General features: G+C 41.2%; 1 protein-coding gene and 1 long non-coding RNA gene across 3 annotated transcripts; both read right to left on the reverse strand.

The window, feature by feature from the left end:
* Window positions 1-2,365: 2,365 nt before the first annotated feature.
* On the reverse strand, window positions 2,366-36,229 carry LOC131255418 (uncharacterized). Of its 2 annotated transcripts, none has more exons than XR_009176012.1 (3): window positions 36,192-36,211; window positions 35,126-35,217; window positions 2,366-3,194 (listed from the first exon to the last, which is right to left on the reverse strand). It is a non-coding gene; the product is annotated as an uncharacterized LOC131255418 (long non-coding RNA). The 2 variants fall into 2 exon arrangements; XR_009176013.1 differs by having other exon boundaries at window positions 2,367-3,194; window positions 35,157-35,217; window positions 36,198-36,229.
* Window positions 36,230-36,332: 103 nt separating this feature from the next.
* LOC131255415 (uncharacterized) lies at window positions 36,333-38,339 on the reverse strand. The gene is made up of 3 exons (XM_058256124.1): window positions 38,037-38,339; window positions 37,861-37,927; window positions 36,333-37,498 (listed from the first exon to the last, which is right to left on the reverse strand). Exons 1-3 carry the CDS (start codon window positions 38,322-38,324, stop codon window positions 36,624-36,626), a joined length of 1,230 nt encoding a protein of 409 aa, XP_058112107.1. The 5' UTR covers window positions 38,325-38,339; the 3' UTR covers window positions 36,333-36,623.
* Between the last annotated feature and the right edge of the window lie 33,750 nt (window positions 38,340-72,089).

Consider the following 72,089-nt stretch of genomic DNA (forward strand, 5'->3'; position numbering starts at 1 on the left):
ACATTATTGAAGAATTTAATTTCCAAAGATTCAAGAAAACCGAGGACAAAGGAATGAGAAAATACTAAAAAAATCACAAGTACAATAATAGAATTAACAGACTGTTCAGTCCCACCTAAGGTAAGTTCAGTCCGATTGAATGTGTATAGAAAACTCTAGCAAGAAATTGTGATTTTTGGAAGACATTTGGGTCGACATTTAGTGCAACCGAAGCCATATTTGGTGCCACCGAAGGAGAGTTCGGTGTTACCTAAAAGAGACCGACTTTAAATCTATTTTGAAGAAATTTATTATAGGATATCCTAAAAATCAGCCGTATACGGAACTCAGGTGGGCCATACCATATAAAATCTTGTGAAGACATGCCTAAAACACATAAAAGCACTTGGTGGGGCCCACCTGAAATTTGGATGCATCTGAAACTTGGTCTAACCCCTCATCCAAGTGGGACACACATAATGGATAGGCTGGATTTGTGAACCATATCTGGGTGAGCCCAAAATATGATTATGAATGTTTTAATGGGAGGATAACCCCTCTCAACTTTTGTATGTGGTGAGGCCCACACAAGTCATGGATTAACTTGATTTTAAAGACCATGGCTCACCATGGAATATTGCATCTGACTGATGGGATAGATGTTTGACACACATCCCATGAGGTCGAGCTGTGTGGGCCCCACCATGATGTGGGTCAGACATCAACACTATACATTTGATAGGTCCCCTTTAAATTATGGGATATCCCAAAAATCCGCTGTATATGGAACTCAAGTGGGCCATTCCATCTAAAATCATGTGAAGACATGCCTAAAACATATAAAAACACTTGGTGGAGCCCACTTGAAAGTTGGATGCGTCTAAAAATTGGTATGACCCCTCACCCAAGTGGGACACACATAATGGATGGGCTGGATTTGTAAACCACATCTCAGTAGGCCCAACAAATAATTATGAATGTTTTAATGGGAGGGTAACCCCTCTCAACTTTTGTATGTGGTGTGGCCCACACAAGTCATGGATTGACTTGATTTTTAAGCTGTAACATACTGAATTTTTGGATTTTCAAAAATTAGATGTGTGAGGGTAGATGTTCACAAGCATCACAGTGGGCCCAAACCGCTCGACCTCATGGGAAGTTCCCATGAGGTTGACCGCATAGTACCATTTCCTACACACACACACACACAGAGTCATGCTCACTTGCGCACCTTTGCACACGTGTCATGGGCGTCTGATCCAAACGGTCCATGTGATGCGAAATCCAATGAAACCCTAGGGGACAAATTTTCACCCTAATATAAAATTCTGGTGGGCCATAGCAAAGAGAAATGCAAAATCAAGGGAGAAAACTGTTTTCATTTTTCATGGCCCACCAAAGTTTTGGATCAAAGTAAAAAATTGGGCCTGGAGGGTCTCATGAGGTGCTTCTTCATGTGGACCCTTCAGATTTTGGATGCACGATGGGTTCTCAAAACAGTTCGCACGAGTTCCATACGAACTGGTGCGCAGCAGCTGAGCATCTGGCTCTCTCTCTCTCTCTCTCTCTCTCTCTCTCTCTCTCTCTCTCTCAATCTATATATATATATATATATATATATATATATATATATATATATATATATATATAGGGAAAAGGTACTATGTGAGGGACCTCACGATAAGCTCCTGTGAGGTCGAGCAGTGTGGGCCCCACCGTGATGCGTGTCGACCATCAACACCGTGCATTTGATGGGTACCCTCTAAATTATGGGATATCCAAAAAATCAGCCGTATACGGAACTCAAGTGGGCCATACCATCTAAAATCATGTGAAAACACCGTTAAAACATATAAAAGCACTTGGTGGGGCCCACCTGAGTTTTGAATGCTGTTAAAACTTGGTCTGAACCCTCATGCAAGTGGGACACACATAATGGACGGGCTAGATTTGCAAACCACCTCTCGGTGGGCCCAAAAAATGATTATGAATGTTTTAATGGTGCACGGCCCCTCCCCACTTCTGTATGTGGTGTGGCCCACACAAGTCACGGATTGACTTGATTTTTGACACCTAGGCCCACAATGGAATGGTGCATCTGACTGATGGGGTAGATGTTCGAAACGCATCGCGGTGGGGCCCACACAGCTCGACCTCATGGGACGGACTCGTGAGGTCGAGCGCATAGTACCTTTTCCCATATATATATATATATATATATATATATATATATATATATATATATTCACGAGTCCGTCCCATGAGGTCGAGCTGTGTGTCTAAATGCTTAAATTGTGTATAGGGTTAATTTTATGATGATGTGATGCTCCATCTTGAAAATCAACAATCCGGTGACCTGATTTATGCATGAAGATCACTCCCAACAAGCAGATTCAGGTTAGAGTGTGTTTGGACAGTTAAAATAAGATTGATTGATAAACTTACACATGCAAGCTTGAATATATGTAAGTGTTCGTACTACGTGCATGTATACACGCACCAAACCACCGGGTCATTACATTGCAAATTAAATTCTCATGGTAACAGCCAAGGACTTTAAATACGTGAGTATTGAAAAGTTTAGGGTATTACAACCCACCCCCTTAAAAAATAATCATCCTCAAAATTCAACACTTTGATCATTAAATGCAGATGTGGATAATTTACTTTAAGTGTTTCTAAGCATTTACTACTTGTGAAATAGATTTGTATGTACAGGTATATATAACTGAATACATGAACTCAGATTGTTACACCTTTTGTTTGGGTGAAAGGAGATAAATGCCTCAAGTGTGGTATTTGAAGATCTCAGTGTCCATTCTTTGCAGGTTCAATTAGCTCTTTACTCCCGGTTCTTCAGCATGGGTCCTTCAACTCTAGTTTGAAGATTCATCACTTCGGATTGCAATATTGCATCAATCTTCTTCAGTTTGGAAAGAACCTGTCCATGACTTCAGTTCTTCACCTTCTTCATGAGAGTCCATAACACTTCCCCATCCCCAAAACCAAATTCATACAACTTTTCAAACTCTATCTTCAGAGCTAGTACGGCCTTAGGTCAACTTTACTGCAAGGATTCCTCACCCATTAAATCGAAAAAGTCTTTGCCTACCACTATCTGAAGCAATTTCATTAAGGCCGAAGGTTTTAGCTGGCTACAGAATCTTCACCTTAGAATATTCACCACAAATTGGCAGTGATTCCCATTATCATCTCTGAAAAAAGGACACAAATATGAACTTCAACGTGGATGGCATAAATATTTTTTAGCCATTGTGAATCCATGCAATTTACATCACATGGACCTCCATTCAACCCAAAGAAAGAACTTGCTCTAATAACCCTTGATGCCGTAAAAAAAATAAAAAAATTTTAAAAAAATAAATAAATAAATTTCCTTGCCAATGCAGCAAAACCAGTCCTTGATGAGGCAAAGGATACATGCACCAATCCTTTTTTAAAAATAATAATAATAATAAATACAAAGTATCAATCACAATTGCTTTCTATCATAAGCCCCAAACCATGTACACCAGTGGGTATAAAGCTTCCAATCATGGAAGGAACTTTCCACCCATGTAAGTCACAAAATTGTCTTTCCTTCCGTCCTTTCACACACAAAGCAAAACAAATAAACAAAAATAAATAAATAAAACTGACTAACTTCTAGTCTCAACAGTTAACTCTACCACACCTACAAGCTTTTGATCCTTACCATTACAGGGGCGTTTGGATCATAAGTTACTTAAGATAAGCTGCTTGTGCCTTTAGTAGCTTATATTGATTTCTACTTTTTAAAGTGAAGTGATTAAGTAACTTTAAATAAATAAATAAAAAGTTACTTATAATTGATCATTAACCCAACTTATCCACTGGCACCTGTTGCCGTGCCTCAGTGGTACTCTCTGGAGTTTCAACATGAGGGTCATGGGTTTGAGCATTCCTTGTGGTGGGAGTGCGTGAAAGTGTGTGAGGTGGGTGTGCATGAGTGTGTGGGGCAGGTGTGAGTATGTGGAAAAAAAAAAAAAAAAAGTTACTTATCTACTACTGCTGTAAGTAGAAAAAGTAACTTATTTGGTGGTGTCCAAACAGGCCCTAAAAATTTATACCAATAAACCCTTAAAAAAACCTTTAAAATATGCAAATTCAACTTAATTTTTGTCATCATTAATCTTTTCTGGGACTCCATATGAAAAATAGTCATTGATCTTGAAAAGGCTTTGAAAAGAAGCAAGAGCAACAACACTGAGAATGACATAATGCCAAGTCATGCTTCTGGAAGATGAATGTCTCATGAGACCCACCAGATAGAGATCAACAGCCTCATCTGCAGAGATGTTTATTGCATCTTCGATCGGCTCTTGGTTGGTTTACCTTTGGCTTGTCCAACAATCCACCATCAGCCACCAAGTGTTGGAAACAGCAACAGCAACCACTTCAATGGAAAGTAAGATCCATGAGTCAAGAAACCACATACATTTCACTGGGTTTCACTAAAATGTACAGAGTCGTACAACAAGGATAACCACAAGAGATCCATACCTCAAGGGCATCTAAAGCCATCCATCCTCTGACCTTTTTTTTATTGTTTGCTCGCCCCCAACACACACACACACACACACACACGAGATTGCACACAGATATCTTTCTTTTCTCATCTTGGCAAGTGTTGCCCCTTATAAATGAGAGAGGTCAAATATTTAGATTGTTTGGTATCAAAACTGTATTAATGGTTGTCTCAGGGTTGAAACCAGGAAAGATTTGGTATGTACTACACAGGATCGTCACATGCTATTTCTTCAGAAGGTAAGGAAGAAGATGCCTTTGTTTCTGACTTTTTGACTTTTCATGGAGGAACACACACACACACGAATGCTCACCTTCTTACGTGAGCACACCTGTGCACACGTGTCATGGTCACTGAATCTGAACAATCCACATGATGCGGCACCCCTTGAAACTCTATAGGCTCAATTTTCAGCCTGATCCAAAACTCCAATGGGTCATAGCAAAGAGAGATGCAAATCAAGGGAGGAAGGAAACGGGAATAAAATCCAGATAGGTCTCCTGTGCTCAGGAAAATGACCATGAATCCAGCCTGCTATAACATCAAAAACAGTCCTCTCAGCAGCCCACCAAACTTTAAACAGCTAAAAAAAATGGTGATCCAAAATGGCTTTTGCAACTGACAATAAAGGAATAAATAGTCCACTGATTCCTCATCTTTCCCACACATAATGGGCATCACCATATTCCTCTTTTTTAAGGTTGCCAATGGTTAGGATTTTATTGGCAGTGGCAATCCATGCATGCTTGAACCCTATGAGGAATAGGGACTTCCATACTTGGGCAGACAGATAACTAGTCTGATTGACAAAACTTGGAAAAGAGAGATTTAGAGGAAAAGTAACTGATTGCCTCCCTCTTCCAACACTTGGGATCCTCACTCAAGACATCAACACAAACCTCTTGAAGAATGCCCATGAGAGCAGTAAGTCTCTCACTTCATCATCATTTACCTTCCTACGAAGAAGCATATCCCACAACGGATCCGCCCATGGTCTCATAACAGTCCAAAAGTTCAGTCTCTTTCGTAATCTCTAAAGAGAACAAAGATGGACATGAATTAACAGGGTGAGTATCCCCATTCAGATATCCTTTTAGAACCAGACCCCGTTTCCACTATCAAGAATGAAGCAAAAACCTTCCTCAGGCAAGCTACCTACTTCTTCAGAACGTGACTAGGTCTCCTTCCAATTTGACTTACAGCCTTCCATGCATTGGACTCCAAATTGTTCAAAGAGAGATCAGGGAACCACCCACCTCCCCCGAATCACAATATTTTCAGAAATAACCTCTCCATATTGCCCATGGTTAGCAAGAAAAGTACACTACTTTTCTCTTATCCTTCTCATCCAAAGACCCCCTTCTTCCTTTTGCACCTCCTCCCAACTGACAAGATGACACCTGTGCCTCTCTACTCTTCCTTCTCAAAGGACATCCCCATGAATTTTCTCAATTTTCTTAACAACGGCCACCGGCATCTTAAATATGGAGAGCAAGCACACCCAGAAACTCGAGGGGGCAGACATGACAAGTCATATTCTACCTCCCAAAGAAAGATGGACTTCTACTTAGCCAGTCTCCTTTTTATTCTTTCAAAAAGAGGATCCCAAACGCATTCCCCCCAATAGAAAGGACAAGGTAGTTCATTGAGAGTTGTGAAACTATCCCAAGACCCTCAGCAAAAGAGTTCCCATGTCACGTCTTTCTCATACTCTCTCATGTTAACCCTAAGACCTGACACCGCTTCAAAGCACGAAAGGACACCTTTAATGCACCTTAATAGGTTCCTAGACAACTCAGGAAAAAAAAAATGCATGTCATCGACAATATGAAGCTTAGAAATCATCATCTCCGGTCTACCAACCCTAGACCCTCTCGCCAAACCCTCTCATCATCTCCGGTCAGAAATCCACAATTGTAATTAAGAAAGGAGAACATTGTTGTCAAATGCGATCGTATATGCCATAATGGCATACGCGATCTTGGCAAGTATGCCATGGCATACTTTTATATGTGATCGCATACTACATATGCAATCGCATATTTCCTAATAACCAGAGTGGAAGCAATTTTTTTATTTTTTATTTTTTTCAATTTGGCGAACTTTTGCCTATAAATAGGCACTCATATCCCCTCCATTTCTCCATTTTCACTATTTTTTACTCCAAAGCTCTAAATCTCTTACTCTAATCTCTCTACAATTATTGCAAGTATGTTTATTTTTTGTATTTTATAAGTTGTGCTTACTTTTTGTAAATTAAGTTGTAAGTTATAACTTGTAAGTTGTTTCAAGTTATCCATTTATCAGTAAAATTTCTTTGTTCGAAGTTTATAATAATTAGTTCTCTTTTAATGTAGCTTGATTGTTTTGTTAAAATTTATATAATATAATATAAGTAATTAAATATATAATTAGGCAATAACCAAATCCAATTATGTGTACTAATTAGGCAAATTTTTCCTATTTTTTTTAGATTTTTTCCTTCTTTTTTTTTTTTCCTTTTTTAAATTTTTTATTACTTTATAAAAAATATGCCATGGCATATGCAATTGTGCGATCGCATATGCGAACAACATATGCTACTCGCATACAATCGCATATGCAATTTGACAACATTGAAGGAGACAATTGATCTCCTTGACGAAGACCTCTCGAGGTAGAAAGAAACTCACAGGAGAGCCATTTCTCAAAACAGAGAACAGTGTCATTGTAATGCATACTCTCGTCCAAGAAAATCATTTTCTACCAAATCCCATTGTACTTAAGAGAACAAAGAAAAGTAAATCCCAGTAAGCGTGACTGTAAGCCCTCTACATGTCCACTTTGCACCAAACCTCCTTCTCCCACTCCTATTTCTATAGTCATTGGCCTCACTAGCCACCAAACCTCTCTCAAACTCATGGAATCTTTGTTAGAACTTAGGATCTTATATTCACTTCCAATCAAGCTTGTCAGTCTGAGATCCCTGACATTCAAAGCATCATCGACTTCAGGGATCACAATAATAAAGGTGCCATTGAGACCATTACCCAAAATAGTTCAATCATGAAATTCCTCCATAAAGCACGTGAAATCATCTTTTTTATAACCTACAATATTCCTTTAAAAAAATGCTATGGAAAACCTGTCCAAGACCAGGGCCTTATCTCTGTCCATTTCCCCAACCACATTCCAATCCCCCAACTCGACCAACTCTCTCAAGTCCAAGTAACTTCCCCCCTTGAGAATGCGCCTGAAAGGAAGGCCATTCAGCTCTAGCCTCAATAAATCTTCTTTCAAATAGAAACAGCTATACAAGTCAACAATAGCTTCTCTAACTTGAGGCGGGTCCTCAATAAAGGAAATGTGAACACAAATTTTATGATATGGTTCATTCTTCGTCTCCTTTTTGCAATCTTATGGAAGAATATTGTGTTCTTATGATCTCACCACCCTCCTTAACCATGTAGCCATAGACTTGTCTCAAAATTGCCTCCTCTCCCCAAAATCTCTTGGTACTTGAATTAAAGAAATTTTCTCATCAACCCACTCTCTTCATCAAGATTACCACGCCCTTCCTCCCTATCTATATCACTAACCTACTCAACGACTCTTCTTTTTCCCTCCCATTAGCACCAAAGTGGACTTATTCAAGGCCTTCAATTTAGATTTATATTGCCACTTCTTCAACAGCCAATAACCAACCATAAGTGCACCAGTTTCTTACCATTTCTAAGAATCCTCCAAGATCCACCCACCAATTTTGAAAAACAAAATGAAGGTAGAATGTAAAATAAAATAAAATTAATTATAGTAATAAAAAGCTTGAAGAACCACACTAAAAAACTAAAAGGCATTTTATTTTTTTTCCAAATAGCTACATCAATACTACGGTATTTTTTGAATAGCCAACATCAAAATTTGGCTTTGCAAATCACCATGCTATTAATTTGCCATTATTCAATTTTTCATTAGATTTTGCAAATCACCATGCTATTAATTTGCCATTATTCAATTTTTCGTTAGTTTTTGCAAATCACCATGATGCATCTAAACTAGAACCTATTATATGTATAGTTTAGTTTGAATTATTTGTATGCCATGTATGCAATTTCCAATAGTCCCTTTTTGACAAGAGTCAGGAGCAAGGTGTTCCGTATCCATTACGATACACCCGTAAACGCCGATACGTATAGGTAATGGCCATGACCGTTACGCGATACGAGTGTGAAATGGGGCAGTTGATTTTTTGAGACCGTATCAGCCGTTATGGGGCATAACAGCCGTAACCCCCATAATGGTCGAAAAACAGCCACTTTTTTTTATATTTAAACCATTTTTCTCCCCCTTTTTCTTTTTTTTTTTTTACTTTTCTCATTCCAAAAAATCTCCTAGATCATTTTACAGTAGATTTCAACCACTCTTACTATAGTTTTTAATATTAAAATCGTATATTAAAGTGATTTGAGTGAATAGAAGCTTCGATGGCCTTTTTTTTCAAAAAATTGAAAAAGTAGTATTTATGCAATTTTTCTTATATCTAGTTTTAACGCTTGATTGTGATGTGTAAACATTAGATACATATAATCATGTTCACAAATTCACTAGACAGCCCGATACAACACTCTCACCAAAGAGTGGACCGTTACACTACTATAAACATGTGAATACATATTTGGAATATCTACATTATTCTTGATTTTCTAAATATTTTTTTAGAATTTTTCAAGCAAAAGAAAATTTTCAACCGTTACGGTGGTCGTAACAATCGTTACGCCCCCATATCGGCCGTTATAGCCGATACCTGTATCGATAATGGTGGTGACCGTTACGGCCACCGTTACCGATACATAATACCTTGGTCAGGAGACTTGATTGGATGGCTATTGCAAGGGAGCATATACTCTGACGGAGTATGATGCTTGATACATATGAGCTCAAGAATTGTACACCTGGCATGCATTAATTCAAATTGAACCAACTAAATTGTGGAAGCTAGTGTCATCAGACATTGTCCCAAAAATAAAATGGTTGACCCATTCCAACCATTGATTACACTTTGTTTGGTGAAATATGACCCTCGCATAAATTTCATATTTAAGCGTCCAATAAATGTGCACCACTCATATAGTAAACTAATCAAAGCATAAAGTTTGGTTCATGATGCATCTAAACTGGAACCTACTATTTGGACAGTTTTGTTTAAATTATTTGCATGCCAAGTATGTAATTTCTAAGTGCCTGTGTATCATCCATCATATAGTCAAAGTATCCAAGTTCTCTCGTCGCATAGATTGGGGGCCCTCAGTACATTTTGTAAGACCACAAGGATATGGAGCCCGCCCATTTAGAAATAATCATATGTGCCGATATGGCACGTGAGCAACATCCAAGCGTTCCATTAGGTGGGCCTTGCTGTCTAGATCTTCCAACAATTTTATTTTATTTTATTTTGTTTTTTATTTTTGAGAGAGAGAGAGAGAGAGGGGAGGGCAGACAGTGAACCGAGCAGGTCACTCAAAACTGTCTAGGTCGAATGGTTTAGGTTTAGGATTGAAAAAACTAGACAACCCAGAATAAGGGAGAAAAAAAATGGATGACCAGGGAAAAGGAAGGAGAAAAAAAGGAATTTAATCTCTCCTCAAGACTTTGGGAAGTATTTGTGGGGCCATCCATTTGATCCACACTGTCCATTCAATGGTGGATGTAAAGAAAATTCAGATTATTCGTTAGTGAGATTTGTTATCAATTGATCATATTGGGTATTTTCATTATTTTATAAATATAAATATGAGCATTTTCATCGTTATCTAACTGTTAATAACGGAGTTTGTAAAGAACGAAGAGAACATTGAAATTTGTGGTAACTACAAAGTCAAATTTTTTTATGTGGCCAATTGCAAATACTCTACTATTGATGTGGGAATATGCAAAACCCACAAAACTAAACCTCCCAATCTGACAAAATTAGGAAATAGGAACCTTACGAACTTACAAACAACTTGCCTATCTCGTTCGTTAAGACCATGTGAACTATGTGAACCACCCTCCAGTCCACTCAATGGAAGCTCATTCAAATTGTTGAGAGCAACAAAAATCTGCAAACTTTTTGCATGGTCGTAACCCTGCTCTCCCCAGTTTTTCAAACCTAAATGGGACTTGTTGCAATCCCCACCAACACACCACAGGAGATTCCACTTTCTCGTGCTTTTGGAGAGCTCATTTGAAAAATGACTTCTCAAGCTCGAGTCATTCAAGCCATCAAGCATGGTTAGCACCCAATTGAAATCATCTCCTTAATCGCAGCATTTTTAGGGACAAAAAATATGTGCCTTTATGATCATAAAAAACCAACACAGTCATAGTCCCACGTAAAGATTATACCTCCTACTATAGATGGCAAGAAGGAAAAAGTCATATTCAGTATTCCCCAAAGGTCATCGACAATGACCAAAATATCTTCCATCATTGACTATTATATGTACTTGACATCAACACGAGATCCTTTACTGCACTCCTATGATGACAATTTACGAGTTCCATTTTCCCTTTGTTCTTCATATTTGACCCTTCCACCTGATCCCCACCATCCCTTCCAAATCTTTTTTGAAGGATCACTGAACTTTATTAAGAGAGGATGATGAGACATCATCACGACTACACAACCATTCCAACGAGAGTACCCCAAAGCCCTGACAATGGACCTAACAACTCCCCATTAATATTTTGACACTCTTGCCCATTCCAGAGTGAAACTTTTATTCCTTAGGAAGACCACTTTAGCACTGCACATTTTGTTTTGGAAAACACAGTTGTAAAATTCACACCACACCTCACAAAACAATGCACAAAGGAAGAGACTCCTCAACATTTTCTTATGCTTTCTATCGCTTTCCCCACCGCTCCAAGCCCTAATGAGAGATCCAACATCCAATGGCATAACCCAATGCTCTCTAAATATTTCAATGATCCTTCTCCAGATGAGAATAACAAAGGCATAATGCGAGAACAAACATTCACCAATTCCGCCTCCTTGAGACACACAATACCTCCATCTATTATGGGAAGACCTCTCTTCCTTAAATTATATATCATAAGCACACCTCTCCTGTGAGGCGAATAGGCAGCAAGTCGACAACCTTCGTAAAGCTCTCGTGTGCTATGGAGCTGTTTCAGGATTGCATGTTAATGAAAGTAAATCTGAACTTTTGGGTATCAATCTCCCTCCGGAAGAAATCAGCGTTCTAGCAACGATTTTTAGAAGTAAAGTGGGGTCTTTCCTTACTAAATATTTAGGCCTCCCCCTTTGTATAGGAAAGATTGGCAAGAAACTTTGGGACCCTATAATTGAAAGATTTGAACGTAAGCTATCGTTGTGGAAAAAGAGATGCATGTCAATCGGAGGAAGAATCACGATGATCAAGGCAGTTTTGTCAAGTCTTCCACTGTACTTCATGTCCTTATTTAGTTGTCCGAAGAGTATTCTAGAGAAGTTGGAGAAGTTAACAAGAGATTTCCTGTGGGAAGAGGGGGAGGAGAAAAGGAAGTTTCATCTCATCAGGTTGGATACCACGTGCAAGCCTAAGGAGGCAGGCAGATTAGGCGTTAGAGATCTCGACTCCATGAATAGGGCACTTCTACGCAAATGGTTCTGGCGCTTCGGCATAGAAGAAGGCTCCTTATGGTAGATAGTCATCAACAGGAAGTACGAGGTCGAGAAAGAAGGTTGGTGGAACTCTTCTATATACAGAGCGTTAGGAGCGTGGAGGGAGATCATGAAGATGAAAAGTCATTTCCTATAGGGGGTCAACTTTACAATGGGCTTGGGTTAGAAAATCAGATTCTAGAAGGATAAATGGTTGGGTGAGAGTTGCTTGCAGGATCAATTTCCAAACTTAGCTCAGGCTACACAGGACTTGGAAGTTTCTATCAAAGAATGCTTTATTAGGCATCCCTCTGCTCATTGGCTCCCTTTGTTTCGGCAAAATTTGTCAGAGAATGATGAGGAATTGTCCCTGCTTTCTTTCCTTGCCTCAGTGCATCCATCGAAACAACCTGGATTCGGTACGTTAGAATTTCAGCAAGTCTGGGTCTTTCTTTGTTTCTTCCTTCTTCAGTTTCCTTTCTTCTTCAGGGACTAATGTTCAAATTCCGTCTTGGACAGCTTTTTGGTCTTACGGGGCTCCTTCCAAGATCTTAGCATTTATTTGGTTGGTTAGTAAGGGAAGGATTTTGACTTGTGATAACCTGAGAAAACGGGGGCTTGTGATTGTCGACGCATGTCCTCTATGTTTAAACAATGAAGAATCAGTGAATCACCTTTTGCTGCGATGTCCTTTCGCCAACAAAGTTTGGTGAAGTTTTTTTGGCATCATTTGGGCTTCTTTAGGTATTCCCCAATTCAGTTGACGATTTTCTAGTCCATTGGCATGGTGGTGTAGGAAAGTGGAGATTAGAGCTGCTCGTGGCTCTATGGTGCATTTGGATCGAAAGAAATAATAGATGTTTTAATGACTCTTCCAGGGATGCAAAGTCGGTGTTCCGTATGGCGCGATCTCTTATTTCGGGTTGGGCGGTTGTGTCCAATAAGCTTAGAGTTTGTAACCTCTCTAGTCTGGACTGGTCATCTTTGTGATTTTCTTTTTGTATTCTTTTGCAGCTTGCCGCTTTCTTAATAGATTATCAGTTACCCTTCAAAAACAAAAGGTAAACAAGTCTCATTTCCTACCGCCCAAATAAAGGCAAGAACCTGAGGGGGGGCTTTAAACTTTTAGATGAGGTTAATGGGACCCGACAAAACTGACAGAGAAGAACCAATCCTGACCGCCCAAAAGGATTTCACCAAAAAAAGACCTATCCTTCCTAAATGCCACATCCATCTATCCTCTCCATTGATAGCAACTCTTGATTGCTGAAGCCAGGTCATAAAATGAACAAAATCTCCAATCTCCTCCGAAGTCCAGACAATACTATCCCCCTCCTATGACCTAAGCTGAGAGATGATAGCATCGTCTTCAACCACAAGCTTGAACAACCTTGAGAAGTTCTCAAAATAGGGTCTATCCATGCAATGGTTATCCAACCAAAATCTCACCTTTGAGTGCTCCCTTGGATTGAATGAAACTTCCTCGTCGAATGCCTCTGCGACTACCCCCCCCCAAGGATAACCTACTACCATAGACAACCACTCTCCTACGTAAATCTCCAACACCACTTCAATAAAATTCATGTACCTGAGGTTTCTAATCCCCAATCCTCCCTCTACCTTGGGCTTGCAAACCTCCTCGCAACTTACTGGGTGGAACTTGTGAACGTTTTCTTACCCCTACCACAAGAAATCTCTTTGGATCTTTTCCAACCTCTGAATTATATTCGTCAGGCATTGGAACTAGAGGTGCAACTCGAATGGGTTGGATCAGGTTGAGGGTCAACACAAACCCAACCTGAACACAATGAAGAAAACTATGAACACGGTGAACAATTTGCCACTCACTGCTCAAGCCACCATGATGACCCCCCTCCCAACCACAATGATTCCAATCCCACTTGGATTCCAATCGATCATCACGATGAACAATGAAGTAGGAGGCATTTGGCACATCCCCTCGATCCACTGTTCAATAAGTTGAGCGAAGGATTCACCACCAAGTAGGCCAATTGGAGTTCAAAATTGTCACCACCAACACTAACGAATGGAGAACCACATGGCACATCCCCTCAATTCACACTAAAGAATAGGTGTTGATTGACCTCGGCGATGAGAAATAAAGACTAGCGAGGGGGACAGTTGGAGTTTAGTGAAATCAAATAGTTGGAGAGTAGAAAGGAAGACATCAGATTTAATCAACATCACTTCCAAGTTTTGAGTCCTTGGAGTCATTTCCAACAACCAAATAGAAGCACTAGTGAGCATCGTTATTAAGATGGTGGCCTCGAGAAGGAAGAAATGAATACTCTCTATTATCGAACTTGAATATGGGTTGTTATATGGCCCATTCTTAAGCCCATCTAGGTCTGGGATATAATGGGTATTTTTGTTTTTGTTATTAATGGCATTCTGATAAATATCGAAAACTATGTTAATAGGCATGAGAAAGGTGGCAATGTGTGAACCTTAATCCTCATTCCCTCCTTTCCCTTCTCAATCCATCCACATGGCATTAGAGCTAAATTGATCCGAGCATCGATCTCTCCCTTTATCTTCAACATTTCTTCTCTTTTCTTTTTTTTCCTTTTAGGCTTATTTGTTTTGCCCATTCCCCTAGTAATGTAAAGTAATTATGCCATCATTACTGTTTTACCTCTACCAAACCTGAATGCAGATGTATTCAACAAACTAGTAATTTGCAAGCCTTGTTCATTTCTATGTATTTACTATAAAAATCTCCATCCAACCAGCAACATCAATTTATTTTGATGATAATTTGACACTGAAATAATGTAAAATTGTCATCATTACAATTTTATCAGGGGAAAAAATCAAATAATGTAAAATCGACATCATTGCAGTCAAATGCAACTGTTGTCAGGAGACGAAGTAATTTGTAATCATTACTCATTTCCTTTGCATTACCAAAGAAGAGGACAAAACAAACAGACCCTGATTGTTTGAGCCGAAAATCTAAGGTCATTAGTGGCTTATCTACTCAAGTTTCTCTCAACCACCGTATGGTGGGCGGTGGGCCATGTAATCGTGTCTTGTGAATGTGTATGATCTGAGGCCCACTTTCATATAGATCCATCATGGTGGACAAGAGTGAAGATGCATCATGTGTTTATGGCCAGATTTGTGATCAGATTTGAGATCAAAAACATGTGTTGAAGGTGAGCATTGCGGGGCTTAAAGAATCAATGTACGTGTGAAGGTGTTGAAACAAGAAGTTCCATCAAGTGATCATGTTTGTTGATATACATCGGTTTCTAAAATACGTGCAAAGTTTAAGTTATTCGTTCCTCCTTGGGTGTTTGAATTATCCTTAATTAAAGGAAATCAAAAATGAAGCTAAGAGTCTTTTGTCTCCATCTGAGTCGATGAACTTTTAGATTACATGGACTAAATTCAATGGGGCAAACTACTTATAATGGGCCACATTAGTAAAGGTATTCCTTATGGGTAAAAGGTAATTATAATATTTAACTTCTCCCAAACCTGACAGAAGTTCACTAGAGTATGAATATTGGGTGGTAGGGGATGCCCAAATTAGGGCTTTGTTATGGAATAATATGGAGACTCATATTAGTGCAAGTATTATCTTTTTTAAAACAGCAAAAGAAGTCTAGGATAACCTGAAGGAGATGCATTGAGGGGAAAAGAACTTAACTCAGTTCTGTTCTACAAGTTACTTCAAAGTATTTTCGCTATTCAACAAGGAGATAAAGCATAGGAGTGTATTATTCTACCTTCCGAGGGATGTGGGAGGAACTAACGTATACTTAGCCCCTATCTACAAATTACAAGACTGCAATGGCAATGAAAGGAATTCCATATTGCCAAATTTTTCTATGGTCTTTGTCCCAAGTTCAAGCTTGTCCAAACTCAGATTCTCAGAGTTAGCAAGATCCCTTCTTTTATTGAGGCTTGTGCTCACTTTCAACGTTTGGACGGTGTACAAAGTTCATCTTTGTCAGATCATTTCACATTTATGTCTACATCTGGAAGAGGAGATGGGAGAAGTCGTGGTGGTGGCCGTAGTCATGGTAGCCATTTTGGTGATAGAGATAAGGGGAAGGTCACTAAGGAAGCCAAAACAATTGAGGAGATTATGGTACAGATTTCAGTGGCAACCACGGCCACAGCCATGGCACTCAACATTGCACTCATTGTGGTTTCAGTAACCACACAGCAAGCACATGTTGGGATCTTATTAGTAAGCTTGCCTGAGTGAATCAGGTTCTTTCCTCTGATGATGGCACCGAGATTATGTCTCCAAGCCCATCTGCTCCACTTCTGATACCAGTAGTTCAGGTGATACAATTACGCTATCCAAGGAAGAATATACCAAACTTCTGAAGGATCACTCCACCCACAAATCATCATCCAAGGCTACTCTCGCACAATGAAGTACTGTCTGTCTTGCATTGTCTGATAGTATACCCTAAGTCACTGCCTCAGGAGTTTTCGATCATATGATCAATAAGCATAGTGTGTTATCTCAATTAGTACAGTAGTCATCCACATATTTGGCCACATTGGCAAATGGTATTTTAACCCATGTGTTGGGGTTGGATACAATCTGTCCTAGCCTTTCATTTTCGTTGTCATCAATACTTTGCATTCCTAAATTTCATTTGTGTTTGTTATCAGTGCATAACAATGTGTCGTAATAGCCGTTACAAGGCCATAATGGTAACAGTGGCAGCCATAGCGTGTTACGAGGTCATAATGATTGTAACGACCTTTACAGAAAAGTAACTATAATGGCCTTGTAATGGCCCCTTACAAGGTCGAGACAAGTTTTTTCTGGTTTTTAAAAATTTTTAAAAAAAAATTAAGAAAAGAAGTAACAACTACCATAGGCCATATCATAGCAGTAACTATGGTGGTCGTTACGAAATATCGTGGTAAGCTAACCGAGTCCTTAAATTATTCTATCACATTTTATCCTTCTTATTGTGAGTTCTAGGATCTAAAGACGGAGAGGATAATTGGTGGAGGACATGAAGCAAATGGACTCTCTTACCTCGATCATGGAATAACTGAAGTTGCATTGCAAACATACATCTTCATCAATGACATTCCAAGCTTGCTCATCCCTCCTTAAGTAATGTGAAGAGTCTAGTCCCATCATTGTCAAATGTGTCTAGGTTAGAATGTGAGGCATGTGAATTGAATAAACACCATAGAGCGTCTTTTCTTCCTCATCTAAACAAGATAAGTGATAAACCTTTTCATTTAGTAAATTCTAATATTTGGGGTCCAAATCATCTTATTGGTTTATTTATTTTCAAATACTTCATTATTTTTGTGGGTGATTATCCTTGTATGCAATGTTCGAGTTGTCGGTATCGCTACAAGTTTCGCTAGCCAGAGATAAAGATATAATATTGTTATCGTCGATAACCGGAAATACGGGGAAAAAGAGGAAAACATGGGGAAAACGATGAAATTTTTTTGTGAAACTTCAAGACATGCCTAAATACACATAGTTACATATTCAGAAATGAAAAAATCATTACTAGAATGCATTAAATAATAAGTGGGGCCCACCGTGAAAATAAGTGGTTTATCCACACCGTCCATACGTTTTTTCAGCTCATTTAAGGAGTTGAGCCCAAGGTTGAACCATATCCAAATCTCAAGTGGATCATACCGTAGGAAACAGTGGGAATAATGACTTCCGCCGTTGAAACCTTCCTAGGCCCTACAATGATGTCTATTTGTCACCCGAGCTGTTAATAGATTAACTGTGCAGATATTTCCACCGTTGAAACCTTCATAGGCCCTACAGTGATGTCATCCTTGGATATGATTCATTTTTTGTATAATGCTCTAAAATGATCTCTAACAATAGATTAACGGTGTAGATATAATAAATACATCACTGTGGGGCCCATGTAACTTTGATCTCCTTTGAACCGTTCGTACAACTCAGAGCTCAAGAAGCGTCAGTGCTCGTCTTCACACGAACACGTACCTACAGCCAGTGTTCGAAGTATCGGTATCGCTACAAGTTTCGCTGGCCAGGGATACGGAAACAATATCGATATCGCCGATAATATCGCTAATAACCGGAAATGCAGGGAAACATTGGGGAAACGGTGAAATTTTCAGCGAAACTTTAGGAAATGTTAAAATGTACATATTTGCATATTTAGAAATATTTTTAAAAAAAAATTGCAAAAAAAATGCATACATAACAAGTTCTCATTTAATGGGGCCTTAAAAGCATGTGTTGTTGTAAAAAATCAGTCTAACCATCCCATCTGTCCTATTTAACCATCCAACATTACATCCAAACATTCATTGATATTGTAAAATATCAACAACACATGATAATTCACAAAGAAATCATCAACAACTGTAAAGGAAACGAAAGATTGTAGTCTCGACTCTCGATATCGCGTATATTGCGTTATCGATAATATCGAGATAGTATCAATATTATCAATGACAAATTGAACACTACATATAACCATGTGCCCATGAAAAAATTTTAAAATAATTTTTTTCTAATAAACAAAATTTTAATGATATTAATACGTTGGCGATACTATTGAAATATCGTCAATATACTTATGATACAAGCATTACCTAAAATAAAGGTTTGGATCCACTAGAAATGTTGATGCATTGGCAATACAAGTGACGCCTAAAATTTACATAGTTGAAAATATTGGTGATTACATTAGCGATATTGATACATTAACGATATTTAGCGATACATTGCTAATACTTGAAATTTCTGATACTACCAGTGTTATCGGTTTCGCTACCAGTGTTATCGGTATCGCTGAGTTAGAGATAAAGATAATATCGGAGATATTTTGATAATATTGGAGATAATTCGAACACTGCCTACAGCAGCTATATAGTTGGTGTGAGGTACAATAGCCAATCCGTGGAAGTGACGTCACCAAGCTCTGTGGACCCCACCATGATGCATGTGTTGTATCCATACCGTCCAACCATTTGTAGAGGTCGTTTTAAGGCTTGAGAAAAAGAATGAGATAGATCTAAAGTTCATGTGGACCCACCACAGAAAACCGTGGGATCAGTCACACCCACCGTTGAAACATTTATAGGGCCCACCATGATGTAATTTTTAGATCCAACCTATTCATAAGTTAACATAGAGATAGATGAAGTGAAAACAAAAATATAAGCTTGATCGGACACTTCTGTGACCCCTAAGAAGTTTTGAGATGTCACTGTCCCCACTGCTTTCTATGGTGGGATCCACTTGAACTTTAGATCTATCTCATTATTTTTCTCATGCCATGAAACGATCACTCCAAATGGATGGACAGTATGGATACAACACATGCATCATGGTGGGGTCCACAGAGCTTGGTGACATCACTTCAGTAGGTATTTGGCTACTGACCTTTTCCGTATCTAATCCGCGCCCCTGCTCAACCTGTTACGTATCTAATCCGCTTCCTCATGTTGGGGTCCATGTGGGGTTCACCATTACTTACTTATTTCATCCACTCCGTTCATCTATTTTAACACATAATTTTATGGCTTTACTACAAAACAGAAGAATATAAAAAACTCAAGTAGACCACACCACAAGAAACGAACGAATGGTGGACATTTAATCACTACTGTCTTCCCGTGGTGTGGTTCACCTGAGTTTTAGATCTACCTCATTTTGTGGATCAAGCACTAAAATAATATTTAAAAATGAATAAGAAGCATGGATACAACAGATGCATCATGGTGGGGCCCACGGAGCACCGACCTGCACCGTCAAAGCCTGGCGCGGATTGAGTAGCGAGACTGGCTATTGAAGTGACATCACCAAGTTCTGTGGGCCCCATCATGATGTATGTTTTGTATCCACACCTTCCATCCACTTGGGGAGATCATTTTAGGGCAATATCCAAAGATTGAGTTAAATCCAAAGTTCCAGTGGACCCCAGCACAGAAAACAACGGGGACAGTGACGCCCACCATTAAAAACTTCTAAAGGCCACAAGTTTTAGATCAAGCCGATATTTGTGTTTCTCTTATTCCATGTCTTTTTTAACTTTTGAACAGGTTGGATTTCAAATAAACATTATGGTGGGCCTTAGGATAGTTTCAATGGTGGGAATCACTCTCCCCATTATTTTCTGTGATGGGGTCCATTGCAGATTTTTATCTGCCTCGTTCTTTGGCTCATGAATTAAAATGACATCTCAAAATGGATGGACAGTGTGGATATGACACATACATCATAGTGGGCCCCACAGAACTTGGTGACATAGCTGACTCGCTACTCAACATGTCGGTAACTAATCCACGTCCGTCAAAGCCAGAGCCTGATCCCCAATTTCAACTTAAACACCGAAAATCCCTCTCCCTCATCCCCATTTTTTTTTTTTAAAAAAAAAAAAAAAACCTCTGGCATCCGAGAAGATCTCGAGATTTTCATCGGCGATAACGAGGTATTACCAAAATCAAAGATTTTTTTTTTTGTAAACTTTTTCCGATTTTTACATATTTACGCAAGGATACAGTCGATGTTCTCAGCGAGAATCCAAATTATCGACAATATCGAAAATTTCGCTAATATTTCGTCGATATACCATAAAGAAACGAAAAATTGGGGTTTCAGTTTTGCCAGTGCAGCGACACCGATATTATCGGCGATATTTCGATAATATCGCCGATAATTTAACCACTGCTTGTATGACATGGTTGTATTTGATGAAAGATCGATCAAAAGTGTTTTCTAGCTTTAAAGAATCACAAACTGAATTCAATTCTAAGGTTTATGTTTTGCATTCAAATAATGCTAGAAAATATTTATCTCGTGAATTTAATTCATACCTTCCATCTCATGGCATTATTTACCAAACTTCATGTTCACACACACCGCAATAAGATGGTGTAGCGGAACATAAGAATCGTCATCTACTTGAGGTTACCAAAGCTTTATTGTCAAATATGAAGGTCATAAAAAAATTTGGAGCGATGCAGTCTTAACTACATGCTACTTAATAAATTGGATGCATTCATTTGTTTAAGATGGAAAGCCATTTCTTTGTCTTATATCCTCATATTCCCTCCTACTCTATTCCTCCCAAGGTGTTTGGTTGTGTATACATTGTGCATCGGCTTGATCATGTTCATGCAAGTTTGAACCAAGGGCTATCAAGTGTATCTTCCTTAGGTGATTAATCTTCCTTAGGTGATTATTCTTGTATGACTCGTCTATATTTGATGAAGGATTGATCAGAAGTGTTTTCTTGCTTTAAAGAAGAACAAACTTCAATTCAATTCAACGGTTTACGCATTAATAATGCTAGAAAATATTTATCTCATGAATTTAATTCATACCTTGCATCTCATGGTATTATTTACCAAACTTCACGTTCACACACACCACAATAAGATGGGGTAGCGGAACATAAGAATTGTCATCTACTGGATGTTACTAAAGCTTTATTGTCAAATACGAAGGTTCTAAAAATATTTTGGAGAGATGCAATCTTAACTGCATGCTACTTAATAAATTGGATGCATTCATTTGTTTAAGATAGAAAGTCATTTCTCTCTCTTATATCCTCATATTCCCACCTACTCTATTCCTCCTAAGGTGTTTGGTTGTGTATAGTTTGTGCCTTAGCTTGATCATGTTCATGCAAGTTTGAAACAAGGGCCATCAAGTGTATGTTTCTTGGGTGCTCTCGTATACAACGGGGATCAAGGTGTTCCAAAACGATAACGATGGCCGTAACGGCCACCACCGTTACCGTTATGATACGGGCCGTAATGGCCGTTACAACCCCCAAGTCAGCCGTTTTTTATTTTTTGAAAAATGTTGTACTGGACCGTTACGGCACATTTTTCTGTAACGACCGTTACGGCCGTTTCGACCCCGTAACGCAAAGGTTATGGCCGTTACCGTTACGGCCGTTATGTAACCGATTTTGAATGCCTTGAGGGGGATACAAATGTTATAACCCCGTCTCCCAGAAATGTTGTGTTAGCTAATGTCACATTCTTTAAACAAATGTTGTATTTTGACGAAGAAGGAAAATCTTAACGGTTTGAAGAGAGTTTCATAACTACTCTTCCCATTGCACCGGATATCACCACTATAATTGAGGAGATGTCTATACAACGAGCAGATCGACCTTTACAGATTTGCTCAGACATTCCGAACGTGGAGATGGAGTACATATAATCATGAATACTACCAATCCACCTAATTCATTAAAAGATCATCATTCTTATAAGTCCTTGCCTCCACCATCAGATAAAAGTAATCTACCCATTGCTCTCCGTAAGGGTATTCGTTCAATGGTTTATCTCCAACTTTGTTTCATTCAATGGTTTATCTCCACCATTCCGACAATTTTCTCTGTCCCTATCATCTTATGTCCATTCCTCATTCTTTTCAGGAGACTTTGAGTTGTGATGGGTGAAAATGAGCTATGGAAGAAGAAATGGTTAACACTTTCTTAGGATTAAACTTGGACATTAACTGAATTAAGTCCTAGAAAGCGTGAAATTAGGTGCAGATGGATGTATACGGCAAAATACAACCCTAATTGCTCAATGGATCGGTTAAAAACCTGATTATTTTCCAAAGGATATCCTTGGAATCGACTACTCAAAGACCTCACCTATGGCAAAGCTTCACTCAGTGCGAGTAGTTATTTCTGTTACTGCAAATTTGAATTGGTCATTATATTTTATATCTGCTTGATGTGAATAATGTTTTTATTCATGAAGATTTGGTTGATGAAGTTTATATGGATCAACCACCTGGGTTTAATATTCAGGGGGAGTTAGATAAGGTATGCAATCTTAAAAACAATCTCCAAGAGCTTTTCAACAAGTTTAATAAAGTGGTGTTTGAGTTCGGGATGAAACATAGCCAGGCCAACCATTCTGTTTTTGTTTGGCAAAGTGAGACAGGCACTATTGGCAATGACAATACAAGTTTTGGCAAGTTGAAGAAATTCTTACAGCACCATTTCTATACGAAAGACTTGGGTCATCTTTGACATTTCTTGGGCATTGGGGTGGCCAAGTCCAAGATGGTATGCATCAACTTGTCAGTTGTCACAATGAAAATATGCAATAAATTTACCGGATGAGACAAGTCTTTTAGGGGCCAAGCCTACCAAACCCATTGGTGCAAATAAAAAACTTAGCGTCAATCAGGGTGAATTAATTGATGGGTAAAGAGATACCATCGACTTGTGGGAAATTTAATTTATCTAACAATTGCCAAACCTGATATTACATATCTTGACGGCATGGTGAGTCAGTTTATACAAGCTCACTGGGTTCCTCATATGGAGGCCATGATTCATGTCCTCATGTATTTAAAGGGAGCTCCCGGTCGTGGTATCCTTTGCAAGCAGAATGGCCATCTTCGAGTACAAGGATATTCTTATGTAGATTGGGCTGGTTCTCCATTTGATAGGAAATCTACATCTAGGTATTGTGCTTTTGTAGGAGGTAATCTTTCTACATGGAAGAGTAAGAAGCAAACTGTTGTGGCCCATTCAAGTGTTGAGGCAGAATACAAAGCAATGGCTCATGTAACTTATGAGCTTATTTGGCAAAAAACATTAATGGGTAAACTTAGGTTTATAGTTGAGATTCCTATAAAGTTGTATTATAATAATCAAGCAACCTCTCATATTACCAAAAAACATGTCTATCATAAGAGGACCAAGCACATCGAAGTTAATTGCCACTTCATCCGTGACTACCACTTCACCACTTCATCTGAGAGTTGCAACTAAGGAAATTTGCATGTCGTTCATCAAGTTCCAAAGATCAACGGGCAAATATATTCACAAAAGCTCTTGTTATACTCAACTAGATCGTCTCTTTATAAAGTTGAGCATGCATGATATATATGCTCCAACTTGAGGAGTGTTATCGAATGTGAATACGGGCTATTATATGGCCAATTCTTAGGCCCATCTAGGGTTAGGATGTAGTGGATATTTTTGTTGTTGTTATTAATGGCATTCTTGTAAATATTGAAAAATGTGTTGATAGACTTGAGAGAGGTGGAAATTGGGGATATGTGAACCCTAATCCTCATTTCTTCTCTTCTTCTTTTTTCCCTCTCCTCTTTCCTCCTTTCTCAATCCATCCACACTCTCAATGGATTCCACAATCCCCACACGCAATTCCATGATTAAGGGCCAGTCATGTGTGGTAAGAATTATTAGAGATGATGCATGATCAAGAAGGTTATAAGGGCCTTCTCAAGACCTCTAAGTTAAAATTTTTGGTAAAGGAGATTAGAGCCTAGCTTTATGAAAAGGTCTGGTGATGATTAAGGCAATTCCTCCAATGCAATTAGAATGGCAAGCACTCAAGGATCTTCCATTGGAGACTTGCTAATTGGGTTGAGAAGAGTTGAGCAATGACTCGTGCATTTTGTTTCTCCATATAATTAAGAAGGGAATCTGATGCAGGACAATTAACCACTTGCTCTAAAAACTTGAACTGAGAGAGCATGGCAAATCAATCCCTTAATCTCATAGCCTAGGCCCTACATCCCATGGGTTAGGACATCGGTCGAACCCCCCTCGTGGGCCCCACTTGACATGGGTTCAGCCTCACACGGGCCGCCCACCCCCAGTGTGCCCCTACATCCCACATGCCACCCTACTCGAGCCCAGTGTGAAAATGCTCATGCATTAATTACCCCAGGTGAGGAGTCTTGAACACGAGACCTCCCACTCTGATACCACTTTAATGCAAGACAATTAACTACTTGCTCTAAAAGCTCGAACTGATAGAGCATTGTGAATCAATCCCTTTATCTCATAGCCCAAGCCCCACATCTCATGGGGTTAGGACCTCGGCCAAACTCCCCTTGTAGGCCCCACTTCACACAGGTTCCGCCTCACATGAGCCACACACCTTACACGGGCCGCCCACCCTGAGTGTGCCCTTGCATCCCACAGGCCACCCCACTCGAACCCGGTGTAAAAATGCCCCTGCATTAGAATGCTATGAAAGAGGAAGTTGCTAGAGAAGCTCCCCAAAAAGGGTTTCCTGATTCTCTAATTGTAATTACTTTGTTTTCTCAAAAAAATAAAAAAATCTATGATCACTCAATAAAACAAAATAAAATGCATTCCAACAATAGGAAAGCAATAGACTATGAGGGCATAATTTCAGCTATATAGCATGAAGTTGGGAGAGAGAACTCAAAAGAATTCGGTGAGTTACTAAAACATCATCGAAAATTTGTCGGTCCCTATAGACCTTTTAGAGAGAGAGAGAGAGAGGGAGAGAGAGAGAGAGAGAGAGAGAGAGAGAGAGCACCTATTTAACTAAAAACATATTACATTCTAAAACACTTAAATATGCATCCATGACCATACACGATCCATCAAAACCAAGCATCAGGGCCACACAAGTTGACCGACTAAAGATCAAGCCAAAAGAAATCATCCAATTGAAATATGGTACCCACAAATCCAATCAAAGGATCCAAACTAAGGAACTGATTGGACGGTTGGGTCCACATAGCCAGTGGTGTGTTATCCCAATCCCCTTATATATCCAACCATACTCCTCATCAAGCCCCACGGTTGTATACAGAAGCCTCGTGTTGCTGAAGTACTAAGAGACATACTATAAATTGGAGTGTTAATAGTATTAAATGTGTTTATATCTTATGGTTCAAGATTTGAGGGTTATACACATTTATACATCGAAATTGACACTTTTTTGTTTAACTCATATTGTTGACCCTTTTTTCACCTATAACATCCATTAGATGTGTACAAACAAGAAGTTCCGGCATTGTTTCAGTATATTCAACAAAATTTGGACGCTTAATTTGAGTTGCACGTATGCACCTTACAATTGTTCAGTGCATACATATGGATCTGAAAGGTACGCTAATAAGCCAAAACACCTCAAGAAAATTGTCCATTCACACATCATCACATGTGCCAATGCAACTTTTGCATGAGAGATTCGAGATGTTTAACAGGAAGAGCCCACCACGTGGATGCAATCGCAGGACAGTTCACTAATCATGCAGACCACCATGTTGGAAACAAATGGATGGCTTCAAAATATTTGGCCAATTTTTTTAGCCACCTATCTTTTCAGTAGATTGTTAGCAATGTGAATATTGGACACCCTGATTTATGGCCCAAGGTATCTACACGATGGGACCCACCTGATGGACGGCTTAGATCTCTCATGCATGTGCCATATTGGCACGTGGCGGTTTGTAGATGGGCACCTTAAAATGCACATGCAAGTTAAGCTTAACAAACCCAGAGTAGAAAATGGAACAAAGTTGTGGCATAGCATTCCAAAGAGCCTTCTAAAGTGTCGACTTTCGTAAAATCCTGGTTGGACCAGGATTTCATGAAATAAGACTTTCGCCCTTCTCCTTCAAACAAACAAAAGAAGGATTTTTTTTTACCCTTACAATATGCTTTCAATGCTTAGAGTAGGGCAGTGTTTTGAATATTGGCAATATTAACGATAATATCACCAATATGATCAATATCGCTAGCTGGTCGATACCGAAAACATTGGTAGTATAAAAAATTCCAGGTTCCAACTATATCACCAATATATTGCTAAGTATCGCCAATGTTTACAACTATGTAAATTCCAGGTGTCGCCTGTATCGCCAATATATCAGCAATATTTCAATAATATTGCCAAGTATCGATGTTGCCAAAAATCTATTTATTAGAAAAAAATCCATTTCAAATTTTTTTTATGGGTGCATGGTAGTATGATGAAATGCATGTTTGTATGTGTGAAAATGTATGCATGGATGGATGGCTCATGGATTGATGTATGCATACATGGATGCATGGATGGACCATGGATTGATGTATGTATGTATAACGTATGATGGATGGATCGATGGATGCATGTGTATTGTAATGGGTTCAGAACCTAACCAATATGCCAAAAGCCCCAAGCCTAATGGAATGCATCAAGTTAGGCTATTAAACCATTGGGATAGTAATTCGTAACATTCAACCACACTCCACAGTCGATTTCTACGATAGCCCACTCTGTGGTGGCACTCACTCCGGCCTTTTTTCTAAGTTGCCATTTCCACTCATGGTAGGTGCACTCTGGTTGTCCACGTAGCCCTCTCCACTCATGTTAGTTGCACTCTGCTTGTTCGGGTAGCCCTCTCCATATCATAGCGGCTTTCACTCTAGTCCAAGTTGCCCTTTCCACAAGTCGTCCCTTCCGTGACTTGAACGCAGGACATGGTGTTGGCTCTGATACCAATTGTTAGAACCAAACCAATACGCCAAAAGCCCCAGGACTAATGAAACGCGTCAAAGCTATTAAACTTAGTGTTTCAAATAGCGCCCGTAGCGTAGCGGTAGCGTATGCTACGTAGCGTCCTAAATAGCGTACGCTACAGGGGTCGTAGCGTACGCCACAGCTACTTAGCGCATAGCATACGTAGCGTAAGCTACAATGTATTTTTTTACTATTTTATTTTTTATTACTTTTTTCATATTTTCTTTGTATCTAATGTTGAGGAATATGACACTTGTATTGTACTGATACTTTTAATCTATGTGATTTTTATTTCTTTTCATAATTGTGACTTATGGTTTCAATTAGACATTATTAATTAAAGTGGTTTGCTTAGAAAATTGTTGATGTGATAATTATTTGATTTGGCTTATATATGTGGATTGGCTTTTGATAAATCATTTGAACATGCTTATAATTAATAAAATGAATCATCTTTTAGCCATTTTTATATTTTTCTTTTCCTTTTTTCCAAATTTATTATATTTATCCTATTTTTAAATTAAAAAATAGAAGTATCGTGTAGCTTACGCTACACACTACGTATTTACGTTGCACGCTATAGAAGGCTAAGCACTACACATCGCGCTACCGCTATTTAAAACACTGATTAAACTATTGGCATCATAACAGTATGCATGCCTACATGGATGGATGGATCATACATGTGTTTGTGTATGCATGTGTCATTGTATGTATGCATGGATGGTTGGATGAATGGATGGATCATGCACGTGTGTGTGTGTGTATTTATGTGCATGCATGGATGAATGGTTAGATGGATCAAGGTGTCCCGTAGCAGTAAAGGTGGGCATAACAATGCCCACTGTTACGGGTACGTTGAATCGGCATAATGACCGGTACATGCGGCGTAACAGCCAATATGCCCTGTATTGGTCAAAAAAATTGCTCAAAAAATTCAAAAAAATTGTAAATATTCCAAAGAGGCATTCATTTATAATTTTGAACATTTTATGGTAGTGTAAAGGTCTTGTCTTTAGTGAGAATGTTGTATCAAGTTGTCTAATGAATTTATAAACTTGAATACCTAGAATGAATTGCAAATCTTTTTACATTTAATTATTTAACTATATAATATCAATATAAATTTATTAGAATGAATGTAATACCAAAGCATCTCATATTTGCAGGTTTAACTAATATTTATAGTATTAGTGTATTACATACCTTGCAACTTGCACACATTTCATTTCAACATACAAAGACTAGGGACCTTTGTGTCCTATTAAGTAATTCACATACCTAAAAATTTGATATCATTTCCACCAATGGATCTTAAGGAAAAAAAAAAATTAGATTCGGACGAATAGTATTGCCAATTTAGGGCTAATTTGGCAAACCATTCGATGTCTCAAATTAGCCTCAAATTCATGCAATCTATTGGCACTTATCCCACTAATGGATTGGTGGACATTTATTAGACAGTGAATGAAAAAATATCAAATGGTCCCTATTTCAAAAAACAAGTGTCTGCAAATAAACAATGAAAATCATTCAAACAATTGAATTTTTGGACTATGACTTGGTAACAACGGTCCCATAATGTAATTAATTCATTTTGAGTTAATATATGCCTCATGCACAATATTTTAGGGCCATGTACGTGGGGTCACCATGATGTATATATTGTATACCCATGGCATCCATCCATTTTACCAACTCCTTTTACAGCATGGTCCAAAAATGAGGCAAATCCAGATCTTAGGTGGACCACCAGCGAATGTGGCCCTGAACGTGGCACCCACCTCAATGTATTTTTATATCCATGCCGCTAATTTGTTTTGCCAACTCATTTTAAGGGATGGTCCCAAAAATCAAGCTGATCTAAATCTCAGGTGGACCATAATGAGTGACGCCTTGAATGTGAGGCACACCTTAACACATTTGTTGTATATCCATGTCATCCATCCTTTTTGCCATACTCATTTTCGGGCATGGTCCAAAAAAGAGGAAGATCCAAATCTCATGTGGACTGCACAATGAGGATTGAATTCCCACCATTAAACACTTCTTGAGACCAAAAGATGTTTTGGATCAAGCTGTTGTTTGTGTTTTCCCTTCAACCAAGTCTTTGTGACCTTATCAACAGGTTCGATGGCAAATAAACATTAGAGTGGGCCTTGGGAAGTTTTTAACAGTGGCCATTCAATGCCTACTGTGTGGTCCACTTGAGATTTGGATCTTCTTGATTTTAGGGACCATACGCTAAAATGAACTAAAAATTTTGATGCATGGCATGGATATACAACACATAAATCAAGGTGGGCTCCATGCACCAAAACAGCGCATGTGCACTAAGCGGCGTACACCACAGGGTATTACAAAAAAAAAAAAAGTAAAGTGCATGGTTGTTTCACAGCCACGCCATCCATTTGTTTTGAAAAAGAGAGAGGGAAAAAGAGAGAAAATGAGAGGGAAAGGGGGGGAAAAAGAGAAAACGAGAGGAAAAGAGAGTGAGCGAGCGAGCGAGCGTGAGAGAGAGATAGAGAGAGAGAGAGAGAGAGAGAGAGAGAGGAGGGCTGCACCAGAGAGGGAAGAAGAAGAAGAGGCCACGGGCCACAGCAGCTACCATTGCAGCCACAACAGTATATGAAGAAGATGAGGAAGAAAAAACGGAAGAAGAAGAAAACCAGGTATGTTTTTTTCTTTTTTTGTTTTCTTTTAGGGTTATTGTGCGCAGTGTTCGAAGTATTGGTATCGCTACAAGTTTTGCTAGCTGAGGATATGGAAAGAATATCGATTTCGGTGATAACCGGAAATGCGAGAAAACATAGAAAAACGGTAGAATTTTCAGTGAAACTTCAAGAAATGCTAAAATACACATATTTGCATAGTTAGGAATAAAAAGTTTGCGGAAAGAATTTATACACAATAAGTTTCCATTTAATGGGGGCTTAAAAGCATGTGTAATTGTAAGAAACAATCTAACTATCCAATCATCCATCCGACCTTCCATCCAATCATCTATCGATATTGTAGAATATCAACAACTCATGATATTTTGCCAAAAAATCATCAACAACTGTAAAGGAAATGAAAGATTGTGGTCTTGATATCACACATGATAACAATAATATTGAGATATTATCAATATTAGCAATGACAAATTGAGAAGTGCTTACAACAATGTACTCATAAAAAACGAATTTGAATTTTTTTTAATAAATAAACTTTCTATGATATTTCTACTTTGGCGATATTATTGAAATATCGCCAATACACTTGTGATGCAAGCTTCAATACACTTGTGACGCAAGCGTCACCTAGAATTTAGGCAGTTGAAAATATTAACGATATCAATACATTGGCAATATAAGTGACACGTAGAATTTACACAATTGAACAGATTGGCGATATCGATACGTTGGCAATACTTAGCGATACATTGTTGATGCCTAGAATTTCTAATACTACCGGTGTTATTGGCATCGCTACTAGTGTTATCAGTATCGCCAAGCTGGAGATAACGATAATATCGAAGATATTTTGATAATATCAGAGATAATTCAAACAATGACTGTGTGTAACGACCATTACGAGGACTGTATTGGTCGTCATGTCCAATAATAGTTGCGGTTCTTTTTTTCCGGACCCTACTGTTTCAACCTCGTATCGCGTAACAGTCACCGCCATTACTATTACATATTGGCCATTACGACCAATACATAACCTAACAAACCTTGGGATGGATGGGTGGATGGATGGATCCACCATTTTCCCCAATGTTTCTCTGATTCAACGATACATACTTTTAGGCCCCCATTAAAGAAAAATTATTATTTAATTCCTAAAGATGTGTCTTTTTGCTATTATTTAATTCTTAAATGTGCAAATATGTGTATTTTAGCCAATTTTTGAAATGTCGTTATCATGTTATGTATTGCATCCTTGGGAATAGATACGTATCGGTTATCGCATGGGATCTATCGTTTGTATCAGGTAATTTATCACATTTTTTGAGAAACATGGGGAAACGTTGGGGAAATGGTTGAATTTTTCAATGAAACTTCAGGGATTGTTAAAAAAGACCTTAATACACACTTTTAAATCATAACATCTCAAAAAAAAAAAGATGCACATAATAGGTTTCCTTTATATAGGGACATAAGCTATGCGTTGTCTAACTGAACTAATGCAACTATATTCAAATTAAATGCATAACATTTAGAGTGTACGTGACAATCATTTCATCAAACACTCCAAATGGTTGAAGGAAATTTTCAAAATTAAATATTTTAATAATTTTTTTAATTCCAAAATGATTTTACTTTCTGAAAATTGACAAGGACTTAACAAATAGTAGATCAACACTCATACATGCTTGATTTCATGTTTGGAATGCAACATTGCAAGCAATTTGGGAGAAATTGGGGAAATTTCAAATTTTGTCCAATTTTCCCTAAATCGGACAACCTACACTCAAATTTCGAAATCAGAGTGCATGTGATGATCATTTCATCAAATACTTCAAAATTAGTCTCAATTGATAGCTGGTCGAAGGAAATTTTCAAAAAAAAAAAAAAAAAAAAAAAAACATAGATGGAGAACACGAAGAACCAATGTATATCGAACTAAAAGCTCCAACTACGATGATTTTTCATGCAAAACATGAAAAACCAATGGATTTATAACCATTCGAAATTGATTTTACGTAATTTCAACAAAAAAAAAAAAAAAGGGATCAGAACTTGAAATGCTCACCAAATCGAACATGTGGGATATTATTGGCACTACCTGTGCATTTTGTATCACACAGGTGGGATACAAGATATATCGTGGGATATATCGGCCTATATCATTGATTTTTAGAACATTGAATTTAACATCTCTTGAAGTATCATCGAAAAATTCAACCATTTTAAAAGAAAGATAATGAGCACTGTGAAATATCTGCTTCAAAAGGACAATTGTTCGACAAGTGTGCGACTCCATATGAGGACCTCATTCCCTTCTGCCCACTCTCCATTCACACGGTTCTCAAAGCAGAGGAAGGGTGGACAGCAAGAACCACGAGCCCTCTGTCCCACACATCTATCCAGAAGCAAGTGTAGTTCACCGCGTCTCATCCCTAAGTGTGAATTCCCCATTAGCGAATTAACAACTTGTGGGGCCCTATCTATTCCATCTCTCGAGCCCCACAGGGACCATGCATGGAAGTCCCTCATCCACAATGCAAACCTCAGGCATCAGAATCACCTTTATCGGTGCTTCGAAAATCCATTCCTCATGTTTCCCTGAGCCAATGTCACGTGCTTTTATGCCTCCATTAAAGGAAAACTTATTATGTACACATCTTTTTTGCAATTATGTGATTCTTAAATATGCAAATGTGTATTTTAGCATCTCCTAAAGTTTCATTAAGAAATTTCACCATTTTCCCCATGTTTCCCCAATATTTCCCTTAGCGATTCATTTTCGATTATCATTGATAATATCAGCAATATCGATACATGTTTCCATATCCCCAACTAGCAATACACGTAACCATACTAATACTACTAACATTGTACTCAAACTAGCTTACTTTCAAATCAAGATCAATGAAACATGTTTTGCTCAAGATCCTACAAAAATCAGAAATTTGTGGCAATCCAAACGCACCCATAAGGAGCTTGTAGGGTGTTGCTCTACTGCCAGATGTAGGGTGGCAATGGGTTGGGTTGGGCTGGATCGTGGTCAGCTTGAGTTCAACTAGCCAAGAACTCTATCCCAAACCTGACTTGTAACCCATTATCCTATGACCCGAGCTGAATTGTGTAAAATTCATCAAGCCCGACCCAACCCAACCCCCCACAATGACCAGATTGGGGTTTAAGAATAGAATATGAGGCTAAGGCATGCACAACTAGGCCTTGTCAGTGGATATCCTCAAACATAAATAAATTATCCATACATTTTTTCTTTATTTTGCTTCAGGTTTTGGGTTGGGTCATGTTGTATCATATGGCCAGCCCATTGATAACCTATATTGGCAGGTTGGGTGGAGTAGGGTTTGGGTCGGGCCAACCCATTAATAACCTATATGGGCTGTTCGGGTTGGGTTCAACCCAAACCCAACATATTTACTTAAATGGGTCACATTTCTAGCCCAAGCCGACCCGTTAGCTATTTAGCTTGGCCCAAACCCACCTCAAAAGAAGGCTGGGCCAGTTGATCTGTGGACCAACCCGACCCATTGCCAGCCCTAGACATGGGATTGAGCCAAAAGGGCCTCCTTGTAATGTAGGGGTGGCACTTGTTAGTTTGTATTCTTTTCCCTCTTAGGCTCCTTCAATCACATTTATCACTCAAAAAATAACAAACATAGAGGTGTTGGGGTGCAGGGGAGAGACCATTGAGGTACGGGTATGGGGTAGGTGAGCTGAATAAATATGAAATTGGATACCTCTTTCCTAAAGGAGTGAGAATTTTATTTGAAAAAAGCCAAACAAAGAGAACAACCGTAGCACGCTCAGCACGCCAATACCAATTGGAAAAAGGACCTTACCTATGACCTATCCACATCCTTTACTCTAACAGATTCCATACACTTTGCATTCGAACGGGGGACACCTTGGCCTTCCTATATCCAATCAAATTCCCACATCTTGCCATCCCAGCTATTTCATTTGAATTTTTTAAAGGCTTGCATCAACATCTTTTTCTTCCTCAAAGATTGCCTAAACCTGGTTTCGAACAACTAATTTTTCCAATCTTATTTAGCGATGTCATAATCCATCCTCATCATATTATCTCCAATCATAAGGTTAACAGTTAAGACTTAATAAGCACCCGATCCAACTGAATCCAACCTGGACTTGAACCAAACCCGACATTAAGCTAGAACAACTAAGAACCGAATGGGTACCAAACCTGTTCAGATTGGGGTCCAATTCCTTGAATGCGGTACTCAGAACTGAACTCAACAAAGACCTGAACATGAAACCAGGACCCATGAAAACCAATAGATGCCAAACCCATTCAGATTAGGGTCCAATTCGTCCAATGCAGTACTTGGAACTGAACTCAACAAGAACTGAACCAGACACCTTAGGTGGTCCCAGGTAATGTACACAAGGACTCAACCCGAACACAAGTTGTTGGCAACCCTAGATGTGATGCTACAGTTTAATCTACTGGGGTAATAGCCTAGCCCTATCTTCTCTAGTGGTGTAATGCCCTTGATTCATTCTTTGCCGCTTTCTCCCTCTATTTCCTATATACTTCAATACCTGTAAGTTTTTTCTTGCATTCAAGATCCACATTGAGACCCCAAATCTGGTACAAATAAGCTTAATTTTGTTCTTTCAATTTGGACTCAATTTTCCACTTTGTTTTGCTCATTGGGTGAACCACCCAAACGACAAAATCACTAACATAATCCCTAATTCTCACGTAATCATGCATCCTATGGCAGTTTGAGCATAATTTTCTACACTCGTCCAGAGAATGCACTCTTGAAAGGTAACACTATACGATCCAACAATTTTTACCTTCAAGCTTAAGTCATACAATGGAATGACCAAACAGGATGGATTCTCTCTAGATAATTTGTTTGCAACATGCATACCTTCAAAGGTGCATATCCATATAATCATAAAACCTGGAAATCTGCAAAGCTATAGTAATTTTCAGAAGCACATTCTTACTACAATCAATAACAGAAGTATAGTACTTCACTGCAAGGTACCACCAACACCAACATCCATCTTCTTCTTCTTCTTCTTCTTCTTCATTTTTACTGAAATCAATGAGAAATAGTAGTAACGTAACATAGTAAAGAAAATCAAAATAATGATGATGTTGATGACGACGACGACAATGATGATGAGGATGATGAGGATGATGATGATCAATAATAACAATAACATATGAAATTAGTTTACCTCAAGGAGCCATGGAAATCATTGCCCGGATCTCTTCCTATTTATGTCGTTAAAGTGATGAGAGATGTGAAAATGAAAAGGAGGATGTTTAACTCTTTCTGAAGTCAAGTGACCACAACAGAGCTAATAACTGAACTCATCTAATGAGCAAAGGTTGCACCACGGACCAAAAAGAAAACAGATAGCCACGAAGACTATATTTAACCCAATAGGAGCAATAATTAAGCAAACCTCAGGGATTCAGCAAACATACCGCTAGAAATCATTCCAAAATAGGCAAGCAAGCACTTGGGCTAAGGTAAGACAGCAAGATGTGGCAGCACCCTAGAGCTACAATAGAAATGAGGTCAATAAATGGGACCTGAGAGTAGTCCCAATGGGAAATAAAATGGAGGGTTGAGATGGCTCAGCCACATGATAAGACAACTCGATGCAGCCTTAGCATGCGAGGAACTTTGACTAGGGTTGAGGGGCTTGGAGGGAAAGCAGATATCCAAAAAGTACTGGCATAAAGGCCATGAGAAGGGATGAGAAAGCCTTTTCACTTATATAAGGTCCTATCATAAAAAATTATCGTCAAATAGGATTCATGAAGCTGACCCCAATAGCTGGGACAAGGTTACAACAACATTGATAGAGTTTGATGTTCTTTGCAATTTTCAAATTACAAAAAGAAATGAAAATAATTTTTTTTTAAAAAATAATAATAATAATACATAATGAGTACTATTTCTATTGGTAACGACTATAGGATTATCATCCAGGGAGACCAGGCTGACATTAAAAAACAATAACCATAACAGTCTCTTTATGAGAAAAAGAGATCGACCAGTACCTTATCAATTGCAGTTGAACTGACATGCCTACTTTGTATCACCTTGATGGGAAGGATCATGCATTAGCACAGTAACATCAAAAACCTACTTTACATAGTAAAGGTTCAATTGAAATTAAAAAATGAACAAGTCAATTCAAAGCTTAAAGAAATATAGTTTACTAGATTTGATGTAGCAGTGTTTGTACCATCTTATCTATTCACATTGCACAAGCATCCTCTATATTGGCATATGCACCATACAGGTAAGAGTCAAACTCATAAGAAATAAAAGTTCCCAGCTGCTGCTCTTCAGTTCTTCAGGTTCTAACAATATATTCACATCTTTCCTCAGAAAATTCAACCCTTACGGCGATCGAAACACACACAACTCACAAAAGGAAAAAGAGACCCACATACAAAATCAAGAAAATAAAGGTTCTCCTCCTAAGATCTTGAATTCATGCTACAAGAACGAGCCAACCGGAACAGCGGTGCTCCTCCACTTACACGCATTTCCCCATCCATAGGACTGTACTGCTTCCTGCAGCCTGGGCAACGGCCATCCGCCTCAAGAATCCTCTTGTGACAAAAAAGGCAAAGGTGGAAACCGCAGGAACAGGGTAGGAAGCTAAAGTCCGTCAGATCAAGATCTTCGTAGCAGATGGGGCACGACGAGGGCTGAGAAACCATACCGTGGCAGCTCCAGCTATCGTTTCTGCGGCCAAAATGCCCTTCCACCATGTTCACAGGAAAGCTATGCTGCTTTGAGAGATTGGGCAAGCTCAGCGGGCGGAAAGCATCGTCTGGCCTCCAAGCCCGAGAGCTTATCGCAGCTGCTCTAGGATGCACTCCTTCACATGGCAGCTTAGATATGCCCACGACCCGAGCCACCTGGTATGAAATTTCTGGAGCAGCAGACTCCACGGTGATCTCAGATTTAGTAGGAGATCCTGGATTCAGGTTGCAGTGGTTGTCTTTAGCCGTGAGGGCATCAGCAACAGCCTCCCAATCATCCAAGCATCCATCTTCTTCTTCCTCTTCATCCTGGCTGATGCTTCTGGAGAAGCACCCATTGCTGCTGCTGCTGCTACTGCTGCGAGCATGCTCCTTCCTGGAGGAGACATTGCCGAAATTGGTGCTCCCGGTGCTGTTTGTCAGCGACTCTGAGTCGCTGTCTTGGAGGTTTGATCCCTCATTCCCTTCACTTGTTGACTTGGTTTCAAAATTTCCCAAGGCCCCATCAAGCCCGTCCATCAAAGGTAAATGCAGGTTAGGAGAAGAACCCCTACTCATTTCCTTGTCACCTCCTTTGTTCTTGACTGCAGAAACCCCACCCACCAAACCCACCAACAAATCCTTTATTATTATTTATTCAAAATTAGATTAGATTTAAAGGAACACTTTGGCTGTATCCATGTAAGCGAACGCTTGTGTTTGCGTTAATCAAGAGGATTTCATTTGTATTATTCATTCATAGTGCAGCAATCAAATTGCAGTTATGTTTCTTTCGACAACATAATTGCAATTTGGAGTTTAGACCGTCGATCTGAATGCAGCAGCTGAGGATAGAAATTCCAATTTGAAAGTGCGTCCAGAAAATAATCAATGCCCAAAATTATCTTCCTTTTAAGGAAGTGAAGGGAGGACTTAATAAAGCATGAATGCATGCATGCATACATACCTTGAGAAAGCCATTGCTCGCGCCTTGCATCAAGCTTGCACTGCTTCAATTTCGCAGACCTGTTCGTCTAAAGATTGGGAATTTGGATATGCAGTTAGAAGAAGAGAAAAGGGGGTCTAAAGGAGAGAAATAAGAAAATGGTAATAGAAATGATTTTGTTTCTGTTTCTAACTAACCCTCTTCTTCCTGCCGATCATATCCCTTGAAAATGCAGTCATGGAGGATACGTTGCTCCCCGGATCAGAACCCATGCCTTTCTTTCTTTCCTTCTGCTCAAAAGAAAAAAAAAACCCAACCCCTGGAGCATGCAAAAATTCGAGCGAGGAAGACAGAATTCGTGAGCGAACGGGCGATGAGAAATGGATAAAATGAGAAACGCCTGTAATTCTACCAATTCTCTCCGTCTCTCCTTTCTGTTTCCAATCACGCTGAATTGATACCCTCCCTTTAATACACCCGTTCATTTTGCCTCCGTCGCGACTACACCATCCAGCGTGTGTCTCCACCCGCTGAGGTCCACATGCTGAGTGGTCCGATGATCGGAACCGTCCATGTTGTACTTCTGTGCTAAAAACCTTGTTATCGATTGATCATTCTGACCATCAGTGTCTGTATATTAATTTATAACAGTAAAAATAAAATTTTCAATAGCTTCCATACAGCTCTACAAAATCAAAGGTTATCAACATCAAAGAAGCGTGGTTACATTAAAATAGCTTATCAAGCATATAAATGAAAATATTGACGGTTCAAATTAGTGGACCATCTCGTGGGCCCAGTTGGCGGCGACACAGGCTAGTGCGTAGCCGCCATAGAGGGAAAACGAACTCCATATCCTAAGATCGAGTTTATCTTGGTGCACGTGACACTTGATATGCAGGCGCTGATAAATGCCATACGTGGCATATATTAACTCAAATTAACTAAGTCGTAGAAAACACTACTCCTAAGTAAGAACGCAAATTTCAGATTAGTTGACCAAGCCGTCAGTGTTTGTTGAAATAAGACAATTAGTTTTTTTTGTTATTTTTCATTTTTAACAATCAAATAAAGAAGTGTGTACCAATATGACAACCAAACAATACGGTAAGCCTGATTGGTTTACGATACACTAGGACCAAAAGCTGCCGTTTGAAAATACTTCTGTACGAAGTATGCAATTTTAAAGTAATTTTAAAGCTTGTTTGCATTGGACGCAGCGAAGGAGGTGATGAGGTCAATCACCATCTTTATCAAGGATAACTGCTCCTAATTTATGGGGCTTCCTTGGACTCCTAGTAGAGATTACAGGAATTAGCGAGGAATGGAAACAGAAAATATTTTTTAATAATTTAAAATAAATTAATTAATGATATAAAAAAGGAAATTACAATCTTTTAAATAGTGAACTCAAACCTATGATGGATTTTCATACTCTAACTCCCTAAGAAATGTGACTTACTATAAATAGTAAACTTCCTATTTATTAGTCATGATTCCTATTAGACTTCATGGTTTCTAGCCAAAAATAGTAAGTATCTAATTTAGAATAATCATGTCATTCTCCTCATTTTTCTACGCCCTTATCATGTTGGGCATGACTACTAAAACTTTAACGTCTCGGAAAAATTCGTACAAAGACCCGAATACCACCTCAGGGAGAAATCACCCAGGACCAAAACCTTTAGAAATTAGGTTAGTATTGGTGAGTGCTAAACTAGAGTACTTGTGAAATTAGCACTAATCACTTTAAATATGATCTGCAAGACCCAAACCGTACAGTATCATTGACGCTACATTACCCTGAAATCTATAATCCATCTCAAAACCCGGTTGCTCTCAGGAGCACACCGAAACTTCGTATCGGACCTGGACCGCACGTCGAAAGTCCGATAACCGCAAAACTATACAGTTATGACGCATTACTGGACTTGACAACCCCCTCGGAAATCAAGTCTTAATTGTGTATAGAAATGCACAACTTGAGCCCAAAGCGAAGTGTGCGAGAAACGTGAAAATATTTAGAAATAAAATCTGAATTTAAGTAATCTGAGTCGTGTCGCTTGCGGGCCAAATATAAGGATTCAGACCGTCAGAATCTGACCCAAATACACCCTCGGATCAGGGAAAATGTCTCATACATGGCCATGTACTTGTGGCCTTGATCGAGTGACCGTGACCGTTGAACTGAAACTGGTCCGCCACGGTCGATCTACAAACCTGATCGGAACGAAAACTCAGCCTGACCTAGATCCATGGTCAGAGAGCTTAAGTCCGACCGCACGTGAAAAAGGGACTACCAGAAGTGCTCCGTTGGGCTGAAACAGACGCTCTTTGGATATAACCTAAGTATACCTTGGCCCTGGGGCCATTTCCATCAGTCTTGGGCCTATATAAGGACCTTAAACCCTCTCTCTCTCACCTCATACGAATTTGAGAAATCCTAGGGGAGAGAGGAGAGAAAAGAGAAGGAAAAAGAGAGAACGTGAGAGGGAGAGTTGGAGATTCTTCCTAGGATTCGATCCCGTTATTCCACGCACTCAACTACTATTCCTATGTCACTATACAAGCGATTCCGATTCCGTTCTTAGGTAAGCAAACCTAACCCTAACCTGTTTTAGGGTTTCAGATAGTGTAAGTTATGAAATAGCTAATCTAATTCATGCTATAGGTTGTCAATCCGTCATTGACAAAGGCTAACTGTCTAAAACAAATCCGATACGTGTTTACCAGCATAAGGTGCAGACTATAAACGTATAGGTTATGATTTTCAAGGCTTTCAATGTCGATTAATGGTTTATTACTGATGTGAGTGCTATTTCACATGGCAAATGCGATGTTCGTTTCGCATTTCAGATATATATGAACTATATGGAGTTTAGTGTATTCCATGTATTTATAGAAAAGGTCGTATGCGTATGAAATTTGAACATGTGTTTGCCATGATTAATTGTCGTGTGTTTATGCTAGTTATATGTGTAACAACTCCTTGGCGAAAGGATTTGCCCTAAGACGTGCTATCAACAACATACGTCATGTATGTTGGAATATGTAATCTAAGTGTTTGTAGAAATGTCTGAATGAACAAATGTGTAATAAATTGTACTTTATATGGGCCTTGAGGAGAGATTCTCAACTACCTTAACGATGTGTATGATTTCCTCCATGTAACTTATATTCTTTGTCTGTTTTATTTAGGGACTGCATATGTGTGAATTCATATTTAAGTTGAAATCCATCAAATGCTCACATGCTTGTATGATTAGAATTGTTGATCCATTACTGTTCTGATTATCCTGTATGATTATCTATTATAATTGAATGTGTTTGGGACTACGGAATAGTCCAGGCAATCGGTAACAAGCACTGAATAGGTGGCTGAGGTTGTTTCGCCACATAGGACGTGATCGATGAATCCAAGCCGTACTTGGGATGTCGGCAGTGGTTAGGCCACACGGAGTGCTTACGCACTTCATGTCGGTCAACTCAACGTGCGCTCGTACTAGTCGAGCTCGTCAAGTAACCCGATTGACTTGATGTATGTTCACCATGTATGGATGCTACTGCTTGAATCTAAGGTACCAAACTCACCAGTGAAAATCCCTTTAACCTTGGTACCTCGATCCGCTAAGACTCATGAGTCGGGCATGGTGGTTTGGGACACCGTGGTCGAGCTGTTGGCCTACGCTGAGGTGACGAGCCTCCCCGTAGTGTCCAATGAGCAACATAGCCTCGTGAGCCGAATATGGTAGTATGGGACACTGTATTTGAGCTGTCGGCCTACAATGATAAGGTGACGAGCCCTTTGTAGTGACCTCGAGCGTACCCTAAGACTGCGTAGAGGCGACGAGCCCTTACGTAGCAACAAGAGTACATACTAGGCCTACACTGATAAGGTGACGAGCCCTTTGCAGCGACCTAGAACCGTAACATCGTATGAGACTTACTAGGATTGACAACCCTAGAATGGATCATTGTTTGGGAATTGATATAAGGGAGGTACTTTAGCTTCCTAATCCTGCTGTATGAAAATGACTAATAAGAACTTGGTAATCACGTTCATGCACCGCACTGCATGTGTCATTTGGCGTTGGGCAGAGCACTGAGGAAGTGACTGACATGTACGACTGTTAGATGAAGATCGCAAAGGGAGTGCAGGCGAGGGCATGCATCATTTATACATACCATTCCTGCATTAATCAAAGTACTTAGGGATGTTTGATTGTATTGCTTTATCATTACTGCTTGACTGAATTGAGAACATGTTAACTTTTTCTTTATTGTTCCGCTGAGTTGATCACTCACTCCCACATTACGGGACGGTGTTTTAAACACCAACCAGACCCTGTCTTAGTTGCAGATGGAGACCCGACTGATGAGGCAGAGGCGGACTTCGCAGACGATGAGGATGCTTTCTCATATATGCAGTATTCAGGCGGATTCATATAGGCCGTCTGATCGATGGGGCTTCAGGGTTGCACTTGTAGAGGACTCTCACATTTTTGACATTTTGTAACTTAAAACAGTATTTGTAATATTTCACCTGGGAGGTGTTTATACTCCGGAGATGTACCACGACTTATATGCTTTATATCAATCTATTATAGTCTTCCGCTTGCATAATTTAACTGTCTCTGGAGTATGATACGCTGTTTTGGTATGATCTCATTCATGTTTTATACACTAATACAGATAACATTTAATCATCATCAAATATGTTGCATAAGTAATGCGTTGGAACTCAGGAGTTGGACTTTTACTCGACCCCCGATTTTCAGGGCGTTATAAAAACTCAAAGGATCAAAAGTTATGATCGAAATAAAACTTACTATTTATAGTAAAAACAAAAATAAAATGGACTTTCAACTCTCAATCTAATGGAATCTCGCAAATCCAGCGTGGGCAATCTGGCGTAGGGTTAGTTGGCTAAAGTAGCTTCTCCTACCCCAAAATCATATATGATACATCCAAAAATTCATTTCGATTTGCGAGATACGACTGTTTTAAGGTTCTAACGGTCCTGATCACTTTCACCTCCGATTGGGCCTTCTCTAATTCATCTTGGCAATGAAAGTGTCCGCAACCCGCTCTACATCAGGATGTCATGTTTTTTTTGGTAGTGGTAAAAAAAGTTGCTTAAAAATAAGTTAGTTTGGTATGAATAAAAAAATTCTTGTTTTTTAACTTTGGGTTTTTCCCTAAGCATTCCAAGGGGTCTAGTGGGAGCACCAAAATAACTACCTTTTTAAATTTTACTTTTATAGACCTTTGGCATTTTTTTGGGATGAAACTATTCCCTTATGCCCATAAGGCTATTGCATGTAAAGGGGATAGCGGAGCCCACAATAATAGTTGATGTCGACCATTGAAACCTTCCTTAAGTCCACTTTTGGAGTCATCCAACCCGTTTATAAGGTCACACGAATCTAGATGAAGGGGAAAGACAAATTTTAGCTTGATCCAAAACGTCAATGGTCCCTAAGAAGTTGTTAGTAGTATGGACATTGGATCCCGAGGGGTAGAATCGACTCGTGCTTCAACGAGTGTCTTTTTCAAGGATTTTGCACTGCAATTAAAGAGTATTGCGTTTGATCAGAGCCTCCACCAGCTAGTTACTTTGTCTCTACAGTCGGCTAGACCCTATAGAAACGTTAGGAGAGAGGATTCGAAAATTCTCAACTCTAAGATGATTCTTTAGTCTGTGATCAGAGATTCAAGGTAAGGGACCACAGTTTCAAAGAGAGTGTTAGGCACCCACTCTGCCTGTACTGTTGTACAACTCTTCTTCATAAGGTCTTACTATTCTTGAGGGTTGGGTGTTAGTTCTCACATATCGGTGTATGTAGTGTGTGTAATATGTCATATTTTAATACGATAGACTAACCGACTGATGGGCATGATTTGATTATATCGGCAAGCCGTAAAGCATACACTCATGGTCGATCGGGTGATTGATGTTAATTGATGCAATGCTATGGATTGAATAAGCAAGGGGATGGAGAAGGAAATTAGTGTTGTATAATGCTAATGCTGGAATTATACAAAGCTGGTTAGAGAATTGGATAGTTGGATGGACGGATGTGTCGCAAGGATTGGGTTAAGAGGTTAGGAATAGGGTTTCGATTGCTCAGGGGGCTTTGGATTGAACCGGATTTGGCTTGACTTGGGCTGGACTGTCCCTTGTTACTCCCACTTCTCCTTGGTGGAGGGATGGAGATGGGTGATTAACAGTGTAAGTAAGGTAGTCTTGGTGAGTTGCGGATGCTCTAATGTCTACTGGATGATTGAAAATGGGAAGGGGAGGGGACTATCTATAGCCCCCAAGCCCAATTTTTTGGTAATTCCTAGTAAGTTTATGGTTGAAAAGGCCTTGGATAGTTAGGTTTTGATATTGCCACATGGCAAAATCTCATGGGTTGGATTGGATGGCATGGGTTGCAATTTCAGTTAGAAAGGGAGGGTACTAAAGTCAAATCAGCTTAGCATATGGATGAAGGTTATAAAGGAGAAAAGTCCACATGTGCAGGAGCCTTCCCCTGGGCAGAGAGTTGCCACATGGCCAGCGGCGTCCTGAGCGCTGCTGGCATCACAAGTGCCTCCCTTACTTGGCAATGGGCTCCTTCTACACGTGTGGAGGCCTCCTCCAGAAAAGGTGTGCCATGCTGTCTTGTTTGGATTGTAAATGGGCTTGGGCTCGAACTTGTTCATGGTTTAGTTTAGGGTTTGGCTAGGTGAGTTGATTGGGTAAGCTGACCGGGAGAGTTGACTCAGTGATTCGACTCAAAGCTCTAGGGTTTGTGGTTATAGAGTTGTAGGACTAGATCAACTGGGTTAATTGGGTTGAGCTTGGTCGAGTTTATGGTTTGGATTAGGGTTTAGGGTTTCGATTATGGTTTGATTTATGGTTTAGCCATCCATATAAACAATCCAATTTCAATTAGCCTGTCACCCTAAGGTGGGGTGTCTACAAATGCCCCTCTTTAGTAGAGGTTGCATGCAATCGAATGCCAAAGAGAGTGACCACCCCACCATTACTAGTCAGTTATAAGTTGTGGTCTGGATTCATTGTCTACCTTTGTGTCTGTGTCAACTGGTTGCCTAGAAATAGATAACTTGCATATGTAACGGGGGTTTGGGAAAAACATTGAGATTTTTCCTATGTTTTTGTGGCATTATGGGTAACCAATCGCAACTCTTTCACTCCTGATCGATACTAACACTGGAAGAACACAATATAGTAGAGCCCTACGCTTTTTGCAGCCTTATGAGGGTACTAATTGCAAATGTAATGTCTATTGCTTCCCAGATCATCCCAGGAATACTTGTTTTGCTTGATTATCAAAGTGGTTAGCTTGTTATGTGCTTTCTGTGGCCTTATGAGGCTCTCACTATGCCAACTTGAACTCGATCAAGTTCCGCAAGAATCTACGCCTAGGTATGTGCGAGTGACCCTTTTCCATGCAATCTTCTGATTTTGATACTAAGGCTACAATTTATCGCTCCCACCGTAAAAATGGTTTCTTCTGACTAGGTTTCAGCCTATCAGCTTTCCTGACATTAGCATTTGGTATGTTTGATTAGTCACTGGAGTTCAAACCAACTGTATTTTGTGTATTCAGATTTGATAACCTCTAGGAAAACTGCAAGATATAGGATTTTATTTGATTTTTTACTAGCCCCCACCTAGAGATATGGAAGATTTCTTCCTGTTTCAACAAGAAACAGAATATCGCGATTGGAATATTTATATTCAATAATAACTAGAGCTGGGCATCGGACTGAGTCGGATCGGATTGGGTCCAACTCAATTCGGTCTGAAATCTACATGGACTGACCCGAACTCGATCCAATCAGGGACCGATCCGAGACATCTGACTAGAATTGATCCGATGCACGGTTGGCCTGACCCGAATCGAGTTTGACTCGGTCAGGGAAATCGAGTCAGATCGGGTTGGGTACGGTTCGAATTGGGTTGGGTCTATGGGTCAAACTATGAGGTATGTGTTATATCCAAACCGTCCATCCATTTGGAGAGTTCATCTTAAGGCTTAAGCCGAAAATAAGACAGATCTAAAGATTAGTTGGACCACACTGCCAAAAACAGCGAGGGATTGAACGTTTACCATTGAAACCCTTTTGGAGATCACAGAAGTTTCGAATTAGTATGAAATTTGTTTTCCTCTTCATCCATGTATTTTTAACCTTATTAACAGATTAGATGGAAAATAAACGTTATGGTGGGCCCTACAAATATTTTAATGATGAAAATCATGATCCTCGCTGCTATTTTCGGTGTGGTTTATTTGAGCTTTAGATATGATTCATTTTTTTTCAAATGCTCTAAAATGATCATGAAAAATGGATAAACAATATGGATATAATAAATACATCATTGTGGGACCATGTAATTTTGATCTCATTTGAGCTGTTCATACAACTCGGATCTCGAGGCGTGTCTCCGCTCGTCTTTGCACGACACGTATCTACACCATCTGTAACTTACAGCCTGTAAGCTGTTGTGTTGACGTGCATAACACGAAATTGCTCAGTGGGCTCTTATCGGCTGCGACGCCTACCATTGAAGCCTATCTAGGCTCCACCTCAAAGTGTAAAATGAGAATACGTACCAGATCTGATATGCACATTAGGTGAGCCCTACTGGGTAGATTTCATGGCTCTAAAATCAGGGAGAACTGATCATTAGGTGGTCACACGTTTAAAGAAGTAGAATGAACGGTCAGGAGAAATTAACCGTTGGGCGCAATTCAACATAGACCTCTGCCCGACCAGATGATCAGATTAACTCAAAGAGTTAGTGAATCGAGATGGCTATACTTGAATGTCGCAATCCAACGTGGTGGACCAACGGACTACAAAAGCACTTGGTTGTAACTAAGTAAACTCTGTTGGGGCCCACCGTGAATGCATGTGGTTTATCCACGCTGTCCATTTGTTTTTCTAGATCATTTTAGTGGTTAAACCCAAAATTGATGCATATCCAAAGCTCAAGTGGACCATACCATAGGAAAAAGTAGAAGCATTGATTTCCACCGTTGAAAACTTTATAAGGCGCCAGTGATGTTTATTTGTCATCCAACTTGTTTATGAGATAAATATATGTGATAAATATTCATAAAAATCACTCAAGATCGGATCAGATCGGTTTGGATCGGATCGGATCAATCCAGATCAGATCCATTCGGTTCGAATTTCAGTTCAAATCGGTCCGGATTGACCACGATCCGAACTCGATCCGATGAACAGTCAGATCTGACTGATCCAACTCGAACGGCACCGATCCAAGCCTTCAGATTGGGTCAGATCCGCCGGATCAGGTCGGTTTGTGCCCATTTCTAATAATAACAAAGGAGAATGGAGGAACAATCATCATCACTCATTTTATTAATTATGAATTCGTATTACATCCCTCATGTTTTCCTTGATTCTAAAACAAAGTACATTATAATCAATACACTAAAAGACAGGAAAATAGTTCAATAGTGATTTTGGCAGCATTCTATCTTGCGAAGCGTCCGTCGTAATGACAGAGGAGCTATGCGGGCTCGAGTCACTTATTCCGCACTGATACGCTTAGAATACAAGTGCAGAAGACAAACTCGTGGGAGATTCCAAATCGCTTGGAAGAATACCACCAAATCTCTAACTATTCATGTAAACTAGATTGTCGCACGGTTGCACAATCAGCTCCTGTTATGCGGCCGCACAATGGGTCTTTGCTTTGCATTGAAGGCTGCTCCTTCTGCTTTTATACTTCTCTTTGTATCATGCCACGAGATACCTGGAGAAGAGCTTGAAGTATCTTTGGAGTTTTCTCTGACTTCTTTAGAGCTCTTTGCTTGTGAATGAATGAAATGAGAGATGGAGGGGGTATTTATAGGCGTCTACATGTGTGAACCACAAATCTGATTATCTAGGCTGATTCCGATTGTCGAGGTCGATTATCGAGGCCGATTGTTGAGGCCAATTCTGATTCTGATTGTCGAGGCCTATTGTTGAGGCCGATTCCGATTCCGATTATCGAGGCTGATTCTGATTGTCGAGGCCGATTTTGATTGTCGAGGCCGATTTCGGTTTTCGAGGCCGATTCCGATTATTAAGGCTGATTCCGATTGTCGAGGCCGATTCTGATTATCGAGGCCGATTTTGATTGTTGAGGCCGATTCTGATTATTGAGGTCGATTTCGATTGTCGAGGCCAATTCCGATTATCGAGGCCGATTTTGATTGTCGAGGTCGACTTCGATTGCCGAGGCCAATTGTCGAGGCTGGATATCGAGGCTGATTTGTCGAGGCCTAATGTGATGTTTATGAGGTCCGTATTTGAGGCACATTGTGATGTGTATTCAACCTGTGTTTAAGGCCTAATGTGATGTATATGAGGCCTATGTGATGAGGCCCATTGTGATGCATTTAAGGGCCAGGCGATGGAGCCCATTGTGATGTATATTAGGCCCATATGGGAGGCCCATCATGATGTATATTAAACCCTTGAGTAAGGCCCATGGTGTTGTAAATTAGGCCCTTGTGTGAGGCCATGGGTCCACTTTATGTTAGGCTCTATGTGGGCCATTCCTTGGGGGCAATGTTGGTTAAATGTCTACATTGTCGAGGCCAATTGTTGATGCCGGTTATTGATACCAATTATGAGTATGAGACAGTATAGCATCATCATAGATGCCCATACGCATCATCTGCATGTTTATTATGAGATGTGATTGACCATTGCATATGCCATAATACAGATGGTTTATGGGACTCATTGATAGGTAGAGTTATCCCACACAAGCACACAGTATGCGTAGGATTGAAGCATGATTGGACTACATGACTCATGTATCTTACATTATGTGATCGTGATTACTGTACGCCCTAGTGACATCAGGGCTGTAACTTCCACAGGCATGTCATGGATGACTAGATAAGACTCCGAAAATGTTTGAGTTCGAGCATCTGGGCACTTTGGATGTCCGTGGATGAAAGTCCCTAAATCTCTGAGGCTAAGAGATGCCCCAACGTCTAAACTGAGTGGATACATGAGCGCCTGAGTGCCGAATACCAGTAGGCCGCGTCTCCCACTATGTCGTGGTCGGTCGGGAGGGGGTGTGGCCTTATCCACCTAAGTGAGGGGGTTGTAAGCTAGGCTGAGTTTAACCACCTCTCAAATGGGTTCATTATCGATGAGCCGAGTAGGCATTGGTATACTACTGGCAGGCAGGTAGTGAAGTCTTTTCCACTTGCTGGGCTACGCGGCCTGCTGGGGAGGTAGCCAGCTTGGAGTGTACTAGACCTCGGTGATGATCCCAGAGATGTACGGTACTGATATATAGACTTATTGAGCAAGAGTTGCATACTCATTCATTCATTCATTCACTATTCACTCAGGCTGGTGGTGCACAACTATTCATTACGTGTACATTCACAATGGCCAGGATTTCGGTTAGGGCGCACGACTAACCTGAGATCAGGAGTTTACCACATTGAGTCTGACTATCTAAATTTAGGTATGAGACTGGTTTGGATGGAAGTCCCTTGTGATGGACCTCGTAGCCTGTGATACTATGTACTATCATCCCAACTTCACACTCAAGCTTGGTCTTTTCATTCGCATCGCATAATGCATTACATCCGCAGGCATATGGCATTTTGGGTTACTATGTCTCTGCACTTATATGGCCTAAACGGACTTAGCAGGATTTACATATTGCATTGTATCCTTGACATCTAATATTTGGCTCTCTTTAACTCCTCATTTGTATAGCTGATTTGTATTATGTACTCTGATATTGTATGACTCATGGACTTGTCAGTATTTCTACTTACTCTGATATTGTATGGCTCGTGGACTTACCAGTATTTTCGTTTACTTTGATATTACATTCTGAGCACACATATTTTACTCACACACTTACACCACCCTCTAAGCTTTCTATAAGCTTATGCACGATAAATGCGTGCAGGTGACATTATGATGCAACCGAGCTGAGGTAGGAGCATGCAGTTGAGCTTCTGGAGTTTTCTTTGATATTTCCATATTGTATTTCCCTTTCAACATTGTACTTAAATGATTATATTAGTGGATATGTGATGATGATATTGTCTTTGTGGTTTGGGTATACTTGCGGTTATGCTTCTTACGAGATAAATGTACATTGAAAAATCCTCCTTGTAGGATCCCAGGATCGGAACCTGGTGTATGAGCACTGGGAGCCGAGAATGAGTTACTATGGAGGCTGTCGGCACTGGATTCGGCGATCGAAAATTTTGTGAGCCCGATTTCTGAGTTTGGGGCGTGACTGAAGATGGTATCAGATCTTAACTTGAGAATACCTGAAGATAACATCACATATCTGTTGATAGTTACCCTGCACTGTGTGATTGTTAAGGACTTAGAATGATTAGATCCCCGAGTTCAAATAACTTAAAAACCTTTTGACATAGCTCCCTACCGTTGAGATTATGAGGCTGCATAGTATTCCCGTTTCGTTCATTTCTGACCGGAATCCGAGGTTCAGTAGGATCACCATAGTGTTGATGATGCGTCTTGGGAGGGCGAGGTTGATATTAGAGAGCTCTATCTTCATCCTTTTGTAGATTAATTGTGCCTTGACAGATATACTTGATGATGTTTCCTCTTCCCTTGTCTATTCTGTAAATTTCGAGGACGAAATTTTTGTTAGGTGGGGAGAGCTGTAAGACCCGTATCCTAGCCCGCACTGTTCCGTAGGCTTCCATGGTCCTCCCGATCGAATTTCGGTGACTCACGATCTGTTATCGGTGTTTACGCGCAACCCTAAGTCATATCTCGTATTCCAAAGTCGACTGAACCCGAGACTTGTACCCTAGCGACCGAGCCATCGCTGCGGTTCTGACGAAGCGTCTTGTACGCCGAGGCGATACCCAGGCCAGGAGATGTGGGCCCGCGTTCAGTTTGAGGAAAACACCACGTGTTGCAATCCCGAGAGAATCCATCACATCAAATGTCAAGTACACATCACATCACTCCCATTACTCACACCCATCCCCAAAAGTCAACTTTCCATCACTTCACCCACCTTCTCCCCATCACTCCATCACTCACATCACCTCTCTCTCTCTCATCTCTCTATCATTTTTCTCCTAAGCTTCATGAGAGCAACCCACGTCCAAGCAAGCTCCATAAGTGAGCTTTGTGTGGCCCACTCCCTACCACTCAATCCAACCCTTCAAAGCCGATCTCAACCGTTAAAATCCACCCCTTGGAGCTTTAGAAAGCATCGGTGGAAGGAGGAGTCCGAGAAGATCAAAGGTGGGTGATTTTATTTGTTGATTATGATGATTTGAGGGCCCACATATGGTGGGACCCATCTTGATGTATGCATTGTATAAGGAGGGCCCATAGTGGTAGGTTCCCTCCCCTTCTCACTGGTCTTTCTCTTTCTCTCTCTCTCTCTCTCTCTCTCTCTCTTATGATGGGCGTGGCCCACTAGATCCACACACATATGGACCCACCTGTAGTATGGGTTTTATCCATGCCACCACCGTCTAGTCCCTGGATGGTGGGATAGACTTGGATGTATGCCTTATCCCCACCGTCCATTGCTTGGACGTGGGGCCTCCTTAATGAGTGTGTGGGATTCACACCATCCATGGGGCCCACGTGGTATATGGGTTTTATCCCTGCCGTCCAAATCCCTGGACGGTGGGCCCACCACTGATATATGTGTTGTATCCCTCCTGGACGTTGGTATAAAAAATACATAAATAAAATAAAAACATCAGTTTGGTTCAAATGCTGGTGGGCCACACCGACGTGGACCCACCTTGATGGATTGTGTCCTTCACTGTCTGTCCAGTTGAAGGAATGAGGAAGATTCAAATATCAGGTGAAGCTCACCACCATCCAAATCATGGGCCCACCTTGATGATGGTCATTCGGACTATCCAACTCGTATGAAGAGGAAAACACAACTAGCAGCTTGATCTACCGTGGGACCCACCATCTTAATGTGCTGCATCAACATGTGGGACCCACACATGTATGTGATTCACCTAAATCGTTCATCCAGATGGGACGCACCGTGATGTACTGTTCGCATCATCCAGTCCACTGGACGGTGGTTGCCGGACCTTACTTTCTTAAATATATATATATATATATATATAATAAAATAGTGTAAATATTATAGTAATACAATATATTATATAAGATATATGATGATGGCCCACCCACGTGGGACCACCTTGGTTGGGAAATGGATTGGCTGGAGGTACCTACACCAGTGATGTATTCACGTCAGCAAGACGGTCTGATCACAGACGTGATCAAGACTGTTCGTCCCTTTAAATGGTGGGCCATGCATGTGGACCCCACCATGATGCATGCATTACATCTCACTGTCCATCATCTGGACGGTGGGCCCCTGTAGGGTGGCTGCTATACTAGAAGACGTCAGCAAGTTCCGTGGGTCCCATTTGTTGTATGTGATCCCCAAGCAGTCCACCTGTTTTGCTATGTGGGCCACACCGTGATGTATTTGTTTCATCCACACCATCCAGATGTTTGGACAGTGCTGAACAATGTTTGGATGGTGTTGATTTACATGGGAAATGTTTGGATGGTGCTGATTTACCTAGTCAATGTTTGGGCGGTGCTGATCATCATTAGAGTGTCATGTGCCCATAGAATGATAGTGTACAGTGATACACATGTTGCACCTGCTACTATTGAAATGATTTTTGGTGTAAACCAAGCTCTCTCTTGCCGCCCATTGATGCGTCCCACTTGTTGTATTTGAGGCCCATGGGTTGCGGCCCGTTATGATGTATTTTCGGCCCATTTGGTAAGGCCCATTGTGATGTATTTTTGGCCCATTTGGTAAGGCCGAAGTGAGATGTATTTGAGGCCCATGAGTGAGGCCCATTTGATATATTTGAGACCCATGGATAGAGGCACAGTGTGATATGTTTGAGGCCCATGGGATGTGGCCCATTGCAATGTACATGAGGTCCATGAGCGAGGCCCAATGTGATGCATATGTAGCCCATAAGTGAGGCCCATCATAATGTGTATTATGCCCTTAAGAGGCCCATGGTGATGTATATTGGGCCATTGTGTGAGGCCGTGGGCCCACTGTATGTTCGACCCTATGTGGGCCACTCCTTGGGACAATGTTGGTTGAATGTCCACATTGATGGGCAGTGACGGTTAAATGTCCACATGGTGACCTTCCCTTAAGCCTGGTTAGGCCCATTCTCATCATTCTCTAGTGGGTTAACCCGAATGAATGGGCCCCATTGATATTGCTTGGACCATCATTGGTTGTCCATCTATGGACCTCGAATTACGTTGAGATTGATTACTGATTCTGATTCTTATTATCGAGGTCGATTTTGATTGTCGACACCGAATGTTGAGGCCAATTCCGATTCCAATTGTCGAGGCCGATTCCGATTGTCGAGGCCGATTCCAATTCCGATTGTCGAGGCCGATTCTGATTATTGAGGCCGATTCTGATTATTGAGGCCAATTCCGATTGTCGAGGCCAATTCAGATTATCGAGGCCAATTCCAATTATCGAGGCTGATTTTGATTGTCGAGGCCAATTCAGATTATCGAGGCCAATTCCGATTATCGAGGCTGATTTTGATTGTCGAGGATGATTTCGATTATTGAGGCCGATTCCAATTACCGAGGCCAAATGTCAAGGCTGATTGTCGAGGTCCAATGTGATGTTTATGTGGTCCGTATTTGAGGCCCATTGTGATGTGTATTCAACCTGTGTTTAAGGCCCAATGTGATGTATATGAGGCATTGTGATGAGGCCCATTGTGGTGCATTTGAGGACCAGGCGATGGAGCCCATTGTTATGGATATTAAGCCCATGTGAGAGGCCCATCGTGATGTGTATTAATTTCTTGAGTAAGGCCCATGGTGTTGTATATTGGGCCCTTATGTGAGGCCATAGGTCCACTTGATGGTAAGCTCTATGTGGGCCATTCCTGGGGGCAATGTTGGTTAAATGTCCATATTGTCGAGGTCAATTGTTGATGCCGGTTATTGATACCGATTATAAGTATCAGACAGCATAGCATCATGTTACATGCCCATACGCATCATCTGCATGTTTATTATGAGATGTGATTGACCATTGCATATGCCATAGTACAGATGGTTTATGAGACTCCCTGATAGGTGGAGTTATCCCACACGAGCGCACTGTATGCGCAGGATTGATGCATGATTGGACTACATGACTCATACATCTTACATTGTGTGATCGTGATTACTGTATGCCTTAATGACATCAGGGCTATAACCTCCACAGGCATGTCGTGTATGACTAGATGGGACTCCGAAAATGTTTGAGTTCTAGCATCTGGGCACTTTGGATATCTGTGGGTGAAAATTCCTAAACCTCTGAGGCCAGGAGACGCCCCAACGTCTAGACTAAGTGGATACATGAGCGCCCGAGTGTCGAATACTAGTAGGCCGCATCTCCCACTGTGTCATGCTCGGTTGGGAGGGGGTGTGGCCTTATTTGCCCGAGTGAGGGGGCTGTAAGCTAGGCTGAGTTTGACCAACTCCCAAATGGGTCCGCTATCGACAAGCCAGGTAAGCATTGGTATACTACTGGCAGGCAGGTAGTGAGGTCTTTTCCACTCGCTGAACTACGCGACCGGCTGGGGCAGTAGCCAACTTGGAGTGTACTAGACCCCAGTGATGATCACCAAGATGTACTGTACTGATATGTGGACTTATTGAGCAGGAGTTGCATACTCATTCATTCATTCATTCACTATCCACTCGGGCTGGTGGTGCACAACTATTTGTTACATGTACCTTCGCAATGGCCAGCATTTCGGTTGGGGTGCGTGATTAACATGAGATTAGGAGTTTACCACATTAAGTCTAACTATCCAAATTTAGGTATGGGACTGGTTTGGATAGAAGTCCCTTGTGATAGACCCCGTAGCTTGCGATACTACGTACTATCATCCCGACTTCATACTCCAGCTTGGTCATTATATTCGCATCGCATAATGCATTACATCGGTAGACATATGGCATTTTCGGTTGTTATGTTTCTGTACTTATATGGCCTAGACGGACTTAGCAGGATTTAAATATTGCATTGTACCCTCGACATATGATATTTGGCTCTCTTTGACTCCTCATTTGCATAGCGAATTTGTATTTCGTACTCTGATATTGTATGACTCATGGACTTATCAATATTTCTGCTTACTCTGATATTGTATTGTTCGTGGACTTACCAGTATTTTCGTTTACTTTGATATTACATTCTGAGTGCGCATATTCTGCTCACACACTTACACCACCCTCTAAGCTTTCTATGAGCTTATGCACGATAGATACATGCAGGTGACATTATGATGTAGCCGAGCTGAGGTAGGAGCATACAGTTGAGCTTCTGGAGTTTTCTTTGATATTTCCATACTGTATTTCCCTTTCAGCATTGTACTCAAATGATTATATTAGTGGATATGTGATGATGATGTTGTCTTTGTAGTTTGGGTAAACTTGTGGTTATGCTTCTTACGAGATAAATGTATATTGAAAAATCCTCCTTATAAGATCCCAGGATCGGAACCCGGTGTATGGGCGTTGGGAGCCGAGAATGGGGTACTATGGAAGCTTTAGGCATCGGATTCGGCGATCGAAAATTTTGTGAGCTGGTTTCCGAGTTTGGGGCGTGACACTATCCCTATAGGAGAGTCTTTCTAACTTCTAAGTTCCACTATGGGGTGTACATGTTGATATATTTCATAGGATAGTTAGCCCTAATGATAATCTACGTATGGATATGATCAGCCCGCCATTTGGGTGCGCCAATCAACGAATATGATTAGAAGTCTATTTAACGGTCACTGATGGTCGATCAGGGCTGCGGCTTTACAGATATGAGCAGAAAAATATCATTAACTCATGCCTCGAGTTTGGTTGTGATCTAATGGTCGGAAAGCCACAACTTCACGAAAGAGCGAAATGTCTAATTCACTTAAGTTTCAGATTTCGGCCTAGGGGATTTGTGCATTGCAAGCACTTATTTTCTGGCCCAAGTTGAGCCGTTCTGGAAACTACCCAGGTTCGACTCCCGCGATGGAAGTTGAGCCCAATAAGACGGACATTATTATATAGTTTTGGAATTACTGGCCCACTAACAAGCAGTCTAGAGCTTGTTCAGAAAATCGTGGCATTTCTCGAATGAATTAGGTATTGAGATTTCTCGTGGGCAATGATTAGAGTTTGGATTAACTATGTTCATAGTGTGACCTATTTATAATTAGTGAAAGTGGAGATTTGGTCATGATTGCTCTAGATCGTCGGTTTTAGGCTAAAAGAGTAATGGGGTTGATTTAGTCTATTAGTCAAGATCCGAGCCTTATCTGACTCGACTTCGGGTAGATCTGAGAGTGAATGAGGGTTTAAGAGGGTTTTGGGGGAGTGAAAATGAGTTGGAAAGGGGTAAAAAGGGGTTTAAAGGGGTGTAGGGTCATGTAGAGGGGACCCCCGCATGAGGGAGGGACCCACATGGTTGGACCGGCGGCGGCGCGCCGCCGTCATGGCGCTGCCGCCGTGCTCTTCTGGAGCAGTCAGCAGTGGCCACCCCCCTGGGTTTGTGTTTTCGCTCCGTGGGACCCCCTAGGTCCCCCTTAATGTATCCACTTCATCTCTAAGTTGAGTATGGTGCACGTACTGCGGTTCAGGGGCTGTTTTTAATTAGTGGTAGGTCGGTTAGATTTGGGCCCTATATGAACATATCATGGGGATAAACTTAATGTTTAAGTAATTGGTTGGGTTCACTAGTTTTCTACGGTTGATCAATCTTATTTATACGGTTCCTTATCGGTACCAGCCGCGTATAAGCTCACCTCGAGCGTCTATGGTCCGTAAGTGATGACGTGGCTAGTTATTAAATTTTTTTTTAAAGGATTTTTGACAAATTCAAAACAATGAAAATCCAGGACGTTACACTATGTGCAGACAAAAAATCAATTTGCAGACATATTCACTAAACTAGATAGAAATAGGTTTTCTAAATTAAATATGGATATTGGTATGTGTAATTCTAACTGAGGTTATCATGATTACATGCTTGTATTTTTGTATATTTTTCTGTAATTTATTTTTGAATTAAAATTGTTAAAATATGCAATTTTTGTGCTTGCACGACGAGCACATTTTGACCAATCATGGCACGACCGGTCGAGCATGTACTTGACCAGACGTGATACTTGGGCGAAAACCACTTTTTAGTGAGAAAAACTCATTTTTCTCCAAATATCTCATCTTTCTCACTCGCCTCTTCTCTGACCCATCGAACCCATCTTCGATTCATGTAAGTGTGTGCTCCATTTTCAATTTCCTTTTGGATTTAGGATCCTTAAGTCTCACTTTGCTTGAATCTTGCTTTTATTTCATCTTTCCTTGTGGTTTATTGGGTCTTTTATAGTAAAATCTGTTGGGTTTGAAACCCTTGCTTTCCTTGTTAGATTTTCTTAATTAATCTTGCTATGGAAGGCCGTTTAAAGAAAACTAGAGCATCATCTTCTCGGACCCCCTCCTATTAGGGTGAGAACCCTACGGCCTCCCAGTGATGATCCTAAATATGTGCGGGATTTTCGTCAAAGAGAGGTAATTGTTGAGCGGCCTGTAAATGCAAATCATCTTGCTCAATTTCAGATTATTCCTCTCCTTGTTTTTGTAGGATGGGAAAACATTTTGAATTGGGGCGGACCTACATACTGCTCCCTTACGCAGGCCATGTTCGCTTGTATAAGTAATGTCTCGATTGAAGAACTAACCTTCACAATTACATTTAGAGAAGGCTTATATAAAGTTGATCGATTTATTATTTCCGACCTACTACATGTCAATGTCAATGACGACAGTATACCTATATCGATTTTAGCCGAGAATATAACTGAATCGGAAAAACGACTCTCGACTTGCAAACTGTGCAACATGGACTCGTAATGGAATTCTGGGAATGCACTCTGGGCCAACCAAATGTTGCCAAATACAGAGTGTTGCATCGTATCTTTATTTCCAATGTTTATCGCCGATCCAGAAATAAAGTTGAGTTGACATCTTTTATGGTTCGTATTCTTCATTCGGTCATATCTGGTAATGTTGTGTGTCTTCCTTAATCTGTTATATCATCATCCAATTTCGACTTCATCCGGGTCATAGCCATATCCTATTTGCTTATTTGATAACTGCACTTGCTTTGCACTGCAATGTGGTTATGCCACCTGGTGAAGCCCCTATTACACTTCTCTCATTTAACAACTCAAACATCAATAAGATGAATTTGAAGCTATTTCCTGGTCAAAAGGATGGGGAAGTTGAGGAAGTTGGAGAGGAAGATGCATTGCCCACAGACACTATGATGAATGACATTTTTGATGAGTTAGAAGAGGATGATCCTGACTTTCAGCCTGACTTTGATGAGCGCCTTCGCTCCCTAGAGGAGAAGGTGGATGGATTGTAAATATCCTACGATAATCAAATGAAGTATATACGTAAGTATTTTAGATGCATAACTAAGGGATTACATCAGATTGATCCATCCATTCCACCTCCTTCATCTAGTTCTGATTATATTTCTTTATTTTCAATGTTGGACTTGTATTAATGCTTAACTTTTCCCTTACTTGGTGACTTTTTTATTTGGTCATGTATACGTATGTGATGTTAATATTCTTTCTTATATGTTTTAACTGCTAACTTTCACACTCTTTCTTTTACTCTTCACAAATTTGATAACCACGTTCATATATTTTCATTTCTTCCTTTGTCATTTTGTGACAAAAAGGGGAGAAATTGTGTGCATGATGCTTTAATTTGTTTATTATGATGTGGTTCTATATGAATGGTGGATGTGGAGAAATGAAAGTGCATATCATGTGGCATATTGCATGTAGGCATGTATGTGGAATTTTTTTTTGTTTGGATATGTATATCTTAATATAGGTCTCTACAAGTCACTCAGCTTAATTTAAGGGAGAGTAGATTGAGGGGGAGTTGTGATTGTTGGATTCGACATGGAGTTTTTGAATTGTGTGAATCTGTGTATTATAATAAGTTAATTTTCTACAAGTTGGTTTTGTCACAAATTTGATAGAGGGGGAGATTGTAAGTGCTAAGTTGTAAATCTAGCACCCTGTATTGTCAAATTTTGTTGTGCCAAACCACTTTGGAGTGATTGACTTATTTTGATAGATGGAAAGTTCACCTTCAAGTTCAATAGATGGAAAGTTCACCTTCATTCGAAGATGAGTTTCAAGTCATCTACATTAACATTAAACACTACGACTACTTCAAGTAAGTGTGCATGTTCAACTTCGAGATCAAGTTCAAGTTCACTAAGTCCAAGTGTTCAAGTCCAAGTACTCAAGTTCAAGTGCATCTCAAGCTTAAACTTAAGTTAAAGTTCAAGCTCAAGCTCAAGTTCAAATACACTAGCTCAAGCTTAAGTCTCAAGAACACAAGTTCAAGACACAAGTTCAAGATGCAAGCTCAACTATACGAGGTCAAGCTTCATGTACTTCAAAGTAACCTATCTATCGAAGCGACCAATGTTACAAGTTCAATACTCACATTTAAGGTATAATACTTAATTTAGTCTTTGCTTCGACTAGTCCTAGTCATTGTTCGACTAGTCCAGGCACTAGCTCGACCAGTCCAGGGTTTTTCTCAGAAAATGGGATAAGGTTGGTAGGTCTTCGACCAGTCGAGCACCCTGCTCGACCGGTCGTGGAGACTGGCTCTACCAGTCAAGTAGGCTCGACTCAAACTCCAGCAATGCAAATTTTTTCCACTCGACCATTCAAATACTATGCTCGACCAGTCGAACTATCCACTCGACTAGTCGAGGGTCTGTTTTATCCGATTGCGCCAGAAAATTTAAAAATTAGTTCTGTTAGGACCAGTCGAGCCGAACCTTAGACCAGTCGAGGAAACCGAATTGCAGCCTATAAATAGAGGACATTTCTCACATTTTATCATTCATTCCAAGCCGATTCAAGCTACCACTCTAAGAGATTAGTTGTCACGGCCCGAACTCAGAAACTGGGCTCACAAAATTCCCGATTGCCGAATCCGGCGCTGACAGCCTCCGTAATACCCCTTTCTCGGCTCTCGGCTTCTATACACCAGGTTCCAATCCTGGGATCCTACAAGGAGGATTTCAAATATGATTTTGATTCAGTATAAGCATAACCATAAGCATAACCCACGAACAATAACCACAAGAACACCATCATAAAATCCACTATGATTAAAAACTTTTGAGTACAATGCGTTTGAAGGGAAATACAAGATAATGCAAATAACGAAAACTCCAAAAGCTCGACTGTACGCTCCTGCTGCTCCTATGCTACGGCTGCGTCCTAGCGTCCCCTGCATACATCGATAGTGCATAAGCTTATAAAAAGCTTAGAGGGTGGTGTAAGTGTGTGAACAATATGAGCGTGCTCAGAATGCAAGGTCAGAGTAATATGGAATCATGCTGATGAGTACATGAATGCAATCAGCCGTACCAAGGCTATGCGGTGCAAGATATGAATGTTATCGGCCATATCAAGACCATGTAATGCGAGATGCAACTCAAGCATGTCAATCCTCATCCACAATATCAAATATCAGTACAGTTCTCATTCTTGATAATCACCGAGGTCTAGTACACTCTACGTCAGCTTGCCGTCCCTATCCGAACGCACAACTGGGAGAGTAGAAGAGACCTCACTATTCGCCTGCCAATATCGGGCTCAGCTCATCGATAGCGGATCCATTCCTCAAGCTAGTCAAACTCAACCTAGAAATTGCCCCCTCACTCAGGCGGGTAAGGTCACACCCCTTTCCAACTGACCACAATACAATGGGAGACGCGGCCTACTGGTATACGGCCCTCGCACGCTCATGTATCCACTCGATCTCGACGTTGGAGTCATCCTCTGGTACCATCGAGTTTAGGTATTTTCACCTAGGGACATCTATGGTGCCCCGATGCTAAAAACAATATTTCCAGTATCCAATCCAACCACCCACGATGTGTCTGTGGAGGCTATAGCCCTGATGTCGCTAGGGCATACAATAATCACAATCACACAAATGCCAGTGCATGAATCACCCTACCAGACATGCAACAATCATGCGCGTACCACGCGCTCATGTAGGGCAACTCCGCCTATCAGGGAGCCCATAAACAATCCGCCCGTAGGCATATGCTATGATCAGTCACTCCTCATATCAGGCATACATATGATGCGTATGATCATGAATCATGGATCTATACTAAACATGTTATATGGTGATGGGCTCTATTCATAATGAAGATGGGCCTAGACGGCCTACACACTACAAGTATGGGCCTATCAATGGGCCTTAGGAAGAGTGACAATGCAGACATTTAACCAACATTATCCTTACAATGTGGACGTCAAACCATCATTGCTCCCAAGGCATAGCCCGCTATAAAGGTCAACACATAAACCATGGTGGAATCACATTATAATGGGCCTCATGTACATCCCATTGGGCCTCGACCCATGGGCCTCCAATACATCAAATGGGCCTCATGTACATGGGTTTTGTATATATCAAGATGGGCCCCAACGGATGGGCCACAACTACATTAAGATGGGCCTAATCACATGGGCCTTATATTTGTCAAGTGGGCTGCACCAATGGGCCTTGAATACGTCACAATGGACCCTTATATGGCAAGTGGGCCACACTACATGGGCCACACGTATATCAAATGGGCCACACTCAAATATAAGTGGTGATAATAATTTCCACTATTAAAATTCCCAAGGCCCGCTACAACATTTATTTCCCATCCAATCTGATTACAAGGTCCCAAAGGATGTCAATGGTAGTCGTTCAATCCTCACCATACAGTGTGGTCCACTTGATAAATAAATCTATCTTATTTTTGTCTCAAGCCTTAAAATTATTATTATTATTATATTATTATTTTAAAATGGTTGGACGGTTTGGATGAAACTCATGCATCATGGTGGGTCCCATATGGATGGACAACATAGGTAAAGCACATACCTCATGATGGGGCCACACTGATGGAAGGTGTGGCACACATACATCAGTGGGTCCCATGTGGGGCCCACCATAATGTTTATTTTCCACCCAATCTGTTGACAGGGTCACACAGACATGGGGCCCACTGTAATGTTTATTTGCACCCAACCAGTTGATGAGGTCACTTAGACCCTGACCCACCATAACGTTTATTTGCACCCAACCTGTTGTTAAGGTCACTCAAACCTGGGGCCCACCATAATGTATATTTTCCACCCAAACTGTTGATAAGGTCATGTGGACCTGGGGCCCACCGTAATGTTTATTTTGCCATCCAAACTGTTGATAAGGTCACGTGGACCTGAATGAATAGGAAAAACAAATTTCATATTTGATTCGAAACTGCTGCAACCCAAAAAGGGTTCAATGGTAGGTGTCAATCACCTCTGTTTCCTATAACGTGGGCCACCTGAGTCCCTATAGCGGCTGATTTTTAGGAGGGGGGCCACTGCCCAAGGGGCCTACCCAATGCACGGAGTGGATGTTCCACACACATCAGGGTGGGGCCCACGACTGGGACCGTGGGTCCTAGCCTCTTTCGTCCACGCGGCAGCGGCTGGCAGCAGCAGACGCTACTGCTGCTGCTTGACATTTTATTTTTTTGTTTTAAAAGAAAATACGTTTTTCTGAGGAATTCCCTAGGTGGGGCCCTCATCAGAGAAATCCGCCCCGCCCATTGCACCCTACGGCTCAAGATCGACCAAATGAGTCTAACATGCGGTATGATTTGGCGAATAAAAAGATCAATGTGGGTTTCAACGGTAAACACCACTATTTCCTATGGTACAACTCGCAAGAAAATGGGATCAACTTCATTTTTCGGCTCAACGCCTAAAATGAGATGGAGAATGGAATAGACGGCGTGGATTAACTTCATACACCAAGGTGGGGCCTGCATGAATAGCCAACCCCAAAATCTCACACATATATATTATTATTATTATTTTATTAGCCTGTCAGTACATACCCATGTCAGTACACGCATTCCATGTTAGCCGCTCCCAGCTGCACGTCCAGCGTCCAGGGACGCTGAACGGCATGGATATAACACTGGCACCATGGTGGGTCCCACACGGATGACGTGGCCTACCATGCATGTGTGTGTGTGTGTGTGTGTGTGTGTGTGTGTGTGTGTGTGTATGTATAAATATAATATAAATATATATTACATATATTTTAGTCTAATAGGTGGGATCTCCCTGAAATGTGGTGGGCCACTCTATTTGATGGATGGAGTTTACATAATTCGGTGGGGCCCACTACATTCTAGGGAGAGAGAGAGACCTCGCCACTATGGGCCCCTCTTGGTTAAATCACATACATCAAATGGGTTCCACCAATGAGTGAGCCCTAAAATAAGAAATAACGGTGGATCACCCACCTCTAGGCCTTCTTCTTGGTCCCTTAGCCTCCTTAGCTCCTATGCTTAACCTTTGATGGTGGATGATGGAATTTTGATGGTGGGGATGAGAGATAAGAGGGTGGGAAAATGAGCCACACTTATTGCTCTTAGAATTGCTTGGGAAGGCTTAGACATATGGAGCTTGGGAGAATAGAGATAGAATGAGGGAAAGAGAGAAAAAAATATTAAAGGGATGGGTGATGTGGTGGTTGTAATGAAGAGGTACGGGTGAGTTTGAATTTTTGTAAAAAGGGGATGGGTTTGTTTGAAAAATTGTAAAAGAGGGATAGCAAGGGGAGAGAGAGAGTTGACTTAAGGGAAAATGAGGGATGGGTTGTTGTACTTAGGGTATGGTGTGTACTTAACTTAGGTGATTGATTGATTGATGGGACACATTGTAAAGATTCCCTCGAAATTCGTAACGCACAGCATTTTTCTCGAAATGAACGCGGACCCACAACTTTTAGCCTGGGTATCGAATTGGTGCACGAGTTACGGCGTTGGAACCGCGGCGACATCATGGTCGCTAAGGTACAAGTTTCGGTTTCAAGCTGACTTCGGTATGTGGGACCCATCTTAGGATCGCGCGCAAACGTCGGATATGGGTCGAGGATTGTCGAAATTCGACTGGAAGGACCGTGGAAGCCTACGGAATGGTACGGAATAGGATACGGGTCTTACAACTGTCCCCTCCAAATAAAAATTTCATCCTCAAAATTTACACAATCATCGTAACTAGACATAACTTATAATAGAAGAGGGAACAAGGCATCGTCATATAAAATCGGAGACAGCATACAAGGTACAATATATGATCAATCATCAAATAGATAGGGATGACGCTCTCGAATCTCGGCCTCGAGCTTCCAAGACGCCTTATCAACAGAATGGTGACCCCACTGAACCTTCACCAAGGGTATGACCTTGGTCCGGAGGACCTGCTCCTTCCGATCAAGGATACTGGCTGCTCAATGTAGGAAGCATCCTCACGAACCTCCAATGGCTGCTAATCGATACCACGAACTACGTCTGACCTACACTTCCTCAACATAGAGACATGAAAGATGTTGTGGACGCCAGACAACTAAGATAGTAAGGCAAACTGAGAGGCCACAACGGCAATGAACTCAGTGATCTCGAAAGGTCCTATGAATCTCGGGGCAAGCTTGCCCTTCGCTCTAAATTGAACTATGGCCTTCATGGGCGAGACCTTGAGATACACATGATCCCTTGCATCAAATTCCAAGGGACGACGCCGGCGATTAGCAAAATCTTCTACCAGCTCTGAGCTGTGCGCATCCTTTGCCTGATGATATCGATAACCTCTGACATCTACTGCACAAGCTCGAGACCTAGGAGATGCCGCTCTTCAACCTCGGTCCAACAACTCAGAGATTTGCATGATCTGTCATGCAATGCCTCAAAAGGAGTCATGCTAATGGTTGCCTGATAGCTGTTGTTGTATGCGAACTCAGTCAATCGCAGATGCTCATTCCAGCTACCCCCGAAGTCAATCACACAGGCCCGAAGCATATCCTCAAGGATCTGGTTGACCCTCTCAGTCTAGCCATCGGTCTGCGGATGATACGCGATGCTGAGCTACAAATCAGTGCTCATCGCTCTCTGAAAGCTCCTCCAAAACTGAGACGTGAACCTCAGATCTCGGTAAAAAATGATCAAGACTGGAACGCCGTGCAGTCTCACAATCTCCTCGATAAATAACCTCGCAAACCGGTCCAGAGGCCAAGTCGCATGAATCGTAAGAAAATGTGCCGACTTCGTTAGACGATCAATGACAACCCAGATGGCGTCATGACCACGCTGAGTCCTCGGCAAGCCCATAATAAAATCTGTCGACACGTTCTCCCACTTCCACGTCGGGACGCTTAACGGCTGCAATAAACCAGGGGGTCTCTGATGATCGGCCTTGACACGCTGTATGTGTCACACTTAGCCATAAAACTGGTAATTTGGCACTTCATCCTCGCCCAAAAATACTGTCGCCTCATATCACGGTACATCTTCGTCTAGCTAAGGTGGATAGAAAACCGCGATCAATGTGCCTTGGTCATAAGATCTCTGCCCAACTCAGGAATATCCGGGACACACAATCGACCTCTAAAGTGAAGTCCACCATCAGAACCAATCTGTTAATCTGTCTGACTCTCTGATGCTACCTCTGCTCGGTAATCCTGTAATGACTCATCTGTCTGCTGGGCCTCGATCACCCTTGCGACAAGAAAGGGTTGAATCGACAGGCTCGATAGCTGAACGATAAAAGATTGCAGACCAAAATCGAAGTCATACTCTGCTATATCCTCGAGCATCCTTCACTCCTGAATCATCATATGTGCCACCAAGCCTCGTGGCTGACGACTGAGGGCATCTGCCACCACGTTCGCCTTACCTGGGTGGTACTGGAGGTCAAAATCATAGTCCTTCAGAAGATCCATCCAGCGTCTCTGTCTCATGTTCAGCTCAGACTGAGAGAATAAATATTCAAGCTCTTGTGGTCAGAGAAGAGCTCGAACCTGACCCTATAGAGATAGTGTCTCCACACCTTCAGTGCGAAGACGACTGTTGCCAGCTCTAAATCATGCGTGGGGTAGTTCAGCTCATGGACCTTGAGCTGATGAGACGCGAAGGCTACAGGCCTGCCGTGCTGCATCAGGACAACACCTAAACCAATACGTGAGGCATCGGTAAATACAACAAATCCATCACTCCTAGAGGGAAGAGTGAGGATAGGAGCGGACGTCAGACGGTCCTTCAGCTCCACGAATGCCTACTCACATGCGTCAGTCCAAAAAAAATCTATGCCCTTCCGAGTCAACCTGGTCAACAGGACTGCAATACGAGAGAAGCCCTCAATGAAATGCCGATAGTATCCCACTAAACCAAGGAAACTACGGATCTCGGATGCAGTTGTGGGCTGATCCCACTGACGTACTACCTCAACCTTCGAGGGGTCTACTGCGACACCCTCCCTCGTCACCACGTGACCGAGGAATCTCACCTCCTCCTACCAGAACTCGCACTTATCTAGCTTCGCATACAGTTGGTGGGCACGGAGGGTCTGCAAAGCGATCTTCAGATGTTACATATGGTCCTCAGGTGTCCTGGAATATATCAGAATGTCGTCGATGAAGACCACAACAAACTGATCGAGATATAAACGGAAGACCTTATTCATCAACTGTATGAAGACTGCGGGTACATTGGTTAGTCCAAAGAACATGACCTGAAACTCAAAATGACCGTAACGCGTCCTGAAAGCCGTCTTCGGGATGTCCTCCTCTCGGACATGAATCTGATGATAACCGGAATGCAGGTCAATCTATGAAAAGAACTGTGCACCCTACAGCTGATCAAATAAATCATCTATCCTCGAGAGCGGGTACTTATTCTTGATTGTGACTCGGTTGAGCTTGTGGTAATCGATGCAGAGCCTCAACGAGTCATCCTTCTTCCTGATGAAGAGTACTGACGCTCCCCACGGAGAACTGCTCGGACAAATAAATCCCAACTCACGCAACTTGTCCAACTGCCGCTATAGCTCACGCAACTCCATCGGTGTCATACGATACGGGGCCTTCGAGATAGGCACGGTACCAGGCACAAGGTCAATCTGAAACTCAATATGACGGCGTGACAACAACCCTGGAATCTCCTAGAATACGTTGGGGAAATCACAGACCACCGACAACTGATCGATATACAAGACAGCAAGCTCCTCGACTGCAAAGGACATTAAATAAGACAATGACTCTCCTCGGGGCTCTGCAATGAACTGAAACTGTGGGAAGCCAGGTATGCAGAATGTGACTGTCCTCGCAGAATAGTCCAAGATGGCGTGATACTTGGTAAGCCAATCCATGCCCAAGATAACGTCAAAATCTGATATTGGCAACATGAATAAGTCAGCGGGCAAAAAGATCTCCCCCACTAACACGGGGCAAGACGAATAAAAACAGCCCAATACTGTGGTCTTCCCCAAGGGCGTCAATACGGTCAATCCCTCACTAGCAGACTCTGTCGGTAATCCAGTCGATCGGCAAAAATCCTTAGATATGAATGAGTGAGAAGCACTGGAATCAAATAGTACTCGAGTGATGCATGAAGAGACTGAAAGTATACCCTCAACGACTCCACCGGATGACTACGGGTCCTGCTGAGCCGCATAAAATCTAGCCTGAGCTGGTTAGGGCAGTACTTGTCCCCTCGGAAGATGCTGCTACTGCTGATGTCACTGAGGCGCTCGAAACTGCTGCCTCTGCTGCTGCGGTTCGAAGGCGCTCAAAGAGGTATGGGTGAGTTTGAATTTTTGTAAAAAGGGGATGGGTTTGTTTAGAAAATTTTAAAAGAGGGAAGGTGAGGGGAGAGAGAGAGTTGACTTAAGGGAAAAGGAGGGATGGGTTATTGTACTTAGGGTATAGTGTGTACTTGACTTGGGTGATTGATTGATTGATGGAACACATTGTAGAGATTCTCTTGAAATTCACAACGCGCGGCATTTTTCTCGAAATGAACGCGGACCCACAACTTCTAGCCTGGGTATCGGATCGGTGCACGAGTCATGGTATTGGAACCGCGGCGACAATGCGGTCGCTAAGGTACAAGTTTCAGTTCGAGCTGACTTCGGTATGCATTGGATATGGGTCGAGGATTGCCAGAATTCAACCGGAAGGACCGCGGAAGCCTACAGAACGGTACGGACTAGGATACGGGTCTTACATTAGTCCCCACTATTGTGAAGTTATTGTGAGGTATTTAAAATTTAATTTATATAGCCTTTTAGTTTCTTAATTTCTTGACCTCTTGATTCCATTCTACTTGATATAAAAGGGGATTTTGCTTTAACCCTGTTATATCCTAACCATCCATCTGTCTGGACGTGGGCCCCACACCAGCCATTGGCTACTGTACGTCGTCAGCAGGTCAGGTGGTCCCTGGCTTTGATGAATGTTTAATCCAAACTGTGCACCCATGTGGGACCCACCTAGTGTTAGAAACGGATTGGTTGGTGCTGTTATCTTGCAGCAAGCAAGTGGACCCCCACCGTGATGTATGGTTTCATCCACACCGTCCCTGGTTGGGATGGTGGATTCCCACCATGACATATGTGTATTATTCATGCCATCCATCTGTTTAAGAGGGTGGACCCACCCCACATGTGTGACACGTGTGTGCAGGTGGGACCCACCTTGATTTATATGTTTTATCCACACGATCCGTCTGGACGTGTGGCATGTGGTCGCACCTCGATGTATGTGTTTTCAGCCACACCATCCACCTTGTTTGCTGGATGGGTGTGGCCCACCATGATGTATGCGTTGTATTCTCACCGTCCTGATGGTGGGACCCGCCTTAATGAACTTTGTAGCCATGCCGTCCACCTGTTTTAGCTGCCAACGTGAGGCCCACCTTAAGTATGTGTTGTATATCTATATCATCCACTTGTACGGCCCACCTCGATGTATGTTGAATCCACGCTGCCTATCTGGTGGGGCCCATTTGCTATGTGTGCGAGGCCCACCTGTTATGTACATTAGGCCCATGTGATAGGCCCATGTGATGGGGCTCACCTTAGTGTATGTATTCTATATTCACACCGTCCACCTTTGGACGGTGCCACGTGGGGCCTACCATTGATGCATGTATTGCATATCTATGTCGTTCATTTGTGCGGCCTACCATGATGTGTGTGTTGCATGCACATGGTTCATCCACTTTTCTAGGCCCATCGGTGCGGCCCATTGATGCGGCCCACTTGAGGAATATGAGGCCCATTGGAGTAACCCACTTGATGTATTTGTGGCTCATCCATTAAGGCCCACCTTGATGTAATTAGGCCCTTCAGTGAGGCCCATGGTGATGTATAATAGGCCCTTGTGTGAGGCCATGTCCACATTGATGGGCAGTGATGGTTAAATGTCCACATTGTGACCTTCCCTTAAGCTTGGTAAGGCTCATTCTCATCATTCTCTAATGAGTAAACCCAAATGAATGGGCCCTATTAATATTGCTTGGACCATCATCGGTCGTCCGTCTATAGACCCTACCTTGCGTCTAGATCAATTACCGGTTCTAATTTGTCGAGGCCGATTGTTGAGGTTGATTCTGATTCCGATTATCGAGGCCGATTCCGATTGTCGAGGTTGATTATCGAGGTTGATTCCGATTATTGAGGCTGATTCTAATTGACGAGGCTGATTGTTGAGGTCGATTCTAATTCCGATTGTCAAGGCTGATTCCGATTGTCGAGGCCGATTCCGATTCTGATTGTTGAGGCCGATTATCGAGGGCAATTCAGATTGTCGAGGCCGATTGTTGAGGCTGATTCCAATTTCGATTGTCAAGGCTGATTCTGATCATCGATGACGATTCCGATTGTCGAGGCCGATTTTGATTGTCGATACCGATTCCGATTGTTGAGGACGATTCCGATTATTGAGGCCGATTCTGATTCTGATTATCGAGGTCGATTCCGATTGTTGAGGCCGATTCGATTGTCGATGCCGATTATCGAGGCCGATTCCGATTGTTGAGGCCGATTCCGATTCCGATTATCAAGGCCGATTATCGAGGCCAATTCTGATTGTCGAGGCCGATTCTGATTCTGATTGTTGAGGCCAGTTATCGAGGCCGATTGTCAAGGCCCAACGTGATGTATATGCGACCCATATTTGAGGCCCATTATGATGTGCATTCGGCCCTTGTTTGAGGCCTAATGTAATGTATATGAGGCCCATATTTGAGGCCCGTTGTTATGTGTATTCAGCCCGTGTTTAAGGCCCAATGTGATTTATATGAGGCTTATGTGATGAGGCTCATTGTGGTGCATTTGAGGGCCAGGCAATGGAGCCCATCGTGATATATATTAGGCCCATATGAGAGGCCCATCGTGATGTGTATTAAGCTCTCGAGTGGGGCCCATGGTGTTGTATATTAGGCTCTTGTGTGAGGCCATGGGTCCACTATATGTTAGGCTCTATGTGGGCTATTCCTTGGGGGAAATGTTGGTTAAATGTCCACGTTGTCGAGGCCAATTGTTGATGTCGATTGTTGATACCGATTATGAGTATGTGACAGTATAGCATCATGATACATGCACATACGCATCATCTGCATGTTTATTATGAGATGTGATTGACCATTACATATGTCATAGTACAAATGGTTTATGGGACTCCCTGATAGGTGGATTTATCCCACATGAGTGCACAGTATGCGCAGGATTGATACATGATTGGACTACATGACTCATACATATTGCATTATGTGATTGTGATTACTATATGCCCTAGTGACATCAGGGCTGTGACTTCCACAGGTATGTCGTGGATGACCAGATGGGACACTGCAAATGTTCGAGTTCAAGCATCTGGGCACTTTAAATGTTCGTGGGTGAAAGTCCCTAAACCTCCAAGGCCAAGAGACGCACTAACGTCGAGACCGACTGGATACATGAGCGCCCGAGTGTCGAATACCAGGAGGCCACGTCTCCCACTGTGTTGTGGTCAGTTGGCAGGGGGTGTGGCCTTATCCGCCCGAGTGAGGGGGCTGTAAGCTAGGATGAATTTTACTAGCTCCTAAATGGGTCCGCTATCGACAAGCCGAGTAGGCATTGGTATACTACTGGGTAGTGAGGTCTTTTCCACTTGCTGGGCTACGCGACCGGATGGGGCGGATGCCAGCTTGGAGTGTTCTAGACTCTGATGATCATCCCAAAGATATACAGTACTGATTTGTGGAGCAGGAGTTGCATATTCAACATTATATTCATTCATTCATTCATTCACTATCCACTCGGGCTGGTGGTGAGCAACTAATTATTATGTGTACTTTCGCAATGGCCAGGATTTTGGTTGGGGTGCGTGACTAACCTGAGATCAGGAGCTTACCACATTGAGTCTATCTATCCAAATTTAGGTATGGGACTAGTTTGGATAGAAGTCCTTTGTGATAGGCCCCATAGCCTACGATACCACTTACTATCATCCCAACTTCATACTCCAGCTTGGTCATTTCATTCGCATCGCATATTGCATTGCATCCTCAACACATAACATTTGGTTTACTGTGCTTTTGTATTGCATAACATAATTAAGGTTGACGGTATTCGTGGACTGGGTATCTGATATTTGGCTTACTATGTCTCCCCATTGCATAGCTGATCTACATTGCTTCCTCAGTATATGATATTGGTTTATTATATTTTTGCGTCACATAGTTTGGATAAGGCTGATGGTACTAATGGGCTTATCAGCATGTTTTCGCATTACTCTGATATCGTATGATTTATTAACTTGCCAGTATTTCTGATAGCATTTATGAACTCATCAGTATTTCCGCTTACTCTGATATATGGACTCGTCAGTATTTTTGCTTACTTTAATATCATATAATTCATGATCTTACCAGTATTTTCGATATTGTATGATTATGGCATTATATTGAATACTTGACACTTACCTTGTGCACACACTTACACCACCCTCTAAGCTTTCTATAAGCTTATGCATGATAGATGCGTGCAGGTGGCATTAGGTTGCAGCAGCTTGGAGCTTGAAGCATGTAGCCCACTTCTGGAGCTTTGATTTTTCGATATATGTATTTTGCTTTCAGCACTGTATTCAACTATTTATATTAGTGGATATGTTATGATGTTGTCTTTGTGATTTGGGTACACTTGTGGTTATGCTTCTTACGAGATAAAAAT

Source organism: Magnolia sinica, chromosome 9 (genome assembly GCF_029962835.1).
Source record: "Magnolia sinica isolate HGM2019 chromosome 9, MsV1, whole genome shotgun sequence".
Taxonomy (NCBI): Eukaryota; Viridiplantae; Streptophyta; class Magnoliopsida; order Magnoliales; family Magnoliaceae; genus Magnolia; species Magnolia sinica.

Bases quoted from the DNA above. Each gene is read 5' to 3' on its own strand.
- LOC131255415 (XM_058256124.1), bottom strand. From the start codon at position 38,324: ATGAACGGGTGTATTAAAGGGAGGGTATCAATTCAGCGTGATTGGAAA. The intron at 37,928-38,036 runs GTTAGTTAGAAA...CCCAATCTTTAG, and splicing joins TGATCGGCAGGAAGAAGAGG to ACGAACAGGTCTGCGAAATT. The intron at 37,499-37,860 runs GTATGTATGCAT...GGGTTTCTGCAG, and splicing joins CGAGCAATGGCTTTCTCAAG to TCAAGAACAAAGGAGGTGAC.